Source organism: Podarcis erhardii (assembly GCF_964252035.2).
Source record: "Podarcis erhardii genome assembly, chromosome: 9".
Taxonomy (NCBI): domain Eukaryota; kingdom Metazoa; phylum Chordata; class Lepidosauria; order Squamata; family Lacertidae; genus Podarcis; species Podarcis erhardii.
Window position 1 is genome coordinate 53,580,784 of NC_138512.1, and position 72,089 is coordinate 53,652,872.

Sequence of the window (72,089 nt, forward strand, 5' to 3'; positions counted from 1 at the left end):
AAAGAAATGTTGAAGGGTTTTTTGCTTAAATAAATGTGTGTATAATAACACTGGGAATAAATAAACAAACAAACAATTTCTTGGTAATAGTTTTCATTCTTCATATGAATCCACAAAATGTGACACGTACAAACCAGATAATCTAACTTGGAGAAAATGGAATACTTCATATAAGCTGATTACAAAATGCCAGAACCGTAAGAGGAAGAAAATACGTCACTTTTCCACCAGATAGTGATTTATTACAGATTCTAAAGATGTTAATAAAATATCAATTGTTTTTGTACTTTTGCTGTCATCCTGGGATGATAGATTAATATTGCTGTCGCTGTTCCACCTGTGCTGCCGCTTCACAACTAATGCTGAAAAACATGATGGTTCTTGTATAATATGTTTTTACTCGTCTGCAGTCACCTAGCAGACATTGATGCTAGGTGGATAACAACATGTGCCCGGATCCAACAAGGGAGGCAACTCCTTCATGCAGATTACCATGCTGGATTGGCAACCACATTTAACAACTGGAGGTGGCATTGATTTGGACACGAGGCATCAGATGCCGCTTACATTTGCACAACAGAATATGGGATATTCCGACCAATGTGAGATAGGTGGAGGGTGGGTTTTCTTCTCATGTTCTTAAGGATCACATCTCAATCCCAATATTATTTTGAACAGTGAGTTGTTTACCAGGGGACTAGTTAAACTTATACATATGAGAGTACAACATACACAATTCAAAATACTTAATACTGTAACAACAACAACAACAACAACAACAACAACAACAAGAATATTCAACTTATACACCACCCTATACCTGGAGGTCTCTGGACGCTTCACAACAAGACCACAACATATAAAATGAAACGTAACATATAAAATCAAAAGCAGTAACCAAATAAACCACGCCCAAAAGCCACATTCTAAAAGGGTGTTGGATGTCAATAAGATCAACCAAAGCCTGGTTAAAAAGGAACGTTTTTGCCTGGTGCCTAAAGTTGTATAATGAAGGCACCAGGCGAACTTCCCTGGCGAGAGCATTCCACAGATGGGGAGCCACTGCAGAGAAGGCCCGTTCTCAGGTTGCCATCCTCCGGACCTCTCGAAGCATATAGCATAGATTTAAAATATAATAATAATAATAAATAAATAAATAAATAAATAAATAAATAAATAAATAAATAAATATATTAATTCTACCCCGCCCATCTGGCTGGATTTCCCCAGCAACTCTGGGTGGCTTCCAATATAAGATTAATAATATATTAAACAATGTAAAGCAAATAATAAAGCAAATAATAAAGAAGCACCAATAACACCAATTTTAAAAAACAACAACACAAATCCATTATTCTCAACCAGCCTTCAGCAACCTGCTGTCCTCCACATGTTTTGGACTGAAAATGTCATCAGCCCCAACCAGCCAGCCAATGGTCAGGGAGATGGGAATAAGGCATTATGATAGTCTGTGAAAGTTGTTCTAAATGTTGTTCTAAACAAGCTAAATTTCAGAAAAAACAATACACCCCCCAAAAAACCAACATTATAAATAATTAGGAACGCATATACACACAGGTGGGTGCTTGCTATGCGAAAATTCACTTATCTGAATACAAGGAATTAGTACCTAAGCCTCATTGTAAGCATCGTATATTTCTTGGTCAGGAATGCAATAGAAATTTCCCCCTAGGAATCAATGAGAATCATTGACTCATTATGTGAACGCTTGCTCAACGAACAATTTTCAGGGAACCCCTTGTGTTTGCAAAGCAGGACCTGTGGGTATTCATGAATTGAATTTTATAAGACCACAAAAAGCCTTAGAGCCAAACTGATATTAACGAACATTTAACAAGCCAAACTTTATCAAAATTACAACCCCGCCCACTAAGAAAACAAAACTTTTAGGCTAACAAAACATGAATATATGAATGACAAGAAAACAGGTGCTGGGAAACCAATCATTTGTGTGCATGTGCAACATTTTACAAACTAGCTAATAGCATATGAAACATGTTCACCGGAGAACCAATTATCCTCAAATTATACTGCCAAGAGACTTTGCACGTTATAGCTGCTTCCTTTAGACCAGAGGGTCTTTTTGTCCAGCTGTAGCTGGCATCTGGCACTCTAGCTGCTGAAGCAGAGAGCATTCCTCTTTACTTGTCCCTGCAGAATGGACATCCTCTTTTCCTTCTGTCCCCTCGCACGGGGACTACACCACTACCACATTTGTGTCTTTTCCCCCCAGAACCTTCTTCCCACATCTATCTGGAAGAAACTGTTGCATGATTAGTTTTGGAGAATTGTCATGTTGAAATATGAAGCACAACAGGCCTAGTTTTGCTGAAGGTAGTGATTCAGATCTGACAGCAGAATTCAGATTGCATTTGTTCAGCATCTCAGCTTTGCATTTTATGTATGCTACTGAGGGAATCATGATAAAAGAATGGGAAAGAACATAGGTAATTGGAAGCTGCCTTACAATGAGTCATGCCATTGTTCCATCTAGCTCAGTATTGTCTTTACTAATTGGCAGTGGCTCACTGGGTTTTCAGACAATGGTCTCTCCTAGCTATGTCTAGAGATTCCAGGGATTGAACCTGAGATATTTTGTTTGTAAAGCATCATTGAGCTGTATGTCATTCACTAGGACAGGGGTTCTTATCTTTTTGGAGGTCAAGATCCCTTTGGAGAAACTGATAGAAGCTATGGACCCACTTCCCAGAAAAAAAATGCACATAAACACATACACACAACATTTTGCATATAATTTATTTTATTGTATTGGGGGTGGGGGGGTTTGTTTTTGGTTTGTTTTTGTGTTTTTTTGTATCTGGTTCACACACACCCTGAAGACCACAGGTTAAGAACCCCTGCAGTTGAGTGATTAAGGCTGCCATCATTCTAAAAGTGCTCCAGACCCCAGATCAGAATGGATCTGAATAATCTTTTTCCTCCACCTGGATCTAAGAGGCCACTTTGTTGTTGTTGTTGTTTAGTCGTTTAGTCGTGTCCGACTCTTTGTGACCCCATGGACCAGAGCACGCCAGGCACTCCTGTCTTCCACTGCCTCCCACAGTTTGGTCAGACTCATGTTTGTAGCTTCGAGAACACTGTCCAACCATCTCGTCCTCTGTCGTCCCTTTCTCCTTGTGCCCTCAGTCTTTCCCAACATCAGGGTATTTTCCAGGAGCCTCAGCTTCACGATCTGTCCTTCCAGTGAGCACTCAGGGCTGATTTCCTTAAGAATGGATGCGTTTGATCTTCTTGCAGTCCATGGGACTCTCAAGAGTCTCCTCCAGCACCATAATTCAAAAGCATCAATTCTTCGGTGATCAGCCTTCTTGATGATCCAGCTCTCACTTCCATACATCACTACTGGGAAAACCATGGCTTTAACTATACGGACCTTTGTTGGCAAGGTGATGTCTCTGCTTTTTAAGATGCTGTCTAGGTTTGCCATCGCCTTTCTCCCAAGAAGCAGGGACTGCTGTCACCATCTGCAGTGATCATGGAGCCCAAAAAAGTAAAATCTCTCACTGCCTCCGTTTCTTCCCCTTCTATTTGCCAGGAGGTGATGGGACCAGTGGCCATGATCTTAGTTTTTTTTATGTTGAGCTTCAGACCATATTTTGTGCTCTCCTCTTTCACCCTCATTAAAAGGTTATTGAATTCCTCTTCACTTTCTGCCATCAAGGTTGTGTCATCTGCATATCTGAGGTTGTTGATATTTCTTCCGGTGATCTTAATTCCGGCTTGGGATTCATCCAACCCAGCCTTTCACATGATGAATTCTGCATATAAGTTAAATAAGCAGGGAGACAATATACAGCCTTGCCGTACTCCTTTCCCAGTTTTGAACCAATCAGTTGTTCCATATCCAGTTCTAACTGTAGCTTCTTGTCCCACATAGAGATTTCTCAGGAGACAGATGAGGTGATCAGGCACTCCCATTTCTTTAAGAACTTGCCATAGTTTGCTGTGGTCGACACAGTCGACCACTACTCTTGTCAAAACCTTGTCCAAAATAATAAGGATGAATGGTAGTTATCAAAGTTTATTGGATACAAGCTAGATTCCCTCCCCCCCCCAGTAAGGGCCTCACTACGTCTTTCTTAAGAGCAAGCAGAATCACAATATCTCTCAAGGAAGCATGTAGTATCTCCATTGTCCAAGTCTTCAACCCTCCCCAGTCATTTTTAACAACCACGATGGACAAGGATCCTGGAGTCAGTCAGGGCCCCACCCTCCCAGGTGAGGTGGAAAAAAGTAAGCAAGGCAGAGAGCAGCTCTTCCAGGACTCACAGCCAAGATGTGGGTTCACGGACCAGATGAATAATTTGTGTGCTGCCCATCGATAAGCATTTATAGAGCAACTAACATTGTAAAAAATCCACAATTGTGGAACATTCTGTTCTTTCATCCACTGTGCAATGAGATGAGACCTGTGGATGCCTAAATAAATCCAGTGTATTAAAGATAGCTGAGCTTTGTTCCCCCACCTTATCTATGAAGTGTGTGCACACTCTCAGTACAACCAATGTCATGCCCTTACTACAGCAACCAATCCTAAATTGATTGCAATGGAAATGGCAATAAGAGTGGACACTAAGACCCCAGAACAAGGATAAATTGACAACGGTCTATTCCTTGGTGGGGAAATAATGAATTGCTCTGCTACTATCATGAATTGGCAAAGACAAAAATAAACCTCTTATAGCAGATGTCAAAGCCGCTGATAAATAAAACCATATGACAAGGAAAAAAAGACTTAGCACAAGTTGCTGCTACACACATTTAGAACAGGAGAAAAAGCTGCATAATAGATTTTCAGTAGGGCCCAAACAATGACTATTCACCTGTACAACTCATTGTTTTAAATGGGGCATTGTCAAGTAAGCACCCAAGTGTGTATTGAATTACAGCCCTAACTGGGGTTTTGGTTGCAGTCCTATTAACACTTACTTGTAAGTAAGCCCAATTGAACATGGTGTGTGTGTGTGGGGGGGAGTATTCCAGAGTAAAGAACTCTCAACAGGTGCTAGGAAAATAATTTATTAAGGTGTACTAATCATGTTTCAGGTATGAAGCTCTTATAAATATGCCACTGTTCACAGAATGAATTGTTGAGTTGTCTCATGAATTGAGAGGAAAGTTGAAAGTGAGGCTTGGTGAATGTGCACAATGGCCAGTTGATATGCACATTAACCACTCAACCTACATTCCTCTTATCTCAAACACATACATATATCCTATTATATGCATGAGAGACAACAACTTCAGTGTTTCAGTTTTGACATCTTTCCTATTCTCTCTCTGTGGGTGGGTGGGTGGGTGGGCAGGGAGGGAAGGCAGAGGAAAGAGGAAGATGGGGTGGATGAGAGAGAGAGAGAGGCAGAAAACATGTATCTTCTCCTCAGTACCACTTGGAACTAGAATTTAAATGTATATTTATATATATTTTTATTCAGTTGTGAGAGATTTGTTTCCAATAAATGAAGAAAGAGGCTATGAATCTTGCTTGATAGCTGTAAATTCCTGAAGCGAGCAGCTTTTTTTAATGCCGCAAAGGCTGAGCAGTTGTGGGGGTTTTCTTGTGATGAATATATTGCTGTCTGAACCCCCTGGTGGAAATATGGATTCAATTTTTTTCTTAAAGACATGGATCAATCATCATTGCCCTCACCTATTCTTTTCTGTCAGATGTTTCAATTATTCTGGAGTGTCTGCAAAAAGTTGGAGAACTAGTTTGGCTGCTCTTCTCACCAGCATCAAAGTGGTTTGGGGTTACTTTCAATAAGGTATTTTACTGCGAAAGGTCTTATTTATGGCCAGACTTGACATATAAAAGAATCTAGTGAATACCAACCCAACAGTTTCAATGGCTGCAACAGAACAGCTTTAAATGGAGTTATATAGTCCTCACAAGATGACACTACCTCAGAATACAAGGAGGTGGTGCATAATTGAATGTTCCCTCATGTCAGAAATTTACATATGGAAATTAGCATGTTAGAGACATGAGCACGCTTCAACACTTCTCCTTGACATCTTTCTCTGTGTGGTAGATCTAAACAAAAAACCAAGAAATATTTGAACAGACAAAGAGGCCCCTACATCTAAAATGGTAAAGTCCAGTGGGGATTATGTCTGCCCCACCCACACCCACACATTTCAATTATTGTTAATGGATGGGAAGCCTTTGACTCTCCAGGTGTTGCTGAACTACATCTCCCATCAGTCCTAGCAAAACATGGGCCATGACCAGGGATGATAGGAGGTATACTTCAGCAGCACCTGGAGGGTCAAAGGTCTGTCACACCTGCTGTAGAATGAGTGCTGCATGTTTTAGTCTAGAAGCTTGGGTTCTCTTTATGACCTAATGAAAACAAATGCATGCTTCAACATTCTCCTCCATATATTGTAAAGTGGGGAAAGCCACACCTATTGGTCCCACCCAATCCTTGCCATCAAGTTACCTGCTGTCCACATTTTGGGGAAAACATCTGCAAATCAGATCCCACTCTATGCACACAGGCTCTCCCCGGGACTTGGAATCCTGCACAACCAGGCTTCCTGATCAGTGAGACCACCTATGCATATACAGCTGGGTCCCCTTTAAAGATACCACACCCTACATATAAATGGCTTTTAGAAAGATACAGAGGTCTTTGGTCAATGGGTGGTCTATAAATAGCATGAATCAATTATGTCATTGTACAGGCTTCCCTTTTTACGTCAATGACTATCTCCAAAGTGTCATCTGCAAATGGGGTGGTGAATTGGGGCACCTATTTTCATCTGCCCTAATAAGTATTTGTCAGCAGAGAAATAACAAATCCCATAGTTTGCAGAAGTTGTCTGCTCAGTGAAACAAGATTGAAAGCTGTAGGATGATATTCAGTTATTTAGATATCTATCTATCTATCTATCTATCTATCTATCTATCTATCTATCTATCTGTTATTTCTGCTCATGCAATGGGACTTTCATTTCTCCTCCCATCTGCATCTCCCAAATCTGCTTTTTTTGGGGTGGGGGGTCTCTCAATCCTTTGGATCACAGTTCTGAAGTGCTGGGGGATAATGCAGAGGGAAGAAGGGGAATGGGAAGTCCCATTCCCTGACTGGAAGTTTGTCCTGGAACTGGGCTGACATTACGGGTTGTTACTCAGAGACTGAGCAAAATGTGTACATGATGTCTGCTTGAATTATACTTTTCGAATTCTGCTGATTTCAGTAGAGTTTCATAGCTGTAGCTCACTCTTGAATTTAGTCCAGCTTTCCCCCGCTGGCAAAGTTAATAATCATGAAATTATATAACAAATCTGTAAACCAATTACCAAATGTCAGAAGGTGCCCTGATTAAAATACACATTTGCTTGAACATGCCACACTCACAAATTAGCCATGTGTTATTTATAGCACCTCGAGGCACAATAATGAAGGAAGTGGTAATGAAATCTGAAGGCTTGCTATGTTTAAATGTGATTCCCAAGAGGTCCATCTGTATTAGGACAGACCAGAGAGATGGGAAAGTGAACAAGTTTCAAGTATTTTAAAACCATGAATTGGGGTACGGCCACAGCTCATTTGGAGAGCCATGCTTTGAATGTAAAACATCCCACGTTCATTCCCTACTATCTCAAAGTTGGTCTACCAAAGAGTCCAGCCAGAATCCCTGGAGCATCTCCATCAGTCAAGCCCCATCTGCACTACACATTTAAGTAGTATTGTTGTTGATGATGTTGTTGCAATCTGTCTGTCTCGGGAGACAATGGAGAAGTGTGCCTTTGGAGGCAGAATCTAATTTTCGGAAATCTAATTTTCAGCACTTGCTGTGGCTGTAGAGACCAACACAGGAGAGACATGTTATGTTGCAGCTGGGGCAAAAGGAGGTGTCTATGTGTGCTGCTGCAAATGCACCACACTGTTTCTTCTCTCTGCGCTCCTCTCAGCAGTCCTTCCTCCTCTGGTCACTGCTATGGATACCTGACTGCCCAAGCGCTGCAAAGGATTCTTACATGGCAGAGTTGATGTTGCCAGCCATAATGCTACCTGAAACAGTCATGGCTTTTTCTAAAGAATAGTGGATGGTCGTAGTGTCTGGGAAGAATTTGACCCACTCAGAGATACTGAGGACATCTTGTCCAAAGGCCTGTGAACCTGGAGCCTGCATTAGAAGTGTCATATATTAATGTGATGGTTTCAGTCTAAGTGTGGAAATTGGATCCTCACTATTTAATGTGGAAAAGGAGTAAACCCACATAAAAATGAATGAAAGTGGGCAGGATCACCCCAGTTGAGGAAGGGGTAAGATTGACACGTGTACTGTTCAGCTTGTTGCATACAATCAGACGCAAAATTCCAAGGCCTTCCTGGTTTCTATCCAGACAATGCTATTGTCCAAGTCAATTATCACCATTTGTTTTCCCTGCTTGGAATGAGCCATAAGTTGCTCTTTGTCGCAGCGTTCAGATCCTCTCATTTCCATGTTTCGAGGATGACATTTTGTTTGCTGCAACCGATGTTCCTGCTGTTCCTGTTTATTCACCTTAATGACACAAACAGTTTTATGAAGCATGCAAGCATTACACAGAAACATCTCTATTCCCTGGCAAGCTGATGTGATTGATTTGTCATATGCTTGCATACAAAATGATGGTGAGTGGGAAATCAACTAACACAGCTAAATTGCTCGAGACGCATTTGGAAGACAAACACTGGAGGGATCTCAAAACAAAGATTCTCCCCACCCCCAATGCAAGTGAGGTTTCTTTATAGGGTGGCTCTACAGGACTAGGATTAATGCTCCTCAAATGTTAGGTGCTTCCAAAGCTGTGGTTTATTATCTATTTAAAAGACAGAGCTTGGGGGGGGTGAGTTTCTGTAGAAGCTAGCTTACTGTATAGAGGTAAAATTCACATTCATTGTTCTGCCCACTTTTGTCTCTTGTTTTAGCCATACTTAGCCTGTGATCTCTGGGTGGCTGCCCAGAAGGGCTGAAAGGGGTTCCCCAACCCTAGACTAAGTCATACAGTAGACCCATTGAAATCAATAGATACAACTAACTTAAAGCCACTGATTGCAATGGGTTCACTCTGAATATGTCTTCATTGACTTGTAACTCTATGTTTAAAAGTAACCATAGGGAAGCCAGTGCTGTGCAACAGTCCAGACAAAAATCACCTTCTTGACAATATTATTTTCATCTCAATGGAAACCTTTGTGGGTGAAAGGGGGAAGCTTCCCTTAAAAGGCACATGTGCTTAAAACAGATTCTGGGTGAGTCTTGTTGATGATTCAGGCTTGGTTTAGGATGAGACAGTGGAGGGAGTTACAGGCAGCAAGGGATGGGGGCAGCCATCTTCCTAAAGAGCTGAAAATTAACCCCTGTGCAAATGGTGTGACACACACCTTTTCAGGTTGGGGGATGCACAGGTCTGGCCCCATTCCAAGCATGGCATGTACATCTAACCATCTGAACAGAGCTGATGTGCACTTAGCCTCTATCCGTAAAGTCAGAAGCATGTGCAATGATTGGGGTAGGGCCAACTGATGCAGTTGTGACTCCACCACCACAAAAAGAAATGTTGATTGTATGCATGATGTACTTGCAGCTAGGAAACAAATTCAGTAGAATGCAGAGAGAGAGAGAGATACAGCAAGCTTTTTTCAAAACAATTCTACATATGGAAATTTTCATATGCATAGTTATTATCCATCCAAGAAAGATTGGAAATTCTGATAAAGCATTTTTGCTGTTTTTTAAAGAGGGGACAAGAAAGACAGAAGGGAGAGAGTTAGAATTGTTCCTGTGTAGCACAGCAGAGATTTCAAGTGCCACAGCAGTTGCTTGAAGCTGTTAAAGAAAATAACCGTGCCAACAATGAGAATAAAGCCCTTAAAGATGAACCTACGCTCAGCCAAAAGCCTTATCGAGCAAAGATTAGCAGACATTGAAAATCAACACAACCTCTCCAGGGGTGGGGGTGTCTGCTCTCCCAGGTATTACGGAATAACCCCACCACATGGCCTTCCATCATACATGTCATCACTTTCATCTGTACCACACCGACTTGCATTTATTCGTGCAAGGTTCAATGTTTTTCCATCGAACCTGCTGAGCCACAGATTTTCCAAGGGTTTGGTGTCTCCGCTATGCGAGTGTGACGGGAAAACAGTTGAATCTCTTCCACATATAATGTTCAACTGTCCCTTACATAGCATAGCTAGGACTAAATTCCTGGGTCCTGCTTTACTGCGCTTGGTTGGCAGGCCTGTTGAGTCACATGCCGCACTGCTTTTGCAGGATACAGATCCTTCTGTAACTCTGCAGGCGGCGAGATTCCTGAATGCGGTTATCTCACACACAAAAACCACCAAACAACAACAACAACAACAACAAAAACTAATCGGACAGTTATGATGAGAGTGCATGACGGATCTCGTCTCCAGTTCTCCTTTTTCTGTGAACCGTCCCTTGGATCTTTCCGGGCCCCAAGCTGTTATTTGTCACTGCTCAATGTCCCACCCTTGCATCGTGGTGTTCCTCTTCTGTCGTTCGATGTATTGGTTTTTATGCTTCTGTGCTTTTATGTTTGTACATATTTTATGGGCTAATAGCCGTAAATAAAATAAAATAAAAAAGCAGTCTAAGAGAACAAGTTGTATCATTTCTGCCTCCCCCATCCTGAATATTAGCCACAGGGTAAGCAGATGGACAAGCAACGCCAGAACATGTTTTGCATCAAACAAAATTCCATTGGCTATGTCTGTATTTTGTTGTAACTGTAACACATTGACCCCAGGAATTGGAGGTGCCAGCTTCAGCAGAAGATGGGGGCACAATGATTCATGCATGACATGCCCATGACACAGGCACATTGGGGGGGAGCCAGGGGGGAGCCGAATGCAGTAGCAGTGTGGCTTCAATGTTGGGCGGCTCCTCTGTGGCACTTAGCCTCCTTCTCCTGCCGCTGCCACCAGCCCAGGGCTGTTTCCCCATCCTTCTCCTCTGCGGCAGCAGCATCAGCAGGAGGAATCACCAGCCAGAGAAGCCACACTATGCTTGGTGCCACACTCAGCCTCTCCTGCAACTGATTGTTTTGAACATTGCCCCCCTCCAATGTGTTCCAGGCGTCCGTTCCTTGTGATAGATCAAAAACATTGGCAACACCATCTCAACTTATCCCCTCTCCAAAAAAAGTGATCAGTAGGGGGTGCAACTGGTAAGCGAGTAGATGGGAATAGGTAGGACTGAGCTGTGTAGTCCTGAGTGTGAACTAATGTATGAATAGTTTGTTACTGCTGCTTTTGTTATGAGTTGTATTGCAATAATTGGTTTTTTCTTGCATTGCATGATTATTGTGTTGTTTATTATGCTGTAAACCACCCTATGGCATTTTGGCAAAGGGTGGTATATCAATATCTCAATTAACAAATAATAAATGTCTAACACAGATATCCCAGAGGTGTCCATTTTTCAGAATATAAAATAATCCTACCAAAGGGAAGTACTATAATGTGCCTTACTATTACATGTAATTATGCATATAATTTGAACAACTAACATTTCAAGGACTGTGCAGCTTATAGGGTTTTTTCATGCTCTGTTCTTTCCTGTAACACTAAACTACAAGTGCTGTAGCACTAAACTACAAGGAAAGGGGTGCCACAATTGAAACAGGTTGAGTTTTAGAGTGTGTGTGTGAAAGAGAGACCACCTTTTTCACCTGTCTCAGTTCTGCTGGTCTCCTTCCTGCTCAAATGAGTATCATCACTTGCTCAAGCATCCAGCCTTTGAGCCTGGAAGCACCCTGGGAATGATGCTTACATATTTCATTGCAAACTTCACGTGGAAGATAGCAATATTTCTCTTATCCAGCAATTGAAATGTCCTTAATTGCCTGCTGAGTGAGCTAAGATGCTGAGTGAATGATGGTCTTCCGTTGCCAGAAGAATACTCTTTACAGATGCTACAACTTATTATATTACATTGTTACAGTTATCTTGGCCCCTTTAATGGCATGTGACTGTTTCCCATTGTTATTGATGGGTTATTCTAAGCTGTTTCACTTTGCCTCTCCTTTGAGGCAGAGGTTATAATGCATTTTCATCAAGCTGTGTAAAATGTAGATGGAATCTTTGTGCACACTTCTTTGATGGCAGAAAAGGGCTATTATCTCTTCCCACCCCCTTCACTACCAGCAACCACATTCCAGGGGAGTCTGAAGAAATGGTTTTGTAAATCTCAGCAGACCCAGAAGAAAAGCTATGATTGCTTAATCATTCAGTTCTATTGTATGCATTTGTTATTTTTATTTTTATTTTTTTTTAAAAAAAGTCCAGTAGCACCTTAGAGACCAGCTGAATTAGTTCTGGGTATAAACTTTTGTGTGCATGCACACTTCTTCAGATACACTAAAACAGAAGTTACCAGACCATTATATATAGTGAGAGGGTGGGGAGGGGTATTACTCAGAAGGGTGGTGGGAGATGGGTGATTGGCTCAATGGGTGTGTGACAACTGTTAACGACTGCAATTAGTCCTATGGGGAAAAGCAAGGGATAGTACACAGATGACCAAATTAGCATATGTAATGAGACAAGATAAGGTAAGTCTCATTACATGTGTCTCATTACATATGCCAAAGCTATTTTTGGTCATCTGCATACTATCCCTTGCTATTTCCTGTAGGACTAACTGCAGTAGTTAACAGTCATCAACAGGTTTACCATACCCATTGAGCCAATCACCCATCTCCTACTACTCTTCTGAGAAAAACCCCACCCCACCCTTCCAATATATATAAGGGTCTGGTGACTTCTGTTTCAGTGTATCTGAAGAAGTGTGCACACATACAAAAGCTTATACCCAGAATTAACTTTAGTTGTTCTCTAAGGTGCTACTGGACATTTTTAAAATTTTTATTTACTTATTTTGTCTGCGTCAGACCAACACAGCTATCTACCTGAATCTAGAATGCATTTATTATGTTCATTTATTTTAGATTTGAATATCTAGACTGTGGCTCAAAATTAGTGGAAGGGTAACAAAAGGCAACAAAATGGAGGCATGGCACACTTTTCCTTTTAATTTACTGCAGGTAGTATTTGTATAGTAAACTGGAATTATGTGTAAATAATTAAACATACAGCCATCTCCTGACCCCTTTCTTCCACTTTTACAGTAGGCATGATCATCTGGTGAGAAAGAAGAGGGAGGAAATGAAAAAAAAAATCAGTGACAACCACAGCAACCACAACCATTCTACTTTTTCATTATGTTTCAGGATCACACTGGAAGATTTATGCACTAGGACCACTTCTCATAAGTTGCCTCTTTGATTAGCAGTTTCATGTGTAATGCACTGTTCCCATATCTGCTCTCAAAACTGATGGAATACTCTCTATTTTGCACTTGCAGCCTCACACCAAGCCTTGCTTGGGAATTCCAAGAAACCAGAAAATCAGTGCAGTTTTGAAATCAGTGGTTAAAATATGTGACACTTTGAAAGGTTAAGTCCACCCTCTTGGTTAAAAATTGTAATTAAAGGCACTTCAAGGATAGACACTTTTAACAAAACTTGGTTTCCTCTCTATTCCTTTATAAATAATACAGAAGATGTTGTTGTTGTTGTTGTTTAGTCGTTTAGTCGTGTCCGACTCTTCATGACCCCATGGACCAGAGCACGCCAGGCACTCCTGTCTTCCACTGCCTCCCACAGTTTGGTCAGACTCATGTTTGTAGCTTCGAGAACACTGTCCAACCATCTCATCCTCTGTCGTCCCCTTCTCCTTGTGCCCTCCATCTTTCCCAACATCAGGGTCTTTTCCAGGGAGTCTTCTCTTCTCATGAGGTGGCCAAAGTATTGGAGCCTCAGCTTCATGATCTGTCCTTCCAGTAAGCACTCAGGGCTGATTTTCTTAAGAATGGATACGTTTGATCTTCTTGCAGTCCATGGGACTCTCAAGAGTCTCCTCCAGCACCATAATTCAAAAGCATCAATTCTTCGGCGATCAGCCTTCTTTATGGTCCAGCTCTCACTTCCATACATCACTACTGGGAAAACCATAGCTTTTACTATATGGACCTTTGTTGGTAAGGTGATGTCTCTGCTTTTCAAGATGCTGTCTAGGTTTGCCATCGCCTTTCTCCCAAGGAGCAGGCGTCTTTTAATTTTGTGACTGCTGACACCATCTGCAGTGATCATGGAGCCCAAGAAAGTAAAATCTCTCACTGCCTCCATTTCTTCCCCTTCTATTTGCCAAGAGGTGATGGGACCAGTGGCCATGATCTTCGTTTTTTTAATGTTGAGCTTCAGACCATATTTTGCGCTCTCCTCTTTCACCCTCATTAAAAGGTTCTTTAATTCCTCCTCACTTTCTGCCATCAAGGTTGTGTCATCTGCATATCTGAGGTTGTTGATATTTCTTCCGGCGATCTTAATTCCGGCTTGGGATTCATCCAGTCCAGCCTTTCGCATGATGAAATCTGCATATAAGTTAAATAAGCAGGGGACAATATACAGCCTTGCCCTACTCCTTTCCCAATTTTGAACCAATCAGTTGTTCCATATCCAGTTCTAACTGTAGCTTCTTATCCCACATAGAGATTTCTCAGGAGACAGATGAGGTGATCAGGCACTCCCATTTCTTTAAGAACTTGCCATAGTTTGCTGTGGTCGACACAGTCAAAGGCTTTTGCATAGTCAATGAAGCAGAAGTAGATGTCTTTCTGGAACTCTCCATAATCCAGCACATGTTTGCAATTTGGTCTCTGGTTCCTCTGCCTCTCCTAAATCCAGCTTGCACTTCTGGGAGTTCTCGGTCTTGCTTAAGCCTGCCTTGTAGAATTTTAAGCATAACCTTGCTAGCATGTGAAATGAGTGTAATTGTGCGGTAGTTGGAGCATTCTTTGGCACTTCCCTTCTTTTTTTTTTTTTTAAATAATATTTATTAAGTTTTTAACAAAACAAAAAAAGATTACAAAACAGTAAACAGTAAACAAAGAACACACAAAGAAAATACAAAAACCGAAATTTAACGAAAAAATAAAAAATAAAAATAAAAATCCCTCTTTCTGATATCTTACAATCATTTACTTATTTTCCTGACTTCCTCACACCTCCCTTTTTTGTATTCCATTTAAAAATTTGTTCAGCAAATTCATACCCTCTTAATTTACCCTTAATTGTTTGTCCTCACATATTCTTTTTTTTTTTTTTTGCTTTTTTTTTTTTTATTAAGGATTTTCTTGTTTTACAGAAGGGTAGTGCCTCGTATTTTTTTTTCTTCTTCTTCTTCCATGTAACGTTTTTACAAATCCACTTCCCTTCTTTGGGATTGGGATGTAGACTGATCTTCTCCAATCCTCTGGCCACTGCTGAGTTTTCCAAATTTGCTGGCATATTGAGTGTAGCACCTTAACAGCATCATCTTTTAAAATTTTAAATAGTTCAGCTGGAATATCATCACTTCCACTGGCCTTGTTATTAGCAATGCTTTCTAAGTCCCATTTGACTTCACTTTCCAGGATGTCTGGCTCAAGGTCAGCAACAACACTACCTGGGGTATACGAGACATCCATTTCTTTCTGGTATAGTTCCTCTGTGTATTCTTGCCACCTCTTCTTGATGTCTTCTGCTTCTGTTAGGTCCTTTCCACTTTTGTCTTTTATTATGGAAATCTTTGTACGAAATGCTCCTTTCATATCTCCAATTTTCTTGAACAGATCTCTGGTTTTTCCCATTCTATTGTTTTCCTCTATTTCTTTGCATTGCTCGTTTAAGAAGGCCTTCTTGTCTCTCCTTGCTATTTTTTGGAAATCTGCATTCAATTTCCTGTATCTTTCACTATCTTCCTCACATTTTGCTTGCCTTCTCTCCCCCGCTATTTGTAAGGCCTCGTTGGACAGCCACTTTGCTTTCTTGCCTTTCCTTTTCATTGGGATGGTTTTAGTTGCTGCCTCTTGTATAATGTTATGAGCCTCCATCCATAGTTCTTCAGGCACTCTGTCTACCAAATCTAAATCCTTAAACCTGTTCCTCACTTCCACTGTGTATTCATAAGGGATTTGACTTAGATTGTATCTTACCGGCCCAGTGGTTTTTCCTACTTTCTTCAGTTTAAGCTTGAATTTTGCTATAAGAAGCTGATGATCTGAGCCACAGTCAGCTCCAGGTCTTGTTTTTGCTGACTGTATAGAGCTTCTCCATCTTCGGCTGCAGAGAATATAATCAATCTGATTCCGATGCTGCCCATCTGGTGATGTCCATGTGTAGAGTCGTCTCTTGTGTTGTTGGGAAAGAGTGATTGTGATGACCAGCTTGTTCTCTTGACAGAACTCTATTAGCCTTTGCCCTGCTTCGTTTTGAACTCCAAGGCCAAACTTGCCAGTTGTTCCTTTTATCTCTTGACTCCCTACTTTAGCATTCCAATCCCCTATAATGAGAAGAACATCCTTCTTTGGTGTCATTTCTATAAGGTGTTGTAAGTCTTCATAGAATTGATCAATTTCAGTTTCTTCAGGACTGGTAGTTGGTGCATAAACTTGGATTACTGTGATGTTCAGAGGTCTGCCTTGGATTCGTATCAAGATCATTCTGTCATTTTTGAGATTGCATCCCAGTACAGCTTTTGCCACTCTTTTGTTGACTATGAGGGCCACTCCATTTCTTTTACGGGATTCTTGCCCACAGTAGTAGATGTGATGGTCATCCAAACTGAATTCGCCAATTCCCGTCCATTTTAGTTCACTGATGCCCAGGATGTCAATATTTATTCTTGCCATCTCATTTTTGACCACATCCAACTTACCAAGGTTCATGGTTCTTACATTCCAGGTTCCTATGCAATATTTTTCTTTCCAGCATTGGACTTTCCTTTCGCTTCCAGGCATATCCGCAACTGAGCGTCCTTTCGGCTTTGGCCCAGCCACTTCATCAGCTCTGAATCTACTTGTACTTTTCCTCCGCTCTTCCTTAGTAGCATGTTGTATGCCTTCTGACCTGAGGGGCTCATCTTCCAGCGTCATAACTTTTATATGCCTGTTGTCTTTGTCCATGGAGTTTTCTTGGCAGGGATACTGGAGTGGCTTGCCGGTTCCTGCTCCAGGTGGATCACGTTTGGTCAAAACTCTCCACTATGACCTGTCCATCTTGGGTGGCCCTGCACAGCATAGCTCATAGCTTCTCTGAGTTATTCAAGCCCCTTCGAAACGGCAAGGCAGTGATCTATGAAGGGGAATACAGAAGATACTTTTATTCTACCCACAACACAAAAATCTCTGTGGAGAGGATACTTGAATTGATAATGCATAAATAAATGTATTGCTTGTGTACTGTGTATTGCACATGAGACTGTACCACTGGACATGTTACTGTAGTGTAGTCATATGTTGTTCTTGTATTTAGATAAAAAGCAATAAAAATTATTAGAGGAAACAAAAAATAAGAATGGTGCCCACTTATATCCAAATGTAGACAAATACCTGTTCCTTGATCTCAGAAACAGCTTTCCAGAATATATAATAGCTATGTCAATGATAGAGTAATATCATTAGATACAGAACTAGTAACATATGTGCCAACAGTAGCATCTACAGCTAATTGTTGCATTCTGGGGGTTGGAGGTGGGCTGCTGTATTGGAAGGTTGGCTAAGAATATAATAAGAATAATGATTTATTATTTATACCCCACCCATCTGGCTGAGTTTCCCCAGCCACTCTGGGTGACTCCCCAATCCAAGCTCCCTGGTTGTTGGTTAAGCTGCCTGATGTTGCAAGAGTCAGAGACAGTAAATAACTAGATAATCAACTCATTGAAAAATGGAGTAATTTCTTAATGTGCTACTACAATAAGAAACAAGATGTTGTCCATATACTGTATTGGAGATAATTTAGCAATTTAAAGACTGATTTAACTGTTGGGGGTGTTCTGCTTAGCTAAGTAATCATGCATTTACTTATTTCTGACCTTTCTTTTCTCATATCTGTATAGATATTTATCTTCATTCACTTATTTTCCTTGTATATTTATCACAACAATAACAAAAACCTCTCTACTGATTTATGTGTTTCTCAGAAAACCAAGTACAACCTGTGGCTACGGCAGCTTCTCCTCCTATGTACCTTTTCTGTTACTGGTATGAGTAATTTATTTCCCAAAGCAGAAGGCCTTAGTCCCTCCCCACCCCTTTTAAAATCCCATATCACATGAAGCACTATACATTTCATTCCTGATTAATTAGAAATGATTCTTATTTTATGACCTCTTTTTATGGTGCTGAAATATTTTGCTTTTTGCCCATTAAAAGTATAGGAATATGTATCACTCATAATGGCAGCTGGAGGAGGAGGAGAGGACAGAGGGTGAAGAAAGAGCTGTGAGCAAGGTGGGCTCTTTTCCCATCCTCTGGACCCCCTGGGAAACTCAACAAACCTGCTGTACCCGGAACTGCGTGTGGAAAGTGCAGCTGAATGGGACACAGCTGTGGGCAGCCTGAGGAACTAGCATCCACCCTGGCCCTGCCCATAAAAAGCAAGCCTAGAGTGAGAGACTAGAATGATGTCCACTGTTTCCAGCAACTCTTCTCATTGTGAGGCTTTTGCAGGTGAGTTGAAAGTTTGTTTGGATACCTGGAGGCTGAAATTGGGGGTATATCAGAAGAAAAATGATCGATTTTTTAATTTTTATATATTGGTAACTTTGTATTAACCATATGCAACTATGTATTTTGTAATAGTTTTGTTTTGTTGCTTCAGTTTTTTATATACCACTGAGAAATAATCAATCAATCAATCAACTTTGGCTACAAGTTATAGGAAAGTTGGCTACAATCCTATATCTGCCATTGAACTCAAAGAAACGTCTGAGTAGAGAATTGTGCTGTTTGTCTAACTTCCCTGTTTGGGAGCCACAAGAGAATTAAGGAAATGGACAATACTGAAAATTTAAATGTATGCAAAATTTATTATCATTTGTGGTAGTGATAACATCAATATTATTAGTACTTGTCTTATAAGACTGTGTGCAATAGAATAAAATCTGTGTGCACTTTGTCTTGTTTCAGATTGCATTACTTCTCCAACAGCAATTCACTCTGAAATCACTGAAATAGGACTTGGCATCCCAATTCCCTAAATAAGATCAGTAAACAGAACTGTCACTTTCAGTTCAGTTGACCTGATTCAGGAGAAAGATCAAGCAGGAGAAACTCTTTGAACAAAGCCAGCTAGTAGTTTGTAAAATACCCAATACAACTGTCAGAATCAATAGATCCAACAGATTTCTCTTGCAGACAAGTCCAAATTGGGACTCCCTATCCAGATTCACGATGTTGATAGGCATATGGCCTCTGGGACATTAAAGAAAACCCTACTTCAGAGATTCTATTGTATCAAGGTCTTTTAAAAAGAAAATAATTCAGACTTTCTAAAGGGCAGCTTCCAAACAGCGATGTACATTCTGAAAATAGAGGGGTATGAAAAGTGTTTGAAAGCTGGTCAATATCTTTCTCTCCATCTCTCAGTTTCTATCTGTTTCACCTCCATGTTCTCCTCTTGGTTTGTCCCCATCATTCTCTCTGTACTCAGCTTTCTTTTCTTTTACACTGCTCCATGTTTTGGGATTGGTAAGAGAGAGTTTGATCTAGCTCCTTGGATCTCCAACTCAAGATGGCGACTTCAAGATCCTCTGTGCTCCTGAGATCAGGGGATTAATCCTTGTCTCTCTTTATCCTACAATAAAGCACATACTTCTTCTGATCACTGATTCTTGATGGTCAAAATGAAGCTGCTAAGTTTCAGCCATATTCTCTCTCTTGTATTCCATGGGAGGTGTTGTTTTTTTCATTGGTAGTCTGTGTTCAAGGTCCCATGGCCTTATATAGAATCCTCCCAGTGCTCTCCAGTTTGGATAACAAACCTCATAAGACCTTATTTTGTCTTGTACTTTTACTCCACATTTGCTCCAAGGAAACTCAGAGAAGATTTCAGATGTATTTTACCCAGGTATTCTCTCAGCCAAGAATACGGCTTTGCAAAAATGTGTATGTTGGGCAAAATTTCTCAAAAATAAAAGGTGTATGATCACAGGCTGATGTGGAAATGCAGAGAATGGAATTTAAGACTGGGAAAAAATGAGATTGGCAGATTTTCCAATCCCATGTCTACTTTCCCAGTGATCCCAGTGTTGGAAAGGCAGATAAGCGATCCTGCCCCACCCTTCCCTGCCTTGCCAGCTGCAACCATCTCCATCTCAATCCCTCCCAGTCACTGAAGACAATATGGAGCAACATGGACCAATGGTCTGATTCTATATAAGGCAGCTTCCTGTCTCCTCTGTTGCAATGGGATCTATTAACACAGCATGAAGTTTGAGCAAGTCTTCCTCCCCATTTTGAAACATAACCTGAGCAGAATTCATGCATTTGCTCCACATTTCTTGACAAGCAGACTATATCAGCAATTGTGTTGTTTTGTGTACAGCCTCAGAGCAAGAGGCATGCTATTATTAAATACAGCACTTGCTCCCCAGGGACATTATGGAGAAACACCGTCCTGCACACCTTTTAAAGTTGGTGATGGCCTTTCTTAAATAACATAATATTGCAGGAGCTATGTTCTGAAAAGAGAGTGAGATGTAGGTGGGTAATTTTGTGTTCTGTGGTCACTAACACAAAATTGGGAGAGAAAAGAACAACAACACAGCACTAAGCAAGCAGCATATTATTATATACTTCAGGATGTTTATTTTTATTGAACCCAGATTAACAATAGCTATCAGAATGCCCTCCATTCTTATGTACAATCATTCATTTTTTAGAAAAAGATCCCCTGCACATTTGATGGGGGAATCTTCTGAATGGGAAGGTATGCATAGTCTCCTCTTATGCTCCATTTCCTAATGGAAGCTTACACAAGCTATTGACCTCATGAGTAACCTGTTATTTATCTCCTTGTTTGATGACCAAAGCGATTTCGGCTTTTTATCTGGTGCAAAATCATTATCTTCTTTCTGCACTGGAATATCAGGTCTCATTGCAATTGCAAGTTTGACATTTCAGAAACTGTTCTGTTTGTTGCTGTTGCTGCTTTATTTTTATTTTAGTTTTATTGCGCAAGATAAGATGATGCATCCTCCAGCACCTTGTTGGAAAACCTTTATAAAACTTTATATATGAACATAAAACACAGAGACATTACGAATAATAAGTCTTTGTATAACTAGATATAATTCTCAATGGAACAAGTGACATTACTGTGAAAGTAATCATGAATTCCTTGGTTTCTCAATAAATGATGTGCCTACACACACTGTCTAGCGACTGGTCAAGGAAAGACAATCCTATCATATCCTGTTTATGCCATTTCACACAATATTTATATGCATCCTCTTGATTTTGACACCGACCAGACCTTGTTTCCATTATGAAATGTAATATATGATGTTTGGCATCTATTATGTATATACTACATTATGTAATGATTGTTCTTTTAAAAATTGTTTCATATATAATTGAGGTTTAAAAAAATAAAATTGTCGTCTTATATGCATTTATTTAAACTATTTTTATATGTGTAGTGTATGCGTGTGTGTGTGTGTGTGTGGTAAATTGCTTTGAAGTGCCTCATAGGAAGTAATTTATACAAGTGGAATGTCTGTTTTTGGTGGATTTTGTTTTTGTTTTTTTGAAATTTATAGCTTTTGTGGTGCAGAATTCTAAACAGTGTGGAGAAGCCTCCACAGGTAGATCTGGCTCCCTGCTGCAAACATTCAGTCCCAACATGTGGTCATGGATGGAGGAGGTGGATTCTTGGGAAGGCCGCAAAGGGGGTGGGACCAGAAGGCTCTCATTCTCAACAGGTAATATGCAGCCATGCTGCTTGCTCAATCGCCTTTGGTGGATGAGATACGGTTTTTTTCCCCCCTGATGCTAAATCACTTTAATGGACTTTAATATTTTATTTTTATATTGTTGTAACCCAGCCTTGGACTTTATGGTGAGGGGAGGCTAAGTAATCCAATAAACAGTGGCAGCAAAAACCACACAAGGTTGTTGTCAGGTTAAAAAGAAGGATGTTTCCCCCTCAGACAGTGCTTTTTTTTTAGAACAGAATAAAATGCAATAAATATATCAGCTATTTGAATGTGTAGATTCTATACAGTTATTTGAAATTTGTAAAATGCTATTTCCAGTGGTTCATGATTTCTGTTTTTTGGTTTGTAGTAAATGTCCTTCATACATTGCACCTCCTTTAGGGCCCTGCCACATCAGAGGCAGGAGACTAGATTATAGAAGTCTGGTGAATGTGCAGGGATTCAGCATTCTTATTTTATACCAAAGAAAAAAGGTGATGGGTTTTTTGTGATGCCTTCTTCAACAAATTAGAACATAGCTCCCTCTCAGTATTTTCCTTGTGGTTTTCCCACTAAATGGCTGTGGACAGCAAACACAATTCATCAAATAATAAAGGTAATAAAATAGAACCAGACAAGACTAATAGAATCTTAAGTGCTCACTGATCCAGTAGCAGTTTCTGGTCACTGCACAATTACAAAGTGTTTACAGGGCACATAGAACAGGCAGGCTAAGCAGCTACCATTGCCCATCATATGCCATCTTAGCTTGATGAAAATGGTGACGTTATTTTTTCTGAAACTTGTTTGTCTCGTGTGATTTCTTTCTCAGTAACACAGCAGTGTAATGACAGTACCAGTAAAGGAAAGGTTAAAGAAGAAACAAAACTGTATATACACAAGGAGCTCATTTTAAGAAAAACCTGTATTTGGAACTGTATTTACTTTTCAAAAAAGAATGCTGCATTTATCACTTCTTCAGACTGTGAGAATGCCTTTGATGAGTGTGAATAAAGCATCTGAAGGTATCTGTGTGCCTTATGCTTAGTGCCTGGATGGGAGACCTCATTGGAACTACACATGCAGCATATTGGGTTCAAGGATGGCAGAAAGGGAGCATCATGTTAGACAAGAAATAACCAATACAAATTAATAATGTTGTACCTTATTTGTTAGCTGTCTTTAGCCCTGGTTTGCTTATTTATCTGAGTACAATTAACGTTATGGTTGACCCATGAAATAGGGGTCACATCCAATGACCCTGCAATCATTCAAAGGTCCTATTACAAAGGTTCTACAGTATGTGTGTACATCCAATCAGATATGTGTGATTCTCCATTTTCCTATATCAGATTGCATGTAGGCTCCATTTACAAAGGTTGAGGGTGGGCCAAAAAGCATGGCATTGCTTTCATTCAGCAAGCAGTGTGACCCTCCCTGGACTCCAACTCCCACTAGCCAGCCTAATAATAATAATAATAATAATAATAATAATAATAATAATAATAATATCTTTATTGTCATTGCCCCCTCTCAGGGACAACGAAATTACTTGGCTGCTCCATCCACCCAGGTAGGGCACTCCACTCAAAATCAGAACAACTATAAAAACACTAATTAAAACAATATAATATAATACAGCGAGGAAGATTAGATGACTTTCAAAGTCCAGGTTTCCCATTCAGGGCCGAGATCGCTCTGGAGAAGAAGCTGTTCTTGAGATGGCTCGTTCTTGTCTTCATCGTCCTGTATCTCCATCCCGACGGCAGGAGCTCGAAGAGACAGTGACCAGGATGCGATGGATCTTTTACTATGTCCAGTGCCTTCCTATGGCACCTTGTGGCATAAATCTGCTCTAAGGTGGAGAGTGGGCAGCCAACAATGCTCTCTGCTGCCTTAACAACTCTGCACAACGCCATCCTGTCCTGGGTAGTACAGCTTCCGTACCACACACATAAGCCATAAGTGAGCACGCTCTCAATGGCACAGTGATAGAAGGCAAGCAGCAGTTTCTGCGGAAGATGGTTTCTCCTTAGGATTCTCAAAAAGTACAGTCTCTGCTGCGCCTTCTTCACAAGCCCCCTTGTGTTGACACTCCAGGACAGATCCTCTTGTAATTCAATACCCAAAAATCTGAACGTTGTTACCCTCTCCACACAGACCCCATCAATCAAAAGTGGCTGGACATTGCTCTTCTGTCTCCTGAAGTCCACCACAAGCTCCTTTGTCTTCCTTGTATTTATGAGCAAGTTGTTAGCTCTGCACCACTCTGTCAGCCGCTCCACCTCATCTCTATAGTAACATGTCCTGCCGACTATAAACAAGTCTATTTTGGCAGGACAAAAAAGCCAAATTCTGAGTTGAGGAGCAACCAGCCGCTGCATCTACACGCGCCGCCATCTTATCTCTAGCCTCAGCCAGAAAATACTGTAATTTGGTTGAATGTTAAGAAAGGATGCTAGATCATAAATAATTGTGCACCACTAAAATAGAAGGAATTAAGATGATAAGTAAATTTGAGGAAAAATTATAAACCTATTGGAGAATTTATAGATTATATTTAAATGAATTTGACACAAGAGTGTAAACAAGATGATAAATTGCTGGCAAGAATTGAAAATGATGCAAATGAGAGCGGGAGGCGTGAGGGAGTCCATAGATGTCAAGAAAAGATGTTATGATATATGGTATGCTGTTTTTATTTTTGCATTTATGTTTAAAACCCAAATAAAATATATTTTTTTAAAAAAATATCTCTAGCCTCAGCCAGAATGGCCAATGGTCAGAGAAAGTGGGGGTTGTAGTCCATCTGGATGGCCGCAGGTTCCCCTTTCCTCAAATGCAATCCTTAGGGCATTATTTTAGTATATACTATCTGGTAACTTCAAACAGCCCTGGAGAAATTCCTCCCCCTCAAAATGTAAATCACACTGTCCTTGGATTTCCGGCAGACCATAAGGACAGAAATAATAATAAAGAACTTAAGAGATGTTAGCATGAGAAACTGTAAGAATTCAATTAGATTGAACCAGGCAAGTGGAAGGTAATGCACTTGAATAAAGTGAACAGTAAAAACTACAAGAGTGGTAAAATTATTCACTGTGAACATGCTTTTTCCTGTTCACATCATTCATGATTTTTTGTCCTTCAATAAGTATTCATCACATGATTTGGATGTATAAATAAATGGATTAAGAACAGATGGCAGAAAGTTGTTCACTTTGATTATCAGCATTATATTTTCTGAGTTTCTTCTATTTAAAATCTGGTTTAGGTAAAAAAATAGGCAACTCTTTTTTATTATAGCTTATCACTCATTTATTTGGTTGTTAAAATATTGCAGCTGAAACATTGCTGAGAATGTTTACAGATGCTAAATTGTAACAAGGGTTGATACAACAAGCTTCTAGTCTCTCCAGATTAGGGATGCCTGAACTGTCTCACAGCAAGCAATGCTCATCTGCTGCATAAATACTCCAGAACAACTTCAAGTATTCATATGGGCAGTTAAACCGAATATTGCTTTCACTCTTGTTTCTCAAGGGTGTAAAGTAAAATTATTTCCCCATTTTTATACCAATGTTAGTGTAACAGCTTGGAGCCAGATTTTGCAAGGTCATTTGAAAGGGGTCAGAACAAAGTTCTTTTTTTCCCCCAGATGCAAACCTCAAACAATTAAACACAAGAATGCTAGTAAGAATGCATTAGCATTAATGTATATTGATATTAAATATTAAAAAGCAGCCCTATTTATAACAAATCTGTTATTGATTACGCAAGATGATAAAATGAAGTGAGAAAGTAAAAAGCAGATAAAATAAGGAATTAGCACATGACAGCCCATGGAAGGGCTGGGTGACTTCTGGCCCTCCCGATATTGCTGGACCCAGACAGCATGGCCAATTCAACTGCTCAGCTTTTCAAGTTAAACTATTGAAAACCCAGTCAAGTTTTTTGCTCTTGATTGAATAGTCAAGCATTCCAATGCAGTTTATCAGCAGAGCAAGTGGGCACTCCATTAAAAAAAAAAAATAGTTACACAAGTGAATTGTGGAAAATATTAATGTCAGAAATAGAGACTTCTCTGCCTAGAGCTTTTTTCAAATACCATAGCAACAATCAAAGAAGATAGTGGAGTGGTGATGAATGGGGAGTCTATGATGTGAAAATATGGCTGTTAAAATTTGTGAGTTTCATTATTTTCACCTTTGAATAATTGGAGGATCCAAACCGCTTGATTGTTCTTCACAATTAACACTAAATTGGAAGTCATCATATGGACTTTGCCCAAAACATTCATTAACTATACAGCTACTCCTTAGTCATGACTAATGTAAGTTCTATTGACTTCAATGGGTCCACTCTAAGTATGACTAAATATGGAACCAAACCAAATTTGCTAGTATATTTGTTTCAGACCATGGTGACATCAATTTCCAGGTGCTAAGTGACTTGAAAGAGTGTTTCTTCGTCTCAAAAGCTGTTGTGAGATATGGTCTTAAGCATTTGTGTCAAACAACCCTTAGTTAGATCCAATGGCATGTAAACTCAAGCCGACCATTAGGCCCTTGCTTTCTGCCATGGATCTAAAGTGATTAATACGAAGCATGCATTTACGTGCTTTTATGGATCAAACCAAATTGCTTGATACAGTGCAGGAATAATTTGTCAAGGAACAGCTCACCTATCTTGATTATTGAGCAAAGGCCTTGTCACCATAACTTTTATTCTCTAGCAACAGCCTGATACCTAGTATACCTACAAATGCCACTGGAGGGTTTTGATGATGATTGTTAATATTCAGAGACTTAAAAAATAAATTAAGTAGGGCTAGGGACATTGGAAGCTGTGTTATACCAAGCCAAACCATCTACCTCAGTGTTGCCTAAATCAGACTGCATCAACCTGGTACCCTCCAGATATTTTGAACTCCAATCAGCCCCAGCTGACACAGCAATGGGTATTTCTCAGCTCTAACTAGAGATATCAGGCAGTGGCTATGGAACCTTCTGCATGCAAAACATGCTCTCAACCACTGAACCATAGCTCTTCTCTTGCAAAAGAAATGGGCACCAAAACAAGGATTCCTCCAGAAAACCCCTTAAATTCAGATATATTTACTATATTAACATACTTTCAAACTGCTGAACATTTTTTCTGTCAGACTCAGCCTAGGTTGGAAATTATGAAGACAGGTGGATTAGGGAGATATGGGAAATGTTAATCCTTTTCTGATTAGATCAAACCTGAAATAAGACTGCAAGAACTTGAATAATTCATTTGGTGATACGATCTAAATAGTTAAGGTAACATAACATAATAGTTGGGAACATAATGAAAATATCCTGACTATCTCTTCCCACCCAAAAATTCTAGAGTATATTTAATTCCCATCTGCTCCAAGAAGAAGAAGAAGAAGAAGAAGAAGAAGAAGAAGAAGAAGAAGAAGAAGAAGAAGCAGAAGGAAAGAAAGAAAGAAAGAAAGAAAGAAAGAAAGAAAGAAAGAAAGAAAGAAAGAAGCAAACAAGCCTATCTCTTACTTGGCCATGCCCCTGTCAGGAGTTCAGCCTACACTCGAGTAGGACCCTGGCAGACACTAACAGCCCCTTCTCCACAGGCCACACCACTCATTGGACCTGTTTCACACCCTGAGTGTTTTGGACCAGCTGAAATGCGTCCTTGAATTCTGATAATGCTTTTTGCTTGTCTGTATAGAAAACAGGGAGGAGGGTGCATAGAAACTGGTCTACTGTAAAAAGTAAAAATCAACATTTTTTGTTCTGCTCACTTCTGTCTCTAGCTCTTGGAAGAGGACCCAGAAGAGTGTGGCCCTCAGGCCAAAGAGGTTCCGGATGCCTGGTGGTGTAAACATTTCCTCAGGTGTGCAAATCTCAAACCATGTAGGGATTTAAACATACGCACCAACATTTTGAATTATGGTTGTAAATGGACCTGGGGTGAATTAGGCCCTTTAAGCTCTGGTCATATCTGTTCCCAATGGTCTGTCCCTATTTGTAGCCAAGCATCTGTATTCTTTGCTAAGTACAGTTGTGAAAGGCAGCCCCATGCACTATGGCACCTTTGAAGATTGGGTCAAAGCCTTCACAGAGCTACAATTTGTTTACCAATCAGTCCCTCTTCCCGGAGAACTCTAGGAGTTGTTAGCTCTATGAAGGGAATGAGCTCCCTTTCAGCCCCTCAATTCTGATAGTTACCAGAATTCTTTGGGAGAAGCCATGACTGTTAAAGTTGTATGATAATCTCCTAAGAATTCTCAGCACCCTTAACAAGCAATGGTTCCCAGGATTCTTTGGGGTCAGCCATGACAGTTGAAATTGTATAATAGTGCTTTAAATGTATGTTGTGAATGGGGCCTTAGAGACTGCAGAAAAGGCCAAGTGTTAGCATTTCACTCCTCCATTGCTGGATGTGTGATGGTTACATCACATGTCTGTGTTTACTTTCTAGGCTTGGAAAGTGTGTGAACAGAAGCCAGTCTTATCTCTTCCGCTCTGTTGTACTGTTGTACTTACTTACTTACTTTCTCTCTCTCTTAGAGAAGAAGGAGGGAAAATGCCATATTTGCTTTGTGCTGTGTTGTTGTTGTTTAATTGTTTAGTTGTGTCCGACTCTTCGTGACTCCATGGACCAGAGCACGCCAGGCTCTGGTCCATGTGCTGTATATATTGCTTAATAAATACTTAGAATGCACCCACTAACGCTCCACTTCGTTTCTGCTAAACTCTGCTGAGTGGGCGTGCACATAGTCATCTGATATGTGTCGCTGGAAGCGTGCCAGGACTGAAGATTTATGGACGTCCCAAGCTGTGCTTCATAAGGAAGAAGCCCGGAGAGGTTTGTTTCATTCCGGGGGCTACGTGTGCCCCCCAGGCGTGTTCTGACACGAAGTAGCTCACACAACCTACCACCTGAGGTGGCAGTCTCACTCTCCCTAATGGTTTAACCAGCCCTGTTGGCTCCTTTGCTCCATGGTTACAAACAACTTTGGTATAGTTTAAAAAGCAGAGCTCACTTCAGGAAGCACAATAACTTGAGCCCAACAATGAATGCTTGCACTATGCAATTCTTAAAATCGTCAGATGGTTGGATAATAATAATAATAAATAATAAATTTGATTTATATCCCGCCCTCCCCAGCCGAAACCAGGCTCAGGGCGGCTAACAACACTAAAGTAGTGCAACATTATAAAAACATTATAAAAATTAATTACAATCAAAATTGATGGCAACCATAAACTAAAGTTTTGTAAAGATTGCCAAAGGAGGGAGTCAGGCTGCACCCTGACCAAAGGCCTGGCGGAACAGCTCTGTCTTGCAGGCCCTGCGGAAAGATGTCAAGTCCTGCAGGGCCCTTGTCTCTTGTGACAGAGCGTTCCACCAGGTTGGAGCCACAGCCGAAAAAGCCCTGGCTCTGGTTGAGGCCAGCCTAACCTCTCTGTGGCCTGGGACCTTCAAGATGTTTTTATTTGAAGACCGTAAGTTCCTCTGTGGGGCATACCAGGAGAGGCGGTCCCGTAGGTACCAGGGTCCTAGGCCGTATAGGGCTTTGAAGGTTAAAACCAGCACCTTAAACCTGATCCTGTACTCCACCAGGAGCCAGTGCAGCTGGTATAGCACCGGATGAATGTGATCTCGCAGCGAATGGATGAAGTGGCAGCAGAGCATAGAAAACATAGAAAAGAAATCAGTGCAATCTGACTTGGGAATATGAGATCATCAACCAAATCACCCCATTTTGCCTCATTATTTAGGGTACACAGAGCTGATGCATGCCAATGGTAATTAACACCTTTATAGCCTGGAGTTATCTGCAAAATAAAGAGACTGGCAAGGGAAGTACAGTTGTAAGGTATTTCTAATAGAGGTTCCATACATCGACTTATGTTTGTCAGGCAATAGAGCAAAACAGGTTGGTGGAAAAATCCTGGATTTTCCTCAACTAATTATATAGAATTACTACGTTGTTTACCAATTGATGCTACCCAAATCTACATGTCTTTAAATCTCATTCATATATCTACCGGTACATCAGTCAATCTTTATTGTGCATAGCCAAGAGCCTTTACAATAATATATCTACATCAGGAATCACAGTTTGTCTCAAAAAGTGCTAAGGAAAAATAAGACAAGAGCAAAGTGACTAGGAAATGCAATCCCTCCTCTCCAAGGTGTGTATTTTTGCATCCCATCTCAAAATAACCAAACAGTATTGTCTACTGGCAATACATCTGCTGGAACACAGTCAGCTTGTAGTTTCCTGAGTAATTATCCCCTGAGGCATCGTCATAGAGGTAATACTTTCTCTACACACAGTGTTGAGCTTGAAAAATAATGAAGGGGTTATTTTTTTAAAAAAAAGGGGGGGAGTGATTTCCTGATGGCGAAATTGCTGCTTCATAAAGAGACTGCAACTGCGAGAATACGCAGACAGCATCTTTGTGAATTATTAGTGGAAGAAATATAGTGCCAAAGGTCATGGTCAGGTAATTCTGTCCCTAACATAGACTTTGCCTTAGGCCTTGATACACTGAGAGTTTACAGCAAACCCTGTAACCAGAAGTGTGTGAAAAGGGTCTCTCATAATTCTCAATCCAGTTGTAGAAAGAAAATACTGGAATGATCTAACAAAAGGGGAAGAAAAATTCTACATCAGTTTATCAGAGTGGGCCCACCAATAGCAAAGGCAGTTGTCTGGCTTCTTTCTGTTTTCCTAAGTTTTGCTTGTCTATTTTTGGCTAATGTTGTTGTTGTTTTTTAAAAAACAAATACAACAACAACAACCCTAGCCAGTATTTTTGCATCCCCCACAATGCCACAGACAACAGCATCATTATTGGGCACGGGGAGGCAGCCACCACAGAAAATGCTGGAGTATATTTGGATAAAGTGCTGCAAATTGGCCTTTTCTGTGTATGAGAAAATGACAATTCTAAGAAATTTTCTCTGAAAAATGTCTTCTGGGAAATTTCAGCTCAGCGGTATCTGTGGCTCTGATTTATTGTTTATAAAACTGTTTCTGTGCCACCGTATCATAAGATATCAGACTAGAGTGCACCAGTAAAACATAAATCACTATTAAAAAATACAGATAATCATTAAGGTGATTGACTAATCAAAAATAAAGATTAAACAGCTCTAAGGAAGTCAAAAGCAATGGGGCCTATACCCTGCAACATTTCTCCAATGAAAATAGGGATGTCCCATTCCATAATTATAATTTTACTATTTATACCCCACACATCTTAGTGGGTTGACCCAGGCACTCTGGGCAGCTCCCAGCATATTTAAAAAAAACATAATAAAATATCAAACATTAAAAAAAAAACCTTCCCCATACAGGATTACCTTCAGACACCTCGGGGGGTCAGATAACTTCATACCCTCCAACACTTCTCCAATGAAAATAGGGACATCCTAAGGAAAAGTAGGACATTCGGGGATCTAAATCAGGGGTGTCCCTGGAAAACAGGGACACATGGAGGGTCTGTGGTGCCTGCCAAATCTCTGATGGTGGAAGAATGTTCCACAGCACAGGACTGGCAGCACTAAATGCCCAACTTCTAACTGAGGCCAGATGGGTCTCTGTAACTTAAGAATAGCATAGTTGCTCAGTGCATGTTTTCTCAGAAGTAAGTCCCACTATGAGATTTACTCCCATGGGATTTACTCCCATGTATGGGAGCAATCTTAACTATGGGAGGCCAGCATGATTTATGCCAGTTTAAATTAAACTGGTGTAAAGTGTACCAGACCCAAACCCTACTCAGGAGCAACCCTACTGTTGGCTGAGCCAGCCCAAACCTCACAGGGGGAAAGCAAGACTTTAAAGACTTTAAGAAGACATCTGAAGGCAGCCCTGTTTAGGGAAGCTTTTAATGTTTAATAGACTATTGTATTTTAATATTCTGTTGGAAGCCGCCCAGAGTGGCTGGGGAAACCCAGCCAGATGGGCGGGGTATAAATAATAAATTGTTATCGTATTATTATTATTAAAATAGAGCTTGCTTGACACCACCCTTTTGCCTCTGTAAGTTTCCCCAAGTTGCCAATGTTAGGATTATCTGTAACACCTTAAGTACAGGCATGGCTGTTGTGTGTCACATGCCTGTTTACACTCCAGCACAGCTTGCTGGGAACTTCCGTTTGTGTATAGCTTTTGCTTTTAGCTGCTTGATTTTGGACACGAAAGGGATCGGACATGTTTTCCTTTTGTCCTGCTGTACGCTGAATAAACTGCTTGTAAATATGCTCATACAGCCGTCTCCTGCCACTTCTGTAGCGTAGAGTGGGCTGGAGCCAGCTAGGGGCCTGCCAATTGCCCCCGGTTCCTTGACTGAATCCCAACAGCCAGGTCATGTGACAGAGATGAAGAGAGTTAGGATACAGCATATGTCCTGCTCAGTCTGGTTTCCCCTCCACCACTTACCCCTCCCCACACACCCTTTTGGGGTGAGGGGAGGATTTACACTGGCCTAATCTGGTGTATCTCTGTCGGAACTGGGGTTGGGGATTTATGCCAGTTAGCCCTGGCTAAGCCAGGCTTCAGCAGGCGGAGCCAAAGATCCACCAGATCTTAACCCACTCATCCTAGTGGATCCTGGGTTTGTATTACCTCCCCCTCCCAAGTATATGTAAAAGATTTCAGCCCTAGAGCATCTTTTGAGTCAAAAACTGTTTCACTGAGAATGAGGTAGTGAAAGGGTTTGGAAACAAATAGAAACTTTGAACGCACACGATGCTGAAAATAGTTCCACACCAAGCAGATTATTTGATGTCACTTTAAATCACAGCACACTGAAGTTGGAATACATTATACTTTTAATGAAATTTAAGAGGCAGCCAAGGATGGGTGTGCCAAAGTCATGACCACTGCCATAAATGTCATATTGTATAAAAGCATACTGGGGGGGGGGCACCAATATTAATAGCTAAAAGTCTCCCACCCTAGGGCTGCATTCAGTTGTTAAGACATGTGCAGCATCCATGCCAGGCCCCATGCTTTGTATTCCTGCCAGCTTTAGAAGAACAGCATAAAGAGACAGGAGGGTATGCCTGCTTCTGTTATTGCCTTCTGCCAAGCTCTTAGAAACAAACTTGTTGACTGTGAAAGTGAAAATTGAGATAGCTACTGTGCTGGAAGAGCACAGCACTGATTCCTACTAGGAACCGGAGCTGCTGAGAACTTTATTTATATGCATGTAATCTCATAATGAGTCTGCTATATTGAGGTCATAATCCTAAAGCATTGGATGACATAAGCATTACTTCTGAGTTAAAAAGTTTAGGGTATTGCTGCCAATGCACTTACATCGGGGAGGAGTGCCTGGGATCTTCAGATGTTGCTTTACTATCTAAAGATGTAAGAAGAGCCCTGCTGGATTGGACTAAAAACCCACCTAATCAAGGGCCTATGAGAAGCCCGCAAAGAGAACATGAGCACAAAACCCTGCTTTCTCCCCCACTTGTGATCCTCAGTAACTGGAATCCCTAGGTATGTTGCCTTCAACATTGATGGTTCTCTTCCCATTAGGTACCCAGTGAGCAGGAAAGCTCTGTTAATGCTGTGAGCCCTTCCATCTCATGCTCAGGTTGTACATATCTCCACCCCCATTGTTCTGCCCAGACACTGAGGTCCAGCGCCCAGGGCCTTCTGGCGGTTCCCTCGCTGTGAGAAGCCAAGTTACAGGGAACCAGGCAGAGGGCCTTCTCAGTAGTGGCACCTGCCCTGTGGAACACCCTCCTACCAGATGTCAAAGAGAACAACAACCACCAGACTTTTAGAAGACATCTGAAGGCAGCCCTGTTTAGGGAAGCTTTTAATGTTTAATATTCTGTTGGAAGCTGCCCAGAGTGGCTGAGGAAACCCAGCCAGATGGGCGGGGTATAAATAAATTATTATTATTATTATTATTATTATTATTATTATTATTATCTGTGATAAACCCATATATCCTAAAGACACCACTGTCTGCACTAGCCTGCATTCCAAGGAAACCAAGTCCTGGGAAAAGGGGGTGCACAGAAACCCCTAGAGTCTCCCACCACTCACAGACTAGGTTGTGTACAACAGCAGTCACTCTGTCAGTAAAAGCATTTTGGCTTGCCAGATGGAATGATCCCCCCTCTTCTCCCCCCATGTACTTTTTCTGGGGTTCTCCCAATTCCCCCTCAAGCCAGTTTGGAGGAAAGTCAATGTAGTTTTCCCCAAATTCTCTGTAAGAAATGCTTGTATTAGGAAAAGATTTATTTGGGAGATAACGATAGCAGGGGAGCACCTACTTAAGTAAGCATGTGGCACAGCGCTAGGTAGTGTGCCAGATGTTAAACACATGCTTCTGAGCTCCAGCTCCCTCTGGAGAATCCGGCTTTCTGGAAAACAACATTTGAAACAAAACAGCAGCAATGGGAAATTTACATACCAAATGCATGACCTGAACGTATGGGGCAATTGCAATAGCAAGAAACGATTTTTTTTGAAGAGCATTCAATCGAGGCTCTTGAAGAAGCACACAGTTCTTGCCGCTGCTTATTTTGAAACAAGGTGGGCTGCTAAAATCCATTTATTCGTGAACAATGATAGCTCGTTATGAAATAACCAGCGAATGGCTATGGCAGATGTGTCTCGTTGGGAAGGAGGCTGTCAGTTATGGGTGTTTAGTGAGAACAATGAAATAAAATAATAATCAATCTCCAGAATGAGATGGTGATGGATGGGGGGGCAAAAAGTCTGTTGTTTCTCTCTGGAGGAAATGTAGAGCTGGGTATTAAAACCAGGGTGCTGTTTACTTGCAGGTCAGAAGGCACCTGCCATTCAGAAAGGTCAGAAAGGGTGGTTGCTCATTAGTTTCCAGTAGGCTTGCAAAATACATAACAGTCAAATCCTGGGCACGGCAAATTGGTACTGGGTGCCATCAGCATATAAAGATGAAAGCATACTCTTTGACACTGATAAGCCAGCTTGCTGCCATTCCCTACGTTGTGCTGGTACAAGAAACAAGCTTTCATTCATCCACACCAACTGCTATGCCTTTCTTTTCTCCCCTCTCCAAAAAAACCCCTCCCTTTAATTCACAATAAGCAGCTCCTAGCCTACACTCGAGCATTAATGGCAACATTTAAGGGAAGAAGGGAAGGTTATAAAAGTCACTAATTTCTTTTGGGAACACTGAATAGTATAATTAATTCCTTTTCTAAGATGTGAACAGAGCAAGGAGCTCGAATTCAAGCTCCCTTCGGCTTCTATTATTTCCCCTTAAACATATAGTTTTCATTAGTTGCCATAATATTTCCATCAAGCTAGGATGGCAGTAGGAAATGTTGCAGCAGGAAACAAGGAAATAACAAGCAGCCCTCAAGTGCCGAGAGACAGAGAGCAAATAAACATGTAGACGTGTTAGATGCTCAGCCTTACGTCTTGCCTATGCAATTGGCTTCAGAAGTGTTTGGGCAGGAGGTGACAGAATTTGGGCAATTGGCAATAAATACGAATGCATTAAGCTTTTCTTAAGCAGCCAGATAAAGCAGATGAACTGAATGGCCTGAACCAGAACTAATTGGGTAGGTAGCTACAGTTTAATTTGAACCATGCCACTGTTGAGATTACTGCTGACCCTGCTGCAGAATGTGTAAGATCTTTTAATTCTAGGGTGAATCATTAATGTAGTAAAGTAAATGCTACTGGAGGGAACTATTCGTTCATTGGTGCTGGCTGCTGATGCATCAGAAGCCGTGTTAGACCAGCAAAAGTAACTTGAGGAAATCTATCAAACAAATAATCTGTTCTGAAGGTTGTCCCATCTGACTGTTTTGGGCAGAAAACACATCCATTTCCAGTACCTGACTTAAAATGGCATGAGATGCAAGCAAATTTAAGCTGTGGCTGCAAAGGACAAATTGGGAGTGCACTTCCAAGTGTGTTCCTAATTATTAATTTGTAGCCAAAATGCAAAGTTTTTGAATTTGGTACATTTTCCTGGAGTCCTGCATTGCAACAGAAAAAGGTACAAAGGAAAGAATTGGAAGAGTACTCAGCAGGACTGTGAATACATCAGTCTTTTGGGGAGCCCGATTTGGAGCACTTTGGAACACCTGCAATCCAACCAGAGACGATCTGAGGTTGACCCAGATCTGGGCAGTGAATAAATTTGGGAACCTTTCACAGTGTTTAATCATACCTAACCAAACATGTAGTCAGGAGACCCAAGCAGGTGGCCAATGTATCTCTCCCCCCCCCTCCTTTCCTTGCTACCAGACCACTTCCTCTTTTGACAGTCCCAGATCAGTCTGGATGGACCTGATCCACCCTGGGGCTGCCTCAACCCACTCCAGCCACACTCTAAATCAAGGGTCGAATTAGTTCAGAATCCTGGATTTTGCCAGAGCCAGTGCACAGTCCCAATACTTAAGAGTCTTTCTGTACAGGTGCAGCGTGAATGACAACTGTTCAAGATGGAGGTGCCATGGCTTGAATTCAAGTTATGGATGCTCCCGGCTTATTTTTCAGGACTGAGTTAATTCATATTCTGGCTGATATCAAAATGGCAGTATCAACCAGAAGACAAAATGTAAGCACTGTCCCAGATGAAATGAAACCAAAAACTGGTGCATCAGTGAATATGCTTTCTAGCCTAAAAGCAAAGCCCTGTATGAGCGGAGGCTCCCTTTCCCTATCTGTTTCTGAGAATACTCCATGCCTACAGGCATTCTGTGAATGCAGACTATTCCTTGCTTTGGAAATGAATTGGGACAACTTGTGCTCCAGGAGAGATCTGCGATTACTGGAGGACTTGATCGTGACCAATAATTAATTGGGAACATATTTTTCTCCTCCCAAATATGTTTTGCCTTCAGCTAATCAATATTTATATGGTGTTCCCCCTTCCCAATTCTCAGAGCTAAAGAAATGGGAGAAAAAGAGAGAGAATTGGGGGCGGGGGGGGAGTTAGTTCATGGACTGGGTCAGAAAGATAAGTATGAGCAGAGAAGTAGAGTTCTCTTGCGTATAGAAATGATTGTGTTTGTAACTCTTATTATGTTACCTATTAACTTTTTTCATGTTCTTTTTAAACCCTTTGCTTTATGCTCGGGATTTATATCTCAGCTCCATGCCAGAAATGTTTTATGAGGAATGTTGCCCTGACCCAGAAGCAGGTGTGTATGAAAGGATGCCTGATACAAGCAGCATAAATCAGAATGTATTAATCCTGCCTTAGGAACCTTTCCTGTCTTCTGTGCTAGGTGTACAGCAGCAAATAAGAAAGACTGCTTGATATCAAAGCGTTGTAAAGCATGTTGCCAAATCTTATTCCAGTTCGAAATGCATTAACCCTTCTACTAGTTTTGTGATGTTGCTCTGGCTGAGATGATATTCTGTAACAAATTACACGTGCTCCTTTTTTATATCTCTTTGGGCAAAATGTCGCATCCATTGTTTTTCTGAATGTATTTGTCTTTTGTTTTTTAAAGAAGGAACATCTCTCCTATTCCCTAAAAGATGAAGTGTATAGGAAATACATATTTCAGGGAGCAAGTAGAAAGAAGGCCAGGACAGCTGAGTAGTATATTAAATAGGCTCCAACTTTATTGAAAGGGCATAATGCAAAGCTGAGTCCTTGGGGGTCAAATAATATTGCTATCAAAGCTTGTCCCATCTTAAATGGAGTGTGTTGCAAGCATCATGGCATGATAGCAAGAGGCCAAGTCTATCCTTTAATCCACGACTCCTTTCCAACCTGGGTGAGAACATACAGAATCTTGATAGTCATTAAAAATGACACATGTCTTTAAGGTCAGATGTAGAGTTGCCATCAATTTGCCCCCAAAATAAAATCCAAAGTAACTTTGGGACTTCCTCTTGAGACAAAACAACTGAGGAATTTTAAGGGAGACCAACTATAAGATGAGTTAAACATTTGTAGCTTGTCACCTGGATTTTCAAAAGACAAATTTGTATATTTCTGATTGTGTAAATAGTATTCAAGATATTTAAGGAAAACCAAAAGAGTTTATAAGACTTCCCAGATACCAGCAGACTGCAAAGTGCCCTGCGGTGGGGGGGGGGGGGTCCCACATGCTAATATGGGTTTGGGCAAAATGTGCTGCTTCTGCAGGGACGAGTGAACCTCCCTGAGACCTGTGGATATAGGCAATATACAAATTTAATTAATAATAGCATTAATAATAATAATGAGTAAAACCCAGGCCTGGCCCAAAACATTTTGGCACCTGAGGTGGACCCCAAAATGGTGTCCCCCTCCCCACCAGGGAAGAAGGGGTGAGGGAATATCTGTATCAGGAACAACGGAGAAAAAACATTGACATCAAGATCTGCTGCCCCAGTGGATTTGCTGTCTGTGGTGTTTGCTTCACCTTGTCTCATGGGTAGGCCAGCCCTGGTGAAACAGACAGTCACATTCTTTGCTGAGAGCTCACACATTCACATTTTAAAAATAAATTCCAGTTATAAAGGATAACCTAATTATTCAGTAACTGTCACCATACAACCCCCCCCCCCAAAAAAAACCATGGAACATTCAGAACATGCAGTTCCAAGAAATGCTTGCTATGATAGCAACATGCTCTTAGAAGCCCCAATTGTGATTTGGGAGAGGGGGAGAGGAACCCTACATTTGTTAAATATCAGTGTCAACAATTACTTCTGCTTCACTCCTTTTTTTGTTTTTTTTATAGTTCTAATTAATTATTTAGGCACCAGTCTGTTCAAAGTTTTTTTAATCTTTGATTTCTACTCCTTTACTCTTCAACTGTCACACCTCCTTTGTCACAGCATCAAAGATGCTACAACACATAATTTACAATCAACCTAACTAGGTATTTTGTGCTGGCACTCGCATAACAATTTCCTTCGCCCAGTGCTTAGTTACCTTCAAATGCCATTCAGATTTTCTGAAATTAATCCAACAGTCCTCATTCAGACAAAAATGATGCTGGACCCACTTGGCCTCCCACAGGGACCTTGAGCTGATAGACACTGTAGGTGTTTCTGCTCTTCATACAGGTGGTCCTAGGATGGTTAAATCATCCAGGGATTTACTCCAATATTAGCTGTTGGAGTTTTTTTATTCCTCTACTTTGTATTCTGGCCCTTTTGCTCTATTTACCTTCATTTCTATGATTACCTAATAAAACCACTTCTTCTTGCCATTGGACAGCAAAATAAGGATGAAAGTCATATGCATATCATGATTTTTTAAAAGCAAACAAACATAAAAGAATAATAAATTATATGAAAACACAATCTGCTATTAGCATTGTTTAATTGCTATCCTTTATTCTTCTAAAGCTGCCACCTCCAGTATTGGCTAGCTACATACTAAAACACTGGACTACATAACTCCTACTTAATATTGTCACTCCCTTTGTGGATGATTGAACTAGAAGATTCGTATCTCCATTAATAAGGAAGGAATATGCTTCTTTAAGAAATTATCTATTTTCTTTAACCACTGATGCATGCAAGAATGTAATGAAGTCCCTAAATTGTTCTGTTGGTCTGTGGATTCATTAAATCCCATGAAATACAAAATGGACTTTGATACCCCTCCTCTTCTGATCCTGAAAGAGAGGGTCAAGTACACAGACAACGGAGATCTGCATTTCTTCTTCTTTTCCTTCAGTGTTAGGGAAGAATCTGTGTTTGTGATGATACATGTGTATTTTTAGACTGTGACTCCCCAGGTGGATAATTGTCTTTTTTCACGTTAATTGTACAGTGCTTAATAACATGAGGTTACTAAATAAAAGATGAGGATGGCGACAGTGATGATTTTATTTAGACTTTTGCAAGCACACCTGTTTTACGGAGGCTTCTTAAGCCCCATTTAAAGCATAGACCAATATACATGTGCTAATCATTTTCCCTTTTACCAGGAAAAACTACATGGGTATGTGGAGTAGAGGTGGCTGGGCATCCCATGGTAACAGCGAGAGTGGCTATAGGAAAAGGGTGGCCTCTTGGGCACTGAGTTCTCTCCTAAAGTACAGCTACCACATCTGTTCCTTTGGTATTTTAAGAGAGTGGTAACATTTTGTTAGGTTTCTGGGCTGGGTAGAGCATCTGCTTTGGATGCAAAACATCCCAGGTATCTCCAGGTAGAGCTGGCAATGTCTCCTGTCTGAAACTTTGGAGGACTGCTTCCAATCAGTGTGAAGAATACTGAACTAGATGGACCAATGTTCAGACTCAGTATAAAGCAGCACCCTATGCCCCTAAACGGTTGGAACTTCTGGTTTGATCATTGTATTGCTGCTGAAAGTTATTATGTCTAAAGCACCTTCTTTACTACTTTGGGGACCTGTTAAGTCAAGAAGCAGGGCACAGAAAGAAGGAAGTACACAAAGAATGAATGGATGGATGTTTGTGATCAATACAGTGGTACCTCGGGTTACATACGCTTCAGGTTACATACTCCGTTAACCTAGAAATAGTGCTTCAGGTTAAGAACTTTGCTTCAGAATGAGAACAGAAATCGTGCTCTGCTGGCGCGGCAGCAGCAGGAGGTCCCATTAGCTAAAGTGGTGCTTCAGGTTAAGAACAATTTCAGGTTAAGAACGGACCTCCGGAACGAATTAAGTACTTAACCTGAGGTACCACTGTACAGGTAATGCCAAATTAGTAGCTCAAGAATGGGTTGAGTCCTTGCTCGCTTTAGGATAAGTGTAGTGAGCATCAATATTGTATTGTGGGAATGGCAGCACATCCTGAGAAATTCGTCAGTATACAAAAATCTGTTAATTAAACTGTGCAGAAGGATCTACAGTATGAGAGATAATACAGTATTAGCACAATGTGAATAGGAAATGCTTATATCTTGACTCATTCTAAGCTTGCCCTTGGAGCTTAGCTCAAACTCTTGTGTTCTTAAGAACACCAACAACTGGGAAACACTGGCCTGTGAGCGCTCCAATTGGTGAACAACCTTTACCAAAGGTGTCATGGGTTTTGAAGATGCTTGAACTTAGGATGAAAGGGAGAAACGTGCTAAGAGGAAGACACTCTTGGCAAACCCTCACCATGATCAACTCCCACCCGGAAACCTATGTCCCCACTGTGGAAGGACGTGTGCATCCAGAATTGGCCTCCACAGTCACTTATGGACTCATTTTTTAAACCATGTTTATGGAAGACAATCTTACTTGGCTATGAGTGATCGCCAAAGAAAGAAGGTCCACCCATGAGGCAAGGTGAGGTGACAGTTTAAGATAGCAGGATCCACTGGAACTGCTGCCTGATCTTTCTTCTGCTTTGTTCCAGCCTGATGTAGATCTTTCCTCACCCCTTCTTTCCTGGTGGGGAGGGACGGCACCATTTTGGGGTCCACTTCAGGTGTCAAAATATCTCAGGCTGGTCCTGAGATGATTACGTCTCTCTTGTGTGAAAGTTGTATGTTTATTATGACAATGAACCACCCACATCTGATTTGTAAATCAAGATTAAACCTAATTTACTCTCAACTGATCCAGACCAAATCAGACCTGTCCCAGGTCTTGATTGTGATCCAGAAAAAATAGTTCTGCAGAAATCTCCTTGACTTGCATCACAAAACCAAAGCAACCATAAGTTTCTTTTTCTCACACAGAGGCATGAAATTTAGAGACATTGTAGTCATGGGGTTTCATACTAGCCACTTTTAAAATTTATAATGTTTTAAATTTAAAATGAACATAACTTTTTGGTTTTTTCACATGGGGGGAATACCTGGAGACACTGTAGCCCCCACAAAGGGGATTAACTCTGCTAGCTTTCAGATAGGTGGTTCCAAGGATTTTCATACTAGCCACGTTTCAAATTTTCTTCCCCCCCCAAAAAAGGATTCTTTTTAGAAAGACTGAGAGCTCAGTCATGCTAATTCTCACATTTGCTTCTGAGTAACTGAAGCTGCAATCTTATGCACACATTCCTAGGTGTAAGTCCTAATAATGAACACAGTAGGACTTACTTTTGAGTAAACATGAACTGTGAAGTAAGTAATTTTGAGCAGAAACAATCAGCAGTCTTGGGGAAAAAATACTGTGGATCACAGCGGCAAGAACAGCCATTATTGCACAAAATAAAGCGGCAGCCTTGAGTTCATAGTGTGTGACAGAGAAGGGGAGAAGTGTTTGGTTGATTCAAAGAATGATATATGGTTATAAAACACCCTCCACAGTATTAAATCATAATGTTTGCCATTTTTTACCATTGGTAATAAAAGAGTTCTCATTACCTCACCACAAAAACCATGGGAGTACTGCATGTTCAGTTTTTCCTAACATTCACCCTTTGTGCCTTATAAATCACTGCCTGTTCCTAATGATAATATAACACAGGAATTGATTAAACAGCAGCCTTTGGCTTAGGAAAGTAAAGTCACTTTAATTATTTGGAGGGCTTTTTTGAAGCTTTGCTGTACTTTTGGAAAAATGAACTTGTGTGCCTTCCCTCACTTAATTCAAAATGCAGTGTGTTGTCATTAAAGATTTGAGGATTCTTCTCTCTCTCTCTCTCTCTCTCTCTCTCTCACACACACACACACACACACACTATCCCCATTGCTATGAAAACCAGATGAATGGAAAACCACACAATGTTTGGTTTTATTCATATGTTTCCTGCATATGCATTTTCAGTGCAGATCATGGCATTATCTTGTTTCGGTCCATGAAGCCTATGTGTTTTGTTTTGCTTTTTGACCTTTACTTAGATAGAGAAATCTCTATGCTTCTTTCTTATAGTAACAGGCTAGAAGATAAGGATGCATTAGACAAAGCCAAACAGACTCAGTGAATTGATTCTTGGAATCGCATTGATAGCACAGTACAGTACCAATAATGGTTACTCCCCCAAAGCAGTATCATAAGACAACTCACAATTTCACTCTAGCTAAACAGACAGGTAATAACAAATGATGCTGCTCCAAATCATAATTTGTAATTCTTCCATATAAAACAAGTACTATGATCCAAATGCTTTTCTCTAGCTTGGTATGAAATCTTAATTGGAGAGAAATTTAAATGTGTTCTCAGTTTCTCTTTCACCTTCCCCTGTATCCTTAAATGGCATGTGATGGTTGGACTGGGAGAATAAAATTTCCCAGTGTTTCTTGCATGTGGTAGGTTACTATAACAGTGCAGCAGCCATCATAGCACAAAGGAAGAGGGAGACCTTCCCTTCCACTCCCTTCCCCGTTGTTGGAGCACGAAAAACAAAGGTGAGCAGGGAGGGAAGGAGAAAAATGACTTAGAAGCAGTACTATTTTTCTAGGGAAAGAGGTGCCAGAACTCACCACGAAGACCTCCCTTGTTCTCTTATAATGGCAATGGCACCCACCTGAGAGGTGCAGGAACTGAGTTATGGTGAGTTCCCCCTGAAAAAAGCCCTGCTTAGATGTATGAAAAAGGATACAGTTGTGCAGTTGGTTGTTGGTTGTTGGGGTGGCTCACTAGTGGGATTACTCACCCCTTGACCATCTGGAAAGTTAGATAATCGCAACAGAAACCCTGAACCCAGCCCCTGTGAATTTTACACCCGTACCAAACTCTCCCCTTTGATGTAATTTTGTTTCTTGTTAACTGGTGGAGCATGGTTGAAAAAACACAGGAGAAATTTCTGGCGCTGCACTAGTAAAAGGTAATATGTGAACAGTGCTATAAGACATGATGCCTCCCTAAATGACTTTACAGCATTAGAAATTAAGGGAGCAGAGTTGTCTAGCAGCAAGTCATCCAGTTTTATGTAGTGCCACTAAAACAAAGCATGTGGGTTATTTCCTATCTTGCAGACAGCTGTGAGCACTGGAATTTAAAAGTAGCAATTTGGCTGGAGTTTTCTTCTTCTTGTATATACCCCCCCCCCAAGTGGAAAGCCTTACTGGTTTATACAGTTAAACTGATCTAAGAGAAATCCCATGGGTCTAATGCAACAGACTTATGAAACAGAGAAACCCATACAAAAATGACCCCGATTGTCTGTGGCTTAGCCTCATCATCTAGCTCTTTAATAAAGTGGGTGATTTTATTACGTTTGATATTTACAATAGAAGGTTTCCCCACCCCCACCCCAGATTCTGTTTTATAACATGGTGGTGCCCTATGACCATGATAGCATTCTGTGTAAGTTTTGTATCCATCTTTCTGGGGAAAACCCTTACTCAACTGCTAAAAACCTCAGTGGGAGGGAAAGATAATAGTCTGTGTTTGGGGAACGTGTTGACCTTTCACTGGGCAGGAACCCTCCAAATGACTTAAATGTAAGGGCAATGTACACTCAATGCTCAGTTAAGGACTAGGGGGAAAGCAGCAGCCATGGACCAATTCTCTCTTACTGCCCTCTGCCTATTTGCATGTTTGAATTTTGTTGACTATAAACAGTAATCTCAGCCCTGCCCCCTGCACTTCCTCCTGCATGGATGGAAGATCAGGACCCTGGTCAGCACGGCTTTCTGGTAGAGAATGGCTGGGAGACAACCCTCCAGCCAGATGAGACAGGGAGATGATGCTGGGAAGGAACCTAAGGGGCTGACAAACCGAAGTGTAAGGCCTAAGACTGTACTCAACTGATGCTACAACAAGGAACTGCTGGAGGGTATTCACTAGGGGGAAAGTGTGGGATGCACACCAACTATTGTGTAATGGAAGCAGGTGACCTTATAATGTATTGGAACAACAAATAACATGCAATATGCTGCAATAATGAATTTGCAGTTTTAAGCCACTTAAGTATTATATTTAAAAAATATATAATAAAGTATGGATATTATACTAATCTTTGTGGATAATTCTTTTAATATTCAAAATCATTTATGATTTTCCATTGTTTAAATAAATAAACATAAAGGAAGAACTTCTTACTTCTATGTGACCAGATTTTCACAGGCCCCTCTTTTTCTTCCAGTCACAAGATGGGAAGACCCAGTCCTACTTGTTGAAGACCTGCCATGATTAGGCAGAAGACTCACAACTTAACATCCTCCGCAGCACTTTAGGCAGAATGTGGGGCCCTTTTCTTAGGCATCCTATAGGGTTTGCCTCACAGCATACAGGCTCATAGAAATACTTAAAAGCAATGGCTTGTTGTTTTGCCTCATTAGATGGAGCATAAGGACATAGAAGCACCCTGACTAATGTATATTGCAGTAGTTTAAAACAGTGAGTGGCTGAAATGGTCACAATCTAGCACAAAGCAAATTCTTCTGATCATCATAATAAAAAAGGAACTTGCTAGTCATTAATTTTTTATGTGTGAAGCACTTGCTTTGCAATTTCAATGTCAATTAGCTTCAACGTACTGTAAATTTAAAGCATACTTAAAATAGCTGCTATTTGCTTGTTAGTATGCATCCTTGCAATCTTCAGTATTTAAACAGAAAATGCTGACTTAAAAGACCATTGTTTCTTTCCTCCTTCATAATTATTAGCAGTGGCTGCCTAAATTACACTTCATGTACAAATGTTCTGCTGTGAGTTAATAAATTGTGACAATTGAGACAAACACTACTTGTTTAGTGCAAATTGAGATCAATGGGAAATGTACCTGTTTGTAGACATTTCTCATCAGACACATAAACTAAGAGCTAGTATATGCACAGAGACCTTGGTAGGTTCTTAGAGCCTAGATTCTTCCTCAAAGAATTCAGGAGTCTCCCAAGTCTGTTTTATTTGTTTTTATAAGTTTATTTTTTTACTGTTTTATTGGTTTTAGATTAGAGTTTTCATGGATATTGCTTTTATATTGTACATAGTATAGTTATCCTTCCAATAAGAACATGGTGTATGCTATATTAGGGTAGGGGCAGTATCTCTTGTGGGGCTACATGCCATGCTTTTTTGGGGGGTAGCTTGTCCACCTTTAGTACCTACTCTGTGCTCTGCTCTCATCTGTGGCTCCTAGAAGCTGTCAGCATGTGACAGCAGCCACACAATAGGAAAATGGCTTCAACTGGTTGGCTAAACCAGGTGAACATAGCTGATGGGTTTTAAACCATCAATCAGTCAGGGATTTGTTTACCCCCTGCATGCAAAGACAGGTTCTGGCAGACTGAGCAGATGAGACTAATAGTGGGTCCAACATCAAGAAAGTGGTTATTGTACATGCTGTAGAGTGAAATGAGGGGCAGAAGGGATTCATCAACCTGGGAAGGTAGCTCATGCAGGAAAAGGAAAACTCTGATCCTGAACCTCTGCTGCCATGCAGCTATAACACACACATAACTGGCTGTAAAGTAACATAACATTATATGTAATAAAACTGTAATTTAATCATCATATCAAAAAATTGCAAAGCACAGTTCTTGATGGCAATAACATATCATATTACTATTAACCTTCTATATGTATTATTGTTGTAAAGTCCAAGGATTGTCAAGTCCAAAGATTGTCAATTGATACGGAGTGTCTCTGACTGGCAACTTCTGTGTTCCTGTGGACTACTTTCGGCTGAAAAAACCTACTGAAAAATCCTCTGGAAACCTTGTCGCTGAAGAAGCCCAATGGGCAAAACAAGGGTGTATCCTGAGAACTGGTCTATCATCAGCTGCCTTGTTCTTACTAAGTAGTTCTGTTTGTTACACTCTCAAGATAGGACGATGCAGAAGGAAGTTTCGTTTGTTACACTTTTAAGACATAGGACGATGCAGAAGGAAGATCAGTATGAAATGGCACTGCCAACAGGAACTGTACATTGTAATCATTGGACTTGACAATCTTTGGACTTGAAAATCCTTGGATTTACAACAATAATACATATACAATCATACCTCGGGTTGAAGTTGCTTCAGGGTGAGCATTTTTGGGTTGCGCTCTGCGGCGACCCAGAAGTAACGGAACGCGTTACTTCTGGGTTTCGCCACTCACACATGCGCAGACGGTCAAAATGATGTCGCGCACATGCACAGAAGCAGCCAATCGCGACACGCAGAGATGCGGGTTGCATTTGCTTCAGGATGTGAATGGGGCTCCGGAATGGATCCCGTTCATATCCAGATGTACCACTGTAGAAGGTTAATAGTAATATGATATGCTGTTGCCATCAGGAACTGTGCTTTGCAATTTTTTGATATGACAATTAAATTACAGTTTTATTACATATAATGTTATGTTATATTACAGCCAGTTACATGTGTTACATGACTTACGTAATGAGGCAATTGTGGTGTGTGTTGGCTATGCAGCTATACTCATCCATTAAAAAGGCTTCAGGAGTAAACCCTGAGGAACAATCTCAATCCATTGCCCTGTGGGACATCTTTGGAATAAGAAAAGGCTATGGAGTATATCCGACAGAAATCCAGAATGACATGCCTAAGGCATTTGAATGGCGTCTTGTACAGATGCCAACAATGCTTCTGTCTACTAGTTGGTGTGGAACACAAGTGGGTGAAGAGCTGCTGTGCTTAGGTCCTGATTGTGGACTTCCCAGAGGCAACTGGTTGCCTACTCTGAGAACAGGATACAGGGTGGGATGGCCTGATCCAGCTTTTGGCCTGATCTAGGAGGGATCTTCTTATGTTCTTAACCAATTGCTTTGTTTGCTGAAACCTGACTACTGGATTCAGGAGAAACCCTGATTTTTTATATCAGGATCACAGATAGTTCCCTGGCAGGGTTCCTAACCCGTTACAGCAGGAACAGAGAAATGTAAAGGCTAGAAATGTTAAGTGTTAAGCATAGTGAATTCACTGCAGCTGGATATAACTCAGCAATAAGATAACATGTTTGAATGTTACTTCATTAAAAGGTGAATAGGTAAAGGACCCCTGACAGTTAAATCCAGTCGCAAACGACTCAGGGATTGCGGCGCTCATCTCGCTTTACAGGCTGAGGGAGCTGGTGTTTGTCCGCAGACAGTTTTTCAAGGTCATGTGGCCAGCATGACTAAGCCACTTCTGGTGCATCACAACACCGAAACCAGAGCAGCACACGGAAACTCTGTTTACCTTCCCTCTGGAGCGGTACCTATTTATCTACTTGCGCTTTCTTTGGCGTGCTTTCGAACTGCTAGGTTGGCAGGAGCTGGGACCGAGTAACAGGAGCTCATGCCGTTGCGGGGATTCAAACCACTGACCTTCTGATTGGCAAGCTCAAGAGGCTCAGTGGTTTTGACCACAGCGACACCCACATCCTCTTACTTCTTTAAAGCCCATGTAAAATGCTTGAAGGTTCTTACTGAAGGTTTTTACTGAGCATTCTATAAATATTATTAAACAGTAAAATAAATGTTCAGTCTGTCTAATGCTGATAGATCTAATGCAAGATCTAACTAAATTTCTCATCTAATTTGAAAATTTCAAATTCTGGAAAATTAGCCAAATCAGTATTGTGCAGAGCTCATTTTTTTTCTTATTCATGGGCTATGTGTAGGTCCATTAAAAACTCACAATGCATAGACTATCTTTTGATAAATTGTTTTCAGATAGATTCCTATTCTGAACTAAATAACAATGAAAGTCAGTGACTTTCCTCATGCTCACTCAGTGTTGTCCTGAAGGCCAAATCCAGGTTTGAGTCAGTGCAAAATGATGCATACAAACAACCAACCAATTCTAGAATTCAGTGCAATACAGCATCTTTCCACAACTGCCCCACATTGAAATGGTTGTGTAAATCTGTCTCCAGTGTCTTTTAAACAGGAATTTTCTTCCAGTTTGTTTGTTTGTTTGTTTGCGTGTTTAAAGGCACTATTTGTTTCACTTCCATGGTTAATTTAAATTAATAATAGGAAATTTGTTCTGGCAAATAGTGTAACACTGCATTTTATTTTAATAGAGTTGTATGCTTTGAAAAATATTCACAGCCATTCTACAGGGAAAAGTTCCTGGTAGTACCCAGCATGGTTTCTTCTTTTCAGATAGGAAATAATATTTTGGCATTCTCAATTGGTTTGGTCAAAAACCAGCTAGTTTTTCCAATGAGTAAATAGTCTGGATCTCTGTTTCTATAAGAATATTCATATAATGTAGCTGACCTTTTGTCTTTGGTCCCACGTTGAATTTGTGGTGTCCTGAGGTTTATAGCCTACAGCAAAATTGGTGCTGTATTATGAAATGTGATGATAAGAGGTTTAAGAAGGAAAGAAATAAGGGAAATTGTACACTGACCCTGGTTTATGATACCACATAAATTATTTTTAAGAGCAAAAGGAGCATCTGTTTTGTCTGCAAAAGGATGCAATTAAGAGGCTTTCCACGATGTCTTTTCCTTAGTTGAGAATTCAGCTACTGCCATCTATTGATATATTATGAAGTTTTTATTGTGTAAGGGAGTGAATACCCATATCCACTTCTATGAGAACTGCAGGTATATTTCTCTCTCAGTAAAGCACCAAAATGAGGAAGGGAGGGTGTGTGACATTGATGGTACAGTTGGTCTAATAACTTGGGAATAAATTGGCAGATAAAAATGTGATTTCCCTCCCCCGCATCTCTTGTTGCAACTGAGGTTTTATGGATTAGGCTTGCAGGCTTCAGGTGAACTGTGTTCTATGTTATCACTATTACTAGTACATCAGGTCTTTCTTCCTGTTTCGAAGAGCATGAAAATGCACTGCTTCAGTTATTAAAATAATTGTTTTAGGTTTTTGTGCTGTTTAGTTATTATTGTGCTGTGCAATGGTATTATTCCAAGTTATTGTGTTGTTTTCTGTTGTATATTGTCCAGTGGTGTTTTGATGAAGGGTAGCAAATAAATGCTGTAATAAATAAATATTATTAAATATATTTTTATTTTAAAAATCCTGTTCTTCATTATTCCTTTTTTCCTGCTTTAAGGTTAATATTTTCCAGTTCTGGATCATATTCTTAAGACAAACAAAATTATCCTTCCTTCTAACTAGTTTTTATAAGAAGGGAGTCCAGTTTCCTTTGTTGCAAGTACAGTGGTACCTCTGGTTATGTATTTAATTCATTCCGGAGGTCTGTTCTTAACCTGAAACTGTTCTTAACCTGAAGCACCACTTTAGCTAATGGGGCCTCCTGCTGCCGCCGCGCCACCAGAGCACGATTTCTGTTCTCATCCTGAAGCAAAGTTCTTAACCTGAAGCATTATTTCTGGGTTAGCGGAGTCTGTAACCTGAAGCGTATGTAACCTGGAGTGTATGTAACCTGAAGCGTATGTAACCCGAGGTACCACTGTATGATGTCATAAAAGAGGGTTGAGAAAGGTTGCTGCTTTGTCATAGAGTTTTGCATTATTATGTAGCAAGCAAAGCAACTTTGAATTCATATATCATGCAATTTCTGCTTCAAACGCTGGGCAGTGGTGAAGGGAATGATGGGCTTCTTCATGAGGCTCTTTTTCATGTGCTCACTTCACAAGAGGTCTGGAGGGTAGCAACATGAGAACAGGCCTTTTCTGTGGTGGCTTGCCATTTGCGGAATGCTCTGCCCAGGGAAGTTCTCCAGGAGCTATCATTATATATCTTTAGCTATCATTATATATCTTTATTTCATATTGGTTTACATTTGTCTCAAATGTCTTGGCTGGGTTGTGTGTGTGTGTGTGTGTGTGTGAACTTTTTTGTGATTTTAATTCTACACCATGTGAGTTGGTTGTGTAGAAGGTGTTTAATAAGATAATAATAATAACCCCCAGCCAGCATAGACATCGCTCAGGGGCAATAGGAGTTGTGGTCCAACAACATTTAGAGAGCACCACGTTGACTACCCCTGCTGTGTGTGTGTGTATCTGTACAAATATTCTTTTGCAAACAAATGTACCATATATAGAGAAACCAGCATTATTAATTCATTTTCAATTGAATGTGTGAATTATATTTTCAACATCTTGTTAATTACTTAAATGATAAACTGGTTTGGTGACAAATGTAGTGAAAAATACCTCTATCTTTTTATTTATTCATTTCATTTATGCAAATTACAGCTCCCAATTCAATATTGCAATAGAAGTGCTCCAGGGTAAATTCTGAAGCCTGTTTCATTATGCTCTCCTAAGTATAACGCAGTTAGGATCATGTCACGAATGACTAACATTTTAGGAGCAATTATTTTATGAGTAGGTAAATGTTCACTACTGAGCAAATATTTTCCATCTCTTTGTGTGAGCCTGAGCCACCTCTGAAATTTTATCTGAAGTGAAATTTCAAACAGATCTGAATGTTTTCCCATAGCAGTGGGAAGGGCCGTGACTCAATGGGATAGCATTTGCTCTGCATGCAGAAGGTCCCTGGCATCTCCAGGTGGGGTTGGGAACATCCTCTGTCTGAAACCCCATTCAGTGTAGATGATACTAGCTAGATGGACTAACAGACTGGCTAACTATAAGGAAGGTCCCTATTTTTAAAACGTATGAGGAATGTTGGGTGACTGGGTAAAACACATGAGGAATGATAGTTTCAGATGAGCTAGCAAAACCAGAAAAACGATGTGTTTTCACTAGTTAACAGAACCAGTAAGGGTGAAATTTTAAAGAAAGAAAGATTTTTAGCTGGCTTCTCAATGGATAGGTCTAATATTTTGCCTTTGTAAAAAAAAATATGAAACTAGTATTGCTCTATTGTTCATCAAGGGACGCGGGTGGCACTGTGGTCTAAACCACCAAGCCTCTTGGGCTTGCTGATCGTAAGGTCAGCAGTTTGAATCCGTATGACAGGGTGAGCTCCTGTCACTTTGTCACAGCAGTTTGAAAGCACACCAGCGCAAGTATATTAATAGGTATCGCTGCGGAGGAAAGTTAAACAGCGTTTCCATGCACTCTGGCTTCCGTCACGGTGTCCCGTTGCTCCAGAAGTGGTGTAGTCATTCTGGTCACATGACACAGAAAGCTGTCTGAGGACAAATGCCAGCTCCATCAGCCTGAATGTGGATATGAGTGCTGTATCCCATATCAAATTTGACAGGACTTAACTGTCTGGGGGGGGGGACGTGGGTGGATCAAGGCTGGTTCTATGATTAATGTAAACCAGGGGTCAGCAAACTTTTTCAGCAGGGGGCCGGTCCACTGTCCCTCAGACCTTGTGGGGGGCCGGACTAAATGAAATTCCTGTGCCCCACAAATATCCCAGAGATGCATTCACGGACCATCCACAGGCCGGATTTAGAAGGTGATTGGGCTGGATCCAGCCCCCGGGCTTTAGTTTGCCTACCCATCATGTAAATCATTGAAGTTTGCAGCAGCAGTGAGAAGCCAGCATATAGGTTAGGCATAGATAGGCAGTGGTGCAGTATGAAGTTCCTTACTTCTTCAAATTCCACTCCCAATTAGATGGGCCACTGAATTGATCCAGCAGAGCACTTAATATAAATTCTTATGTTAGGATGAACAATCCTCGAGCACTTTTCACAGTAAAAAAGAGAACGTTACACATATGCTTAATAAAAAAAACCCAACCCTGATTTGTGTCACACAAATATCAGTACCAGATGTGCTATTTTAAGGTGTGTGTGCCCCCCCTTCAGAATATACTGTGTCTAATTGCTGCTTCTCTGATATTGAGGGGGGGACGATGACAAATAGCTACAGTTGCTAGTTACCAATTTGCATGTAACACTTCAAATACCATCAGCTGAGAAGAAATGCCCATGTAATGAGTCTGAGATAGTATGGCAATTTCTTAATTCAGAAAATAATTACACGGTTATTTGTGCCCACCAAAAATAAGGTATTACTAATTCTGCCCAAACAAATTGCTATTTGCCCAAGTTTTGAACTTTGGTAAACAGTGGGGCAGCAGGGGACTGAATACAAATCCAGACACAGTGTGTATGTGTTAGGAATAGGATTACCTGAGAAGATGAGACAAATATTTGCCTGAAAAGAAAGCAGCAGACAAGTGTGCATATAAACAGCTGAAGACCAGATTTTAGGAGATCAGGACGAGCAGCACATAAAGTAGGAGTCTGTCTAATCTTACAGTCCAAGATTGAGCTGTTAGTTAAAGTTTGTATGAGGCATCTCAAACAAAGCTGAGTTTTAAATCCATCACATTTTTAATATGGCAAAATGAATTCTCAAAAATGTGAAATGCTACAAAAAAAGAAGAAGAGGTGAGTGGCCTTGAATATACTGAACATTTTCTTTGAAAACTATGTTTCCTGCTTGGCAGGGGGTTGGACTCGATGGCCCTTGTGGTCTCTTCCAACTCTATGATTCTATGATTCTATGTCATTAGATGTTCCCTCACCCTGAGTACATGACATTCCCTGGTGCACATTTATTTATTTAAATACTTTCAGACTAGACTTTAAATATTGCAAGGCAGTATACAAGCTAAAAGAAACCCAATACTACAATAAAAACAACCTAAAAAGTATTTACATGCCCATGTCTTGTGTGTGGCAATCTATATTCACATCAATAGAGGTCAGAGTTGCAATGGAAGAAAAGGAGAAACTCCTGGGGTGCGGGGAGGTCTATGTCCATAGATTAAGGTGTGCCTGGTATATTCTAGTTATCAGTTATAGGTTATAGGCCAGGAAAGTCATGTACAAACACCCTTTGTCTTTTAACTATTAATTAACAGAAAATAGAGCAGTTCGATGTCATCCTAGACCAAATGTTTTGAATAGTTTTTTTGGCAGACAGAAAGTCAGAACTCCTTTTTATTTTTATTTCCTCCTTTTTTTCTTTTTTCTATTATTTCCTTCTTGTTACCTTCTTTCTCCCCCTTTTGTTTTCCTTTGATGTCCTCTGCTCTGGACCGTTATTGGGATCCAAGGATTACATGTATGAAGATGGAAGGACCATGAGTGAGAGGCAGGGAAAGGATAGGAAGGGAAGATCTCCCAGGGTAGAGACTGGAAGCAGAAAGGGAAGCTCCCAGGTGAGAGCTGAGAGGATCCATTTAACAGGGGGCCACTAGGGGGCGCATTGGAAGATGGCCGACAATACCATCTCTCCGAACCACACGGAGTAATTAAGAGGCTGTTATGGGAGTAGGCAGCCTCCCTTGTTGCCCCAAGGAAATGGAGAACACTGCCCTTGCCTGCTGTGCCCATAAATCACCCCCTAATTCGAAAGAAGGGGGTGAGGGCCCTAGGCAGAATGCCCCCGTGTGGACCTCGGCTCTCCTGGACACTGTCTCTGATCGCGCACTAGCTGCAGCAATTTGGAATAATTAATTACAAAAGAAGCAAATGCACATATTTCAAGTGAAGAAGGGGAGTGAAGTCTGCTAATTTAAGTGACCTCTGCAAAAGAAGACGACGGGTTGGAGAAACAGGAATATTTTACGATGAAGATACACCAAAGGCTGGGTATGTTGACAACGGGACTGAATGGGGGGACGGACCTTTTTTTACTTTCCTTCTATGTGATTTACAAGAACCCCTCCTCATTAGAATCGTCGGTTGAACTGACCCAAGCAGGATGATTAAGGTCTGTGTGGAGATAAACTTTAACCAAAAGTATGCTTTATGGAGATCGAGAAGCAATAAGAGCTTTTGGAATGGCGCAGCAATTAATTCGGAGTCGCCATCTTGCCAAAGGATTTATAGCCGGAAGGAAGAACGGACTTGTTTTCAGACTGCATTCCTGGTGAATCTCCTCAGAGGTTTTGAGAAAGGAGGCAGATTGGTGAAGATTAATGACGCTAAGACTGTTTTGATGTATGGAAGTGATGTTATATGGAAAACGTCTGGATATGGCTACTGGATAAAAAAAATAATATCCATGCAGGATTACAAAATGTTCTAACCAGCTTGCGGAGACTATCAGAGGTCACAAAGAGAAAGGAAAAATATATGAAAATAACAACAAGAGATGTGGAAAAATAATAAGAAAGGACTGGATAGTACTGTGAACATCATAAGGTTAGATTTGTGGACATTAAAACAGCAGTAAGAAGCAAGAAGTTGATTGGATCCCCTTCGGAACTTGAAATATGGGTACCCCCAACAAAAATTTAAAATTCGGCTGTGTAATTTGGAATTTATGTAATTTGGTTTGATTTGATGCGATTGGTCGGTTAATAAAAAATTATTCTTAAAAAAAAAGAGAGGATCCACTTAGCAAGGGTTAAGCACTGAAGGAGGAAGGCAGGTGCGGGGGGTGCGGTGCACACCAGGGTGTCAGCCATGAGGGCAGGTGACATCGCTACGCTGCCACCACCCCACTCACTGTGCGAGCAGTGCCCCAGATGCTTGCTGCGGGGCGGCGGGCCGCTAGGAACAATGCTGCCATGGGCGACTACAAGCCCTCCCCCGATGCTCACAGTGCAGGCAGCAAGCGCCCCCCCCACTCAACGTGTGGGCGGCGGGCCGGCTACTCCCTCCCCTGCACTGCTCTGGGTGCCGGGGCAGGTAGCTCCGCCCCTGGGGTTCAGAGCTAACTTTGAGAGAGAACTCTGCGTTTCCTCTCTCCTTTGTTTTTAATTAAATTAGTTTCTGTTATCTTACTGTATTGCATTATGACATATCTTGAATGCAATCCTATTAGAATATACCCCCCCCCCCGAAAAAAAATTCAAAAAAGAGAAGCTAATTTGTGTTAAAGGGAAATGTTTGAATAGATGTAACTAATGCCATGCCCTGTAGGGTTCCCAGCCCTACTAACTGAGATCCTTTTAAGTGAAAACAAAACAAATTCCTTCCAGTAGCACCTTAAAGACCAACTAAGTCAGTTCTTGGTATGAGCTTTCGTGTGCATGCACACTTCTTCAGATACCTTCTTCAGATATGAGCATGCACACGAAAGCTCATACCAAGAACTGACTTAGTTGGTCTTTAAGGTGCTACTGGAAGGAATTTGTTTTGTTTTGACTATGGCAGACCAACACGGCTACCTATCTGTAACTATCCTTTCAAGTGATTATACTAGGAAATGAACCTGGGACTCCCCGCCCCCCATGCATACCCATGTTCTGTACCATGGAGCTGCAATGGACCATGTGGTAACTGCAAGTTACATGGACCTTAAGATAGTAAGTTGGTAACTGCAAGTTGCATGGACCCAGCCTTGTTCTGGGTTTGAATTTGGGGATTCATAACAAACCCATTTAATAGTTTTCAATTCCTGCCTTTCCCACACCATATACATAATAAACCCTAGGCTATGCCATGCAGCATTCTGACCACCTAAGAAGGGGCTGGATCCACCCATGCTATTCTAGGGTTCAAATGGATTCTTATGAACAAGGTGAGAGGTATTTTCCCTTGCAGCATTTCCCTCGCTGTTTTATAGGAAGTCAGTCTGTGAGATCTGAATCCAGTGGCACATCTGTCAAAAGGCTAGATTGCTGGAGGCTGTCTCCTGCGTTTGCAGGCCAGTCCATTTGATTCAACCTTGAGTGTTGGCTGAGCTTCCCTGTGTCTTTCCATGCCAGTTTTATCTGTAGCTCTGAGGGCAAGAGAGAGAACTGGTATATTGCTTGTGAAAACATTATTGAAGGCCTCTGCTAGCCGCTCAGCAGGTGGTTTTCAACAAAGAAAATGTTACAGCACACAAAGAGAAAAAAGGAATATCAAAACTATAGCCCTACATGTGTCAGTCAACATGGTTGTCCTGATTACTGCAAAAAACTGGGACTGAAGTGTGCTCTTGTATGGAGGGTTTGGGGATAACAAAGTTTTAAGAATCGGCATTGTTGCAAAGATGCGTAATTACAGCTCAAGTTGTATAGATTGCCTGTGGTTACCATACGCCTACCTAGATTTTTATACAATCCTAGCTATTAATTATTCTAATGGGTGTTACACAAGAAACTCATTGGGGGGTTATTATAGAGTTCCTAACACAGAGAGAAAGTAAAAGAAATCTGCACAGTGCTTTGTTGGCTTTTTTCTTAGAGAATTTTAAAATGAAATAGGCCAGAAGGTCTCATCAGCTCCAGTCCATGTCCTAAGGTTTGCTCTTCCACACATCTTCCTACAGAAGAGCCCACACAAGTCATGTCATGCATGGGCAGGAATGAGACAAGGTCATGACACTAGAAGCTTTAGCCCATCAGTACACAAAGCCACACTTGCCAGGGGAAGGCAAGCAGTCAAAACCACAGTAGCAATGACCACCCTGTAGATCACTATACTGGCCCATCTGACCAGGGTAGTAATTCTACCCCAGCCCCAAATGTGGAAGCCAGTTATGTGCAGAGTGTCTTGTGCCTTGTCTGATGTTCAAGGCTTTCAGTGCATGGACGCTTTTCTACTCAAACAAATGGGGCAATGGGCAGTGGGCAGCCCCTTGCAATATTCTTCCTTCACACAATTCCCCAGATTTCTCACATCAACAACTGTTCTGAGATCTTCATACTTTGGTTGGGAGATGGAGGACTGTAGTTATTGAGAGTGCTTCTTCACAGTTTGCAAGGCATCACTAGGATTCAGTCTTTGCACTGTGGTTTCCTTGCATTACCATAGCATACTATTATGCAGGAAATACCTCACAAAGCCTCATTTCCACTTCAATTGCAGTTTTATTCAAACTTATGGTATAACATGGTCTGGCAACTCTTAGATGACTTGTGACTGGCCCATGCCCCTATATAAAAATGCCATTATTTATGAATTTATTTTATGGTTTTTAAAAGCTGCTGTTCTGGGCAAATTATCTAAAGAGGTTTACAGTATTTAAAAACCTCAGCAAATAAGCTATTAAGAAACAAGCCCATAAAAAAGCAAATAAAACAGTATCAACTAGTCAATCAAACAGTAAAACAATATCAGCATGGAAAGTCATTACTGCTGCTGCCCCTTGGTTTTAGCAATGGCTGTTCACACTACCAGTCATTCATGCTTCTAGGCCTCAACCTTTCTGGCTGCCTCCTTTGTCCTGCCATTTGTGCTCTGTCCCAATTCCTTATACTGCCTGCTATGCCATCATTCTACCATAAAACCCTGATCCTTTTCACCTTAAAGCAATTTACCAAACTTCCTGATGCACTACCTGATCTACATTTGTTAATTAGGTTCACTTTGCTTGAATAATCTGGATGATTCCGTATCAGCAGTATTGCTTGTTACAGGCCACTTGGTTCTGATTCTGATCTATGTTACTCCCGAATCACTTGGGCGTGTGTTTTTGACATTGGACACTGTTGACTAATGGCTGTGTTTTGCTGAGTTTTCAATTTATTACTGTCACTATCAGGCTGTATTGAATTTTGTGACATGTATATCCCAGCAAGGCTAGAAAGTCATTGACGTTTAACACTGATCCTAAGAGCTCCTCTTTGACTGTCTGCCACTTAAAGATGTGCTGATGACTTTAAAATCAATTATAATCTTGCATCAAAAAATAATTTGACTGTGAGGATAAACAAAAGTGAAAGGCAGCAAAAATGCATATCCTCCAGAATTGTATGGAAAAAGAGAAATAGGGCCATTTCTGCTACTTAAGTTGTCTTCCAAGGTCAAAAGTTAATTCAGAATATACAGTTTTATCCAGTGCTATTTTTCTAGAAAAAGAGGTGCCAGAACTCACCCCAAACTCCTCCCTTGTTCTCTTCTAGTGGCAATGGTGCCCACCTGAAAGGTGCCGGAACTGAGTTCTGGCGAGTTCCAGCTGGAAAAAAGCCCTGGTTATATCCAGTGCTGCTGTTCCACCAGCACAACCTGGCTTCCAATTACGCAATGAAAGTTTCCCCTCTTCTCCCCTGTATCCCCCCCAAAAAAAAATCTGGTCCAGGGTGTTGAGGCACCCTCTGGAGCAGATTTGCAGAGGAGAGGAAGGGGAAGTTCTGTTGTGCAAGCAGAATTCTTTTTTACTCACAAATATCTCAGAGTTTTCCTCAGAATATTCCTGCATTGGAGTCCCTTCCAACTCTACAATTCTATTATTTTTACTAGAATATAAATATGAAGCCAAACCAGGCTGCAAAACTGTTATCTGCGAATACGGATCATTCATGTATCAGTTAACACAGTAATAAACAAAACAAAACCTGCAAAACATATAGGTGACGTGTCACAACTGAGCCTCAACATACTTTTTGCTGGTAGCCTATTTATCACAAATCTCCTTAATTAAAATGTTTAATTTTGTATCAGGCGGAATTAAAACAATATTTTTATTTGGGTTATGGAGATGCACTTAGAAGCATATAAAATAAGGATTTAATGGGCACTTAATGGTGTGAAGCATTAAACTGTAGAAATCATAAATTAAAGCTTTCCTTAGCCTTTTATGCTTTCCCATTTGGAACCTGAAATACAATTTGCATTCATTATGTAAGGCTGATATACAGTGCCTTGCTTCCCAATGTCATTCAACTGGATCATAAACAATTCTCTCCCCCAGTACCCAACACACTTGCATTTTGAAAAGCTTATTTTTCAAGCCTTGTGTCATAATCTTTCTCTAATAGTGGCAGGCTGAGTGATTCAAAAGTTCTTTGGGCAGCCCTGAAGTTGGTGAGCCATGCTGATCCTGAGCAAAAATCAGCACCTTAATTCCGCTCATAATTTCAACCTGGGCTCCAGGGCTGAAATTCTGAAAACCTTTTATGAAAAGCTCTGGGCAAGAAATGCAAAACAACACACCTGTTACAAAAATAATGGTGTCTGTGTGCATCAGGTTAGCTGTAGGTGTCCAATTTTCCATTTGAGGCAGTACGAGGAAAAGAAAAGAAATCTGCGAATGAGACTTAAAGGGGAAGAACAATTATTCCATAATATGAGAACTACTGCACACATTTGCCCTAATGTTTTACGGAGTCTCTTCTTTGTTCTTGAAGGGAAAGGCAGAATCTCAAAGGAAGAACTCATTGCTTTGTGCATATAAAAGGTTCTAAGCTCAACTTCTGTCATCTCCGGAGAAGTTTGGTGAAAAACTGATCTTTGAGACTCTAGAAACCCACTGCTGGTGATCACAGACAACACATAATGGTTACAGCACAGTTGTTACTCATTCTGAAACTGCTGTTGCAATAAAGACTGGGAAAGACATTCTAAATAAATGAATAGGCAATACTGAGCTAGATAAACCTAGAATCATGGGGCTGTATCCTCTGTTTTCTGTCTGCATGTACAAGGGCTTTTGTGCTAGTGAGTTTTAAAGTTGCACAACAGAGGAATCCAATGCAACAGCTGTGCTAGCTGCACAGAAGCTCATTGCACAAATGAGTACACCATCATTTGTGCAACAAAGTTGCCAGCAACCTGCTTTTGCATTCTCTTGTGCAACAGCATTGCTCTGGTGACAACTATTTTGCCAGCAGAACAAGTATACCACTAAGTGATTTTAAATTAGCACTGCAGGATATAACACAGACTCTGTATCAAGCTGCCTCCTATGTGTATAAAAAGGAAAGTATAGTAGAATAGAATCAGCCCCCGACATGCTAAGAAACCACAATGCCTTCAAAGGTAAAATTAACATGTACATTAGTGGCAGGTAAGGATGGAGGAGAAATTCAATTCCGTTTGCAATTAAAAAAGAAACCTACCTAATTTGCTCTTTCTGAAACAATGTGCGAACTGAAATACAACCATCCTTTGAAATGTACCTTAAACCATTCATCAGCGGTGGAAACACCTCTGTTTTAGCTGCCAAGTTTTTTCATCCAGTTTGCTAAACCGGGGTTGATATTGTAAAAGTTAAGAGAGAAAAGGCAAATTGTTATCCAGGATGTACACTTTTGGCCTCCGTTTTGTTATGGTGGGTTTATGCCACTACAGTCCTGTTAGGCTCCTGATCTGATGTACCTATAGTGGATTATAAAGAATTATTGATGTAAGCTGTTTAAGAGAGACATGCTCTAGAGCATTCAGAACTTTTTGGCATTCAATTAATTTGCCATAATAAAAATGTATGCAAAAATCAATAGCTAGTAATCGGTTCATAAAATGTTTCCATTTTAGTAGGAACCATTAAACCTCCTAGAACATGAAGTCTGTAAATGAGAAAATATGCATCCAATTTGGCCTTTTTGTTCACTTCTCCTCACCAGGGATGGACAGATCAGTCTGTTTCTGTCCCATGAACCATTTGTGCACAGCTGCATCTTGTCCTGTGTGTGGCCAGATTTTTCCTCAGAAAAATCCTTTAAAATTCCTCCCAGATTTACAACACTACTTACACAGAGGTCAAAGGCTGTCTTTTTCTTGCTTTAACATTTTTCAGCTGCTTAGATTAGCCAATACTTCCTCCATGCCTACATGGTAAGAAAAAATGTGTCTGCTGCTGCTCCCATAGAATGTCTTGTAAGCTACAACTGAGGGTGGCAGCAAGGTTCTCTTCCCCAGTTAAGGAAAGGATAAGATTTTTTTTAAGGTGACCACTAGCACCTTATATGAAAGTAAGACAAAAATACCACAAAATGTGAAATTTTATTTTAGGTGAAAAAATATGTATCTAGTGTTGACCTGTGGTTTTGCCACCATTCAAACACACCAACAAGAAAGACTTGCAGGGGCTGAAAGAAAATTCCTAGAATTGCTTCTGAATCAAAAGCTCTCATGCTTTCTAAGGCAAATTCAAGGGTAAAGTTGCATTTACTTATAAGAAACCCATTTTTGCTTCCTGCTGAACACCTTACATGCTGCTGTACTTTAATGGGAAGACTGAGAATAGGAGATCATAGTTGCCTGCAGACACTTAATACAGTGGGTGGCAGATACAAGGAATAACATATTGAATTTGGCCGTGCCAGACTTCATGAAAATAAGCAATTACACATTCCTGGCCACCGAGCACCTGTGATAATACTGTTTCCAGAGCTATTAAATAGACATCTGTGTACAGAGGAGAGTGTCCTGCTGGTTTTGGATACACTAGATGTGTGAGAGATAATCTTCGATCCAAGTCTTATATTTGATGAAATAAAATTTCAATTGGGCTTTAAGAACACTCACCCACACATCTCATGGCTCCCTCCAGTTCAGAATATCATGAGTTTTTAGTTGTTTTCAAGAAGGAACAGTGCCACAGACGAAGGTGAATAGCTATTTCCGGTTATTAAAAAGGAAACACTTCATAGCCAATGGTTTCTATAGTCACACAGCACAAAACACATGCACACAAAGCACTGGCACTCAGTGGCAGGAGATTTTGCAGTCAAATCTAACAATGCATATCTATGCTATGTAGTAAGTGAAAGGGTTAAGAACCACAGAGCTCTAAAATGTTAGCGAAGGCTTGACTAGGTCATGCCCCCTCACCTTCAGGGTGGCAGGAAGCAAGGGTTGTTTCCTGTTCTTTTCTCCTCTTCCTCTTCTTCCATGTAACTGACAAGACACATGAGGCTGGAGCTCCTGTGCCCCGACTCCATGTTTGAAGATACAATAATACCTTATCTGTGTTGTTTCTGCTGTGCAATGCATTGTACAATGCATGAGTGAGACCTCTGATTACTGTAAGTAAAGCATTTAAACTTACTTAAGGTTGTAGTCTATTCACTCCGAGGGGTCTGTATGGAGTGCTTAATTGTGAGTGCATAATACTGGGACATTTAACAACCTCTATTTCCTGGACTTTGCACTTTGATAAGGCAAGAGGATACATAATCCTTTCTCTGTCAGCTTTTCACTCCATAATGCCCCCAAGCTGGTTTCCTTAGCACATAATAAAATCCCTTTGGGTTGGGGACCAGCCTGAGCAAAGCACACTGGAGGCAACAAAAGGAGGTGCATACCCCCGGGCCCTCCTCTATTCCAAATCCACCAATGGGAAGCAATGTGACCAATGGCAAACAGTCATGAAAAGATAAGGATCAAGGTTTTGTGGAAAGATCACCTCTCTGAAAGCACTACTTTCAGGGCTAAAATCAAACCTGGAAAATGTTTGGTTCAATATTCCTCCTCCTCAGTCATATGTTCACATGAAAGAACATTTTTAGCTTCCAGAATCCATAGACCATGTCAGACTAGGCCACACCCTTTTCCAATACCACATGCATTAATTTCAGTAAACTCTTCACTCTCCGTGAAATATATGACAGGTTTGTTTATTTTTGCCGCTTTAGCATGGGATGGAAGAATTTCTGTGATATTTTCTGGGGAAGTCAGAGTCTGGAGTTCAATAATACAATGTAGCCAAAGGGTAAAAAATACTACATATGCTCATTTATTTTACAATCACTGTGCTGCTCTCCAGTGTGCCATGTGCCATGTGTGTGGAAACATGGCAGCCAGAAAAGCTGTGGATTGCCAGAGACAGGTGCAGGGATTGCAAAACAGAGCAAACATTAAACACACACATACCTCAGTCACTTTTTAATCAACTAAGACACCAAACCTTACATCTTACTTCTAAGAATTTCACCAAAATCATCCCATTTTCTTTTTGATTAAGATTTCCTTTTGCCTACCGACGAGCAAATGGTTGCTGCAGGGGGAATTGAACTAGAATATTGGCAGAGCACTCATTCAAACATTGTACAGAAGTGAATAGTTTCATTTATGATTCTTGGGGTTCTTGCAGTGTAAATGAGTTTTTTACATTTCCACTGTGGAATCCTTGCTGAGAGTGTAAGAGTGTTTTGAGACATTAAAAATATATCCTTCTTATTTTTAATATGGTTATATCCAGCTAAATTCTACTCAAATTAATAGACCCATTGAAATGAAGATAGTAAAGAATATTATTTTTAACTGGTCTGTTCTATGACTAACATTGAACACAACCCACAGACACTGTTCTTGGAAGGTTCTAGGCTGAAATGATGGGTTATCCCTGCCTCCCCCCCCCCATATTGAAGAGACATTTGGGGCTAGTAACTCTAAGGCATGCACTTGAACTGTTGGCAGTGGTATATAATCTACAAGACCACTTCTAAGTCTCTTCAGCCACCCCATCTACTCTTCTGTGTCTTCCGTTAAAAGAGCATAAAATGGAGGGTTGCCATATGTCCAGAATTTTCTGGATATACCCAGAATACTGCAGCCTCAAGCAGTGTCTGGGAAACCGCAACTAAAAAAAAACACAAAAAAACTCTACAACAGTCTGGATTCATCTAAGCCAGAAATAAAAATTGTGTGAATACTAAGTTCACCACAAGGCTTGAAAATGAAAGCTTAAAAGTTGTGAGCCACAACTTAGTATTGTACTAGAAATTAGTCACTAAAAACAAAACAAAAAAAACCAGGCATGTACCTAGAACATGGGTAGGCAGACTAAGGCCAGAGGGCTGGATCCGGCCCAATCGCCTTCTAAATCCGGCCCATGGACGGTCCGGGAATCAACGTGTTTTTACATGAGTAGAATGTGTCCTTTTATTTAAAATGCATCTCTGGGTTATTTGTGGGGCAAAGGAATTCATTCATCCCCCCCCCCCCAAGGTCTGAGGGGCAGTGTACCAGCCCCCTGCTGAAAAAGTTTGCTGATCCCTGCGCACAAAGCTTTCCCCCCTCTCCTCCCCACACATGTTGCACCCTCTTCAAATCTGCTCCAGTTGTTTGCTGGAACCTCCAAGACAGATTTAGGGATGGGGCAAGGAGACGGGGGAAAGTTGTTTTGTGCAAAGGGTACTTTTACTCTTTGTGTGTGACCTGCATAATCCAAAACAGGCTTGGCATGCTATGCTGTAAACACGTCGTAAACTTTCCAAACGCCAGCAGCTTCTATCTGATGTTAGTAGGCCTTCCATGTTTAAAAAGTAGGGAAGCAATTCAAGAAAAGATCAAAGTGATTTCTGTGTCCGGGAAATATCATTCTCAGAACACATAACAATACTGTGCCAAGATGAATCTGCAGATGGCAGATGTATAGGACATTTAGAGCCCTCTGAGATAAAAGTCAGTATTCAGGCATCTCACAGCTTACAATAATGACACATGGATTAGAGACACCACATGATACGTTAGAAAGCTACTGGCAGGAAGGCATGGAACTGTGCATCGCAGGACCTTATTGCAATACAAATAAATTGGACCAAACAAATATGAAAACAAAGCGGAGCCACTCAGAAGCAGCTAAAACTCTGCTGCCAAGAGGAAAGAAAAGGCAGATGACAGAAAGATCACAGGCCGTTTTTTTATTTATTTGGAGGACATAGAATGACCTGTCCAAAGGATCACTCTATAACATATGGGAAGGACCGATCAATGAGAGATTTGGCATGAGACACTCATTTTTGTGCAGGTTGTGAAACTCTGAAATAGGTTTAAAGACGATGTAATGATTGCACGAGGAGAGGGGAGAGAGAAAGAGAAAGAAAAGGAAAAGAGAGAGAGAAGCCTAGACAGAAAGAAAACCTGGAAATGTCACCATTATGCAGCACGAGGGGGAAATGAAGAGACGGGAGCACTTCAGATGCAGGCTTTAGAGAGGTAATAGCTGGTTGTTATAAATGTCAGATATAAACCAGACAAAAGACAGATACATTTGAAAATGTCTTTCCCAATAAAGATCCTAAATGTCACTCAAAATGATCAGACTATTTATTACGGAATTTGTAAGGGAGACATGGGAAGAAAGCCAATCTCTCTTACAATACAGACTGATAAAATGCCTGTTTCTGTGTCACTTAGTATCAGCTGTGGCTGGGACTGATTACCACAGTTAACTGCTAGATAGTTTGATCACCTAGTTGTTAATTTTGAATATGAGCTTTGGCATGATCCAGACAAAGATAAGCACTTTTGATGCCCGTTGGTTTAAATGGAAAATGATTTCAGATAGATGATATGCAGAGGATCAATCCCAGCTCATGGCTTTGAGAGCAACTAACCTTCATAGTGGTGCTGGAGGAGACTCTTGAGAGTCCCATGGACTGCAAGAAGATCAAACTTATCCATTCTTAAGGAAATCAGCCCTGAGTGTTCACTGAAAGGACAGATCCTGAAGCTGAGACTCCAATACTTTGGCCACCTCATGAGAAGAGAAGACTCCCTGGAAAAGACCCTGATGTTGGGAAAGATTGAGGGCACAAGGAGAAGGGGACGAGAGAGGACAAGAGTGACTAGTGGCGTGCCACAGGGTTCTGTCTTGGGCCCGGTCTTATTCAACATCTTTATCAACGACTTGGATGATGGACTCAAGGGCATCCTGATCAAATTTGCAGATGACACCAAACTGGGAGGGGTGGCTAACACCACAGAGGACAGGATCACACTTCAAAATGACCTTGACAGATTAGAGAACTGGGCCAAAACAAACAAGATGAATTTTAACAGGGAGAAATGTAAAGTATTGCACTTGGGCAAAAAAATGAGAGGCACAAATACAAGATGGGTGACACCTGGCTTGAGAGCAGTACATGTGAAAAGGATCTAGGAGTCTTGGTTGACCACAAACTTGACATGAGCCAACAGTGTGACGCGGCAGCTAAAAAAGCCAATGCAATTCTGGGCTGCATCAATAGGAGTATAGCGTCTAGATCAAGGGAAGTAATAGTGCCACTGTATTCTGCTCTGGTCAGACCTCACCTGGAGTACTGTGTCCAGTTCTGGGCACCACAGTTCAAGAAGGACACTGACAAACTGGAACGTGTCCAGAGGAGGGCAACCAAAATGGTCAAAGGCCTGGAAACGATGCCTTATGAGGAACGGCTAAGGGAGCTGGGCATGTTTAGCCTGGAGAAGAGGAGGTTAAGGGGTGATATGATAGCCATGTTCAAATATATAAAAGGATGTCACATAGAGGAGGGAGAAAGGTTGTTTTCTGCTGCTCCAGAGAAGCGGACACGGAGCAATGGTTCCAAACTACAAGAAAAAAGATTCCACCTAAACATTAGGAGGAACTTCCTGACAGTGAGAGCTGTTCGACAGTGGAATTTGCTGCCGAGGAGTGTGGTGGAGTCTCTTTCTTTGGAGGTCTTTAAGCAGAGGCTTGACGACCATATGTCAGGAGTACTCTGATGGTGTTTCCTGCTTGGCAGGGGGTTGGACTCGATGGCCCTTGTGGTCTCTTCCAACTCTATGATTCTATGATTCTAAGATGGTTGGACAGTGTTCTCGAAGCTACAAACATGAGTCTGACCAAACTGCAGGAGGCAGTGGAAGACAGAAGTGCCTGGCGTGCTCTGGTCCATGGGGTCACAAAGTGTCACAAAGAGTCGGACACAACTAAACAACAACAACAACAACCTTGATAGCTATGCTTAGCCTCCATGATCAGAGGCACTAATACCTCTGAATACCAGTTGCTGGAAACCACACGAGGGAAGAGTGTTATAGACTGAATCCGGCTTGGTGGGTTTGCCACAAACATCTGATTAGCCATTGTGAGAACAGGATGCTGGACTAGATGGGTCATTGGCCTGATCCAGCAGCCTCTTCTTATATTATAGTTTCCCTCTAAGAAGAAGGCTATGAGCTTGTAGGGCAGTGGCTGAAGAAGGAGCAAAAAGGGTTTTCTCCTGTGTGTGTTTCTTGTGGCTGATTAGCTGCTCTCCCTGTGCAAAGGTCAGAGGGGGCAGGGTTTCTGTTCAGGTAGGTGATTAGCTGTGGGAGGAGCTTATCAGAGCTTGTAGGGCAGCGGCTGAAGAAGGAGCAAAAAGGGTTTTCTCCTGTGTGTGTTTCTTGTGGCTGATTAGCTGCTCTCCCGGTGCAAAGGTCAGAGGGGGCAGGGTTGATCTATCTTTAGATTTAGGGGAGCTAGTCTCAAACGTTTGTTGGGGGAGACCTAGGGTTTTTTGGGGGGGAGTTACTTGTCCTGTCTTCATGCTTTTTATGATGGAGGACCCCAACGACACGTTCTCAAGATGGAGAGTGAGGGAACAGCTGCAGTCACCTGCGGTTCCTGCACAATGTTTGCCATCTTGCCAAAGGTTGCAGGCAGCTTTACCTGCAGCAATTGCATGTTGATTGCCCTCTTAAAAGACAAAGTCCAGCAACTGGAGGAACGTGTGTCTACGCTCCAAAGAATTAGAGAGCTGGAGCTCTTCTTGGAAGCAACAGAGCACACCATCTCCACCAAGGAGGAGACAGGGGACTCCCCTGAGAAGGAGGCTAGTTCACCAACACAGGAGCCAAATATATGGAGAAACGTGACTCAAAGAAGTAGGAGGCCCAGGGTTCGCTCTGATTGTTTAGAAATACACAATCACTATGAGGTCCTCTCCCCTAGAATGGAAGACGAAGAGCAGACTCCATTTGAGGATCTCTCCCTCATTACAGTCGATCAGGTATATGAAGACGAGCAGCAAAGTCAGTCCTCAGGGAATGTGCAGGCGACCTTGGAATGGACAGATCACGGAAGAACCCCGACCAAACCTAAGAGGAGGCGTGTAGTGGTGATAGGGGATTCCCTACTGAGGGGAACAGAAGCAGTGATCTGTGGGCCTGACAAGATGTCTCGGGAAGTGTGCTGTCTCCCCCGGGCTAAGATCCAATATGTAACTGAACGACTGCAAGGAATCATAAAACCCACTGACAAATACCCCTTCCTCTTGGTTCATGTGGGAACCAATGACACTGCAAGCAATAGCCTCCAGAAGATCAAAAGAGACTATGAGGCTCTGGGCAGGAAATTGAAGCAATTAAATGCACAAATTGTCATCTCATCTGTCCTCCCAGTTGAACGACGTGGCCCAGGGAGAGAGAGAAAAATAGTGGAAGTGAACAGCTGGCTTCGCAAATGGTGTAAACAGGAACGGTTTGGATTCTTAGATCACGGGCTGCAGTTTCTTGAAGATGGACTTCTGGCAAGAGATGGGCTGCACCTCACAACAGTTGGGAGGAATGTTTTTGCCAAAAATCTCAGAAACCTCATCAGGAGGGCTTTAAACTGACTAATGTGGGGGAGGAAGACAGTGCTCCTGAAGGTAGGAGTCTATCAATTGATGAAGATGATCATCCAAATGTCATAGACCAAATGGAGCAAACAGCACGCAGACCTAGTGGTGGGAGGAAAAAATCCTTAAATAAGAGACACGGGGGAATGATTAATGGACTTCAATGTCTGTACACTAATGCACAAAGCATGGGTAATAAACAAGATGAGCTTGAGCTCTTGGTACAGCAAACTAAATATGACATAATAGGCATCACTGAAACCTGGTGGAATAAGTCCCACAACTGGAATGTAATAATGGAGGGTTACAATCTATTTCAGAGAAACAGACCAGACAAGAAAGGAGGAGGAGTGGCATTATATGTCAGGGATGTGTATACCTGTGAAGAGATCCAAGATTTAGAACCTCAAAGCCAAAGTGAGAGCATTTGGGTCAAAATTAAGGGAGAAAAGAATAACAGGGACCTCATTGTGGGAGTTTACTATAGATCCCCAAGCCAAACGGAGGACATAGATGATGCCTTCCTGGAACAGATGGCCAAGCATGCAAAAGGAAGGGAGATAGTAGTAATGGGGGACTTTGCTGGATGTCAAACTCAGCCAAGAGCATAAGGTCAAACAGATTCCTCACTGGCCTTGCAGACAACTTCATTGTCCAGAAAGTGGGAGAAGCAACAAGGGGAACAGCCATTTTAGATCTGGTCCTAACCAATGTTGATGACCTGGTTAGTGGGGTAGAAGTGGAAGGATCATTAGGCGCAAGTGATCATGCTCTTCTGAAGTTTACTATACAGCGGAAAGGAGCAGCCAAGCATACTAGGACTCAATTTCTTGACTTTAGGAAAGCCGACTTTATAAAACTTAGGGAAGTGCTGGGTGAGATCCCATGGACAGTAATATTAAAAGGAAAGGGAGTTCATGATGGCTGGGAGTTTGTTAAGAAGGAGATAGTAAAAGCACAACTTCAGGCAATACCAATGAGACGGAAACATGGAAGGTGCCTAAAGAAGCCAGGGTGGCTATCTAAAGAACTTTTAACTGAGCTAAGATTAAAAAAGGATGTGTACAAAAAATGGAAAAGGGGGGAAACCACCAAAGAGGAATTCAAACAAATAGCCAGCACGTGTAGACACAAAGTCAGAAAAGCTAAAGCACAGAATGAACTCAGGCTTGCTAGAGAGGTTAAAAGCAACAAAAAAGGCTTTTATGGGTATGTTCGTAGCAAAAGGAAGAACAAAGAAACAGTGGGGTCACTCAGAGGAGAAGATGGTGTAATGCAAACAGGGGACACAGAAAGGGCTGAACTCCTCAATGCCTTCTTTGCCTCAGTCTTCTCCAATAAAGAAAACAATGCCCGACCTGAAGAATTTGGAGCAAATGATTCAGCAGAGGAAACACAGCCCAGAATAACTAAGGAGATAGTACAAGAATACTTGGCTAGTTTAGATGTATTCAAGTCTCCAGGGCCAGATGAACTGCATCCAAGAGTATTAAAAGAACTGGCAGATGTGATCTCAGAACCACTGGCAGTCATCTTTGAGAATTCCTGGAGAACAGGCGAAGTCCCGGCAGACTGGAGGAGGGCAAATGTTGTCCCTATTTTCAAAAAGGGGAAAAGAGAGGACCCAAATAATTACCGCCCAGTCAGTCTGACATCAATGCCAGGGAAGATTCTGGAGCAGATCATTAAGCAAACAGTCTGTGAGCACCTAGAAAGGAATGCTGTGATCACCAATAGTCAGCATGGATTTCTGAAAAATAAGTCATGTCAGACTAACCTGATCTCGTTTTTTGACAGAATTACAAGCCTGGTAGATGAAGGGAACGCAGTGGATGTAGCCTACCTTGATTTCAGCAAGGCATTTGACAAGGTGCCCCATGATATTCTTGTAAAGAAGCTGGTAAAATGCGGTCTTGACTATGCTACCACTCAGTGGATTTGTAACTGGCTGACTGACCGAACCCAAAGGGTGCTCATCAATGGTTCCTCTTCATCCTGGAGAAGAGTGACTAGTGGGGTGCCACAGGGTTCTGTCTTGGGCCCGGTCTTATTCAACATCTTTATCAACGACTTGGATGATGGACTCAAGGGCATCCTGATCAAATTTGCAGATGACACCAAACTGGGAGGGGTGGCTAACACCACAGAGGACAGGATCACACTTCAAAATGACCTTGACAGATTAGAGAACTGGGCCAAAACAAACAAGATGAATTTTAACAGGGAGAAATGTAAAGTATTGCACTTGGGCAAAAAAATGAGAGGCACAAATACAAGATGGGTGACACCTGGCTTGAGAGCAGTACATGTGAAAAGGATCTAGGAGTCTTGGTTGACCACAAACTTGACATGAGCCAACAGTGTGACGCGGCAGCTAAAAAAGCCAATGCAATTCTGGGCTGCATCAATAGGAGTATTGCATCTAGATCAAGGGAAGTAATAGTGCCACTGTATTCTGCTCTGGTCAGACCTCACCTGGAGTACTGTGTCCAGTTCTGGGCACCACAGTTCAAGAAGGACACTGACAAACTGGAACGTGTCCAGAGGAGGGCAACCAAAATGGTCAAAGGCCTGGAAACGATGCCTTATGAAGAACGGCTAAGGGAGCTGGGCATGTTTAGCCTGGAGAAGAGGAGGTTAAGGGGTGATATGATAGCCATGTTCAAATATATAAAAGGATGTCACATAGAGGAGGGAGAAAGGTTGTTTTCTGCTGCTCCAGAGAAGCGGACACGGAGCAATGGTTCCAAACTACAAGAAAAAAGATTCCACCTAAACATTAGGAAGAACTTCCTGACAGTAAGAGCTGTTTGACAGTGGAATTTGCTGCCAAGGAGTGTGGTGGAGTCTCCTTCTTTGGAGGTCTTTAAGCAGAGGCTTGACAACCATATGTCAGGAGTGCTCTGATGGTGTTTCCTGCTTGGCAGGGGGTTGGACTCGATGGCCCTTGTGGTCTCTTCCAACTCTATGATTCTATGATTCTATGATTCTATGAAATGCAAACCCTGTGATGGAGATGAATGAATCTGCCACTTTATGGTTTTAAGAAATAGCTGCCAAATGGGGCACCTGATCTGGGTTGGGGAAGCAAGAGGCTTAAGGGAACCAACACTTTCCCTTTCTGCCATTTTCTTAATGAGAATCACCCTTCCCTTTAAAGCTGCTGGTGGTAGTAAAAACATTTGAGGCTGTTCTGATACATTTTGTTTTAAACTAGGGGTAAAAAGTGGGTTTAAAAGGAGGGCGATTTTTAGCAGGAAATTACATGATAAGAAAGATTTTTTTCAACAGCAAACTGTGGCAGTTCCATTCTGGATTCCCTGCCATCACAGATGCAATGTGGAGAACTATTAAAAAGATGGGAGTACTTGGAACTTACTCCCCAAAAACTACCACGATGCCTTCCTCTTATATCTCACAAATCCCTCCTCAAAACTCACTCCGCTCACCATGAAGCACTTGATACAATACCCTAGTTTCTATTTGTGTTGTAATTCGAATAATTGCACATTCTTCCTGCATTTAACTCGGCAGTGGAAGACAGGAGTGCCTGGCGTGCTCTGGTCCATGGGGTCACGAAGAGTCGGACATGACTAAATGACTAAACTGCAACAATGCTTCCATTCCCCTCCTTCTGTTAT